At 45.1% G+C, this 72,089-nt stretch overlaps 1 protein-coding gene across 1 annotated transcript; it reads right to left on the bottom strand.

Moving 5' to 3' along the window:
* Positions 1-19,494: 19,494 nt before the first annotated feature.
* On the bottom strand, positions 19,495-61,200 carry LOC140207981 (NACHT, LRR and PYD domains-containing protein 3-like). Its single transcript, XM_072276513.1, has 16 exons — positions 60,958-61,200; positions 59,869-60,040; positions 59,719-59,769; positions 55,826-55,863; positions 54,769-54,775; positions 53,159-53,325; positions 52,155-52,326; positions 52,002-52,056; positions 36,214-36,373; positions 35,145-35,316; positions 34,980-35,045; positions 27,234-28,971; positions 24,750-24,836; positions 24,427-24,594; positions 24,188-24,267; positions 19,495-19,628 (listed from the first exon to the last, which is right to left on the bottom strand). Exons 1-16 carry the CDS (start codon positions 61,198-61,200, stop codon positions 19,495-19,497), a joined length of 3,510 nt encoding a protein of 1,169 aa, XP_072132614.1.
* Positions 61,201-72,089: the final 10,889 nt, after the last annotated feature.

Below are 72,089 nucleotides of genomic sequence, written 5' to 3'. Positions count from 1 at the left end.
CCAGGATGAAGAATTCAGGAAATTCTGCAAGTCCAAAAGACTTGGATTGTTTTGAATGGAGGCTGACTGGCAGAAAGTTTAAACAATTACAAAAATCAGTCGTGGTTGCATGTTTAATGGAGGATTTGATAAAATTACGAGAAAGTGCTAAGGCAGAATGGCACAGATTAGAAGGGGAAAACGAATGTCAACATAAATCAGATGCCGAGCGAGATAGGTTACAACAGGAAGTTCTGGAATATCTGCAAAGAGCTGACGCCGAGCGAGAGAGGTTGGAGGGAGAACACAAAAGGCTCCAAAGGGACATAGAAACCTACTATTTGAGATTGCCTTGGAGCCCTTAGCAATCGCTGTTCGTGATTCACCCAATATATTTGGCATTATTGGTGGGAATGGGAAGCATAAGGTATCATTATATGCAGATGACCTGTTACTATATATCTCTAATCCAGAGAAATCCATTCCTACAGTAATATTACTACTTGCTCAGTTTAGTAGTTTTTTTTTTTCTGGTTATAAATTGAATCTTAATAAGAGTGAGTTTTTCCATTAAATATGCAAGTTCCAATCTATTAACAATGACCATTTGGACTGGTTACAGATTATTTTACTTATTTGGGTGTTAAAATTACTAAGAAGCATAAGGATCTATTTAAAGTTAACCTTTTACCCCTCATTGATCATGTTGAAAAATTGCTTACTAAATGCTCCCCATTGTCCTCATCATTGATCGGTCAAATCAATGCTATTAAGACGACCATTATACCTAAATTTCTGTATCTATTTCAGGTGGTACCAATCCTCATCTCTAAATAATTTTTTGACATTATTGATTCTAAAATTTCTTCATATATATGGCAGAATAAAACTCCTAGATTAAGTAAGAAATATTTACAGAAATCAAAAAAGGATGGCGGTTTGGCATTACCGAACTTTAGATTCTATTACTGGGCAATTAATATTCAATGTCCGTTGTTCTGGACACAAGATTTGGATGAAATTCAATGTCCACGATGGGTGAACCTCGAGTGTGAGTCTGTACAGGGGTTCTCATTGGCTTCTATTTTAGGGGCATGTCTTCCATTTGTACTTAATAAACTGAATAAATAAACGATTAATCCAATAATTAAACATACAATACGAATATGATTTCGATTTGGTAATTTTTTTAGATTGAATAAATTTGTCCTATCAAGTCCTATTATATCAAATTTTGTTTTCTTGCAACCATCCAGAACTGATCAAGATTTTCTTTTCTGGAAAACGAAAGGAATAATATGTTTTCGTGATTTATTGATGGATAATTGTCTCATGTCCTTTAAACAGTTGTCTAATAAATACAATTTGCCTAGATCACATTTTTTCAGATGTTTACAGATTAGAAACTTTTTGAAGGTTATTTTACCTACTTTTGCGATATCACCTCAAACTGAAATTTCAGCAAATATTTCAGATTTAAACCCCTATCAGAAGAGTTTAATAGCAATTGTTTATGATTTAATTACGAAAATACCTTTAGGTATGACTGATAAAATTAAGAATGAATGGGAAAGAGAACTTCAGGCATCTTTACCGATTGAGAAATGGAAGAAAATTATCCAACTAGTTAACACTTCTTCAATGTGTGCCAGACACGCTTTGATGCAATTTAAGGTGGTTCATAGAGCATATAAATCCTGTCTGTGACAGATGTAATTCTGAGGTAGCTCCCTTGACACATATCATATGGTTTTTCACGCTTTTGAAAAAATATTGGAAAGACATAGAAACCATAGAAACTACAGCACAGAAACAGGCCTTTTGGCCCTTCTTGGCTGTGCTGAACCATTTTCTACCTAGTCCCACTGACCTGCGCATGGACCATATCCCTCCATACACCTCCCATCCATGTATCTGTCTAATTTATTCTTAAATGTTAATAAAGAACCCGCATGTACCACCTCATCTGGCAGCTCATTCCATACTCCCACCACTCTCTGTGTGAAGAAGCCCCCCTCCTAATGTTCCCTTTAAACTTTCCCCCTCACCCTTCACCCATGTCCTCTGTTTTTTTTTCTTCCCTTCCCTCAGTGCAAAAAGCCTGCTTGCATTCACTCTATCTATACCCATCATAATGTTATATACCTCTATCAAATCTCCCCTCATTCTTCTACGCTCCAGGGAATAAAGTCCTAACCTATTCAACCCTTCTCTGTAACTGACTTTCTCAAATCCCGGCAACATCCTTGTAAACCTTCTCTGCACTCTTTCAACCTTATTCATATCCTGCCTGTAATTTGGTGACCAAAACTGAACACAATACTCCAGATTCGGCCTCACCAATGCCTTATACAACCTCATCATAACATTCCAGCTCCTATACTCAATACTTTGATTAATAAAGTCCAATGTACCAAAAGCTCTCTTTACGACCCTATCTACTTGTGACGCCACTTTCAGGGAATTTTGTATCACTATCCCAAATCCCTCTGTTCTACTGCACTCCTCAGTGCCTTGCCATTTACCCTATATGTTCTACCTTGATTTGTCCTTCCAACGTGCAATACCTCACGCTTATCTGTATTAAATTCCATCTTCCATTTTTCAGCCCATTTTTCCAGCTGGTCCAAGTCCCTCTGCAGGCTCTGAAAACCTTCCTCACTGTCTACTACACCTCCAATCTTTGTATCATCAGCAAATTTGCTGATCCTATTTACCACATTATCATCCAGATCATTGATATAGATGACAAATAACAATGGACCCAGCACTGATCCCTGTGGCACACCACTAGTCACAGGCCCCCACTCAGAGAAGCAATTCTCTACCACCACTCTTTGGCTTCTTCCATTGAGCCAATGTCTAATCCAATTTACCACCTCTCCATGTATACCTAGCGACTGAATTTTCCTAACTAACCTCCCATGCAGGACCTTGTCAAAGGTCTTACTGAAATCCATGTAGACAATATCCACTGCCTTCCCTTCATCCACTTTCCTGGTAACCTCCTCGAAAAACTCCAATAGATTGGTCAAACATGACCTACCACGCACAAAGCCATGTTGACTCTCCCTAATAAGCCCCTGTCTATCCAAATGCTTGTAGATTCTGTCACTTAGTACTCCCTCCAATAATTTACCTACTACCGACGTTAAACTCACCGGCCTATAATTTCCCGGATTACTTTTCCATCCATTTTTAAACAACGGAACAACATGAGCCACTCTCCAATCCTCCGGCACCTCACCCGTAGACAGCAACATTTTAAATGTTTCTGCCAGGGCCCCCGCAATTTCAACACTAGTCTCCTTCAAGGTCCGAGGGAACACCCTGTCAGGTCCCGGAGATTTATCCAGTTTAATTTTCCTCAGGAGAGCAAACACCTCCTCCTTTTCAATCTGTACAATTTCCGTGATCTCACTACTTGATTCCCTCAATTCCATAGACTTCATGCCAGTTTCCTTAGTAAATACAGACGCAAAAAAACTATTTAAGATCTCCCCCATTTCCTTTGGTTCCGCACATAGCCGACCACTCTGATCTTCAAGAGGACCAATTGTATCCCTTACAATCCTTTTGCTCTTAATATACCTGTGAAAGCTCTTTGGATTATCCTTCACTTGGACTGCCAAGGCAACCTCATGTCTTCTTTTAGCCCTCCTGATTACTTTCTTAAGTATTTTCTTGCACTTCTTATACTCCTCAAGCGCCTGATTTACTCCCTGTTTCCTATACATTTCATTTAACTCCTCTTCTTCATCAGAGTTGCAATATCCCTTGAGAACCAAGGTTCCTTATTCCTATTCAATTTGCCTTTAATCCTGACAGGAACATACAAACTCTGCACTCTCAAAATTTCCCCTTTGAAGGCTTCCCACCTACCAATCACATCTTTGCCAGAGAACAACCTGTCCCAATCCAAGCTTTTTAGATCCTTTCTCATTTCTTCAAATTTGGCCTTCTTCCAGTTCAGAACCTCAACCCTGGGACCAGATCTATCCTTGTCTATGATCAAAATAAAACTAATGAAACATTTTTGATATTATTTCAGTATTTTTGCGGATTAATTTACAACCTCATCGTATTACTGCAATTTTTTTGTACTACCAGTGATGGACTCTAGTCATTTATCCCCTTCAGCTTGTCGTTTGATTGCATTTGTTACATTAATATCCAGAAGATCCGTTTTTTTCAATGGAAAGATTCTAATCCCCCTACTACTTTTCAATGGTTTTCCCCTAACTATAACATGTTTAAATTTGTAAAAAAATTAGGAGTGGTACTATCGATCCTCGGTTAAATCTGAAAACAAAAGAACTGGAGGCTATTTATTCAACATCTTCATATGATGTAAGCTTACCTTTTACAAATCTTTTTAAATAACTTTTTGTTTGTGTATAGCAAAACGGAGTTAATGACAAATAATGATTTTAACCGATGAAATATGGCAGCGCACTCTTTTATTTTCAGTGTAGGGGGTAAAAACTTGTTTGAATTTTTTTTTTCATGTTCAGTTATTAAGAGATTGGGAGGTTTAAATTAAACATGTTACTCAGAGTCTGTGTCTGTATACGTTAACCGTTATCAATGTAATCCCGATCTATTTGTATTATTATCATTGTTATGTTTATCAATTTGAAAGTCAATATAAAAGATTGAAACAGAAAGAAAGGAGGTAGAAACCTTCAGAGAAAGGATTACTGAGTTACAGTATCAGAGAGGTACGGGTTTGATGCATGTGAAACAGTTTCAGTTGAAGTGTGAGAAATTACTTGAAGAAAATAAAAGTAAACTGGATATCAGTGATGCGTCACCGGCGGTCTGATCGTTCCGTTTACTGTATGTTGAAGTGGTGGGTCACTTTGAAGGAGGAAGTCCTGCCAGTGATCTCACTCACGTTCGAGAAGTGTAATGAAATTAATTGCTAATCTTCACGCTCGATGGTGAAACTTTGCTTTCATTCACAAAATACCTGAATCTATAGCATCTTGCTTGCGCGCATTCACGGTAACCTGTCCAGTTCAGGAAACTGTCAATATGACCAATTGGAGATGAAGGGAATTCCCCAGCTGACGTCATTAGGATTAATGCAAAGGTTTTTTTTTCAGCATAACATGGACATGCAAACGCTGATGGAAAGTGCTGGTACTGCAGGGGTACAATATATACAATCTAAACGGAGAGCAGAAGCTCTAAACATAGAGACAGGACACAAAAATAATACTTCCTGTCGATATTGGTCAGAAAATCGGTCTTTACAGTTGTAGTGCTCACTAAAAGAAAGAGGAAATTCTGCCGCTGTTCTCCATAAATAATTATTGGTATTCTCATGTCCGTAAAAAAAGAACAAATTCCCAGGGCTGAGAGAGATCTTATCCCGTGGCGTGTGTGGTAGTCTGGGTGGAAATTTCTAAAGACATGGAGAATCACAGCACAGAAACAGGCCACTCGGCTCGTGTAGTCATGCTGAACTATTCTGCCGAGTCCCATTGACCCGCACCATGACCATAGCCCTGCACTCCATTCCCAAACTCCTGTTGCATCTGTACTTGTCCAAACTTCTGTTGCATGTGTAGCCGACTAGGCTTGCCCGCACGTTCGTCTAGGGAAATCAGCTTTCGGCCCCGCCAAAATAGAGCATTCAAACTTGGGTGGATGTTGTGTAAGTACCCCAGTTCAAACTCACAACGCAATTTCAGACAGTACGCAATAACCGAGTCAATGATTACAATTTATAACTCTTATTTTGTTTTGTGGTTAGTACAGAAACAAAATATAAATGACAAAAGCGCCACTCTTATTAAAGTTAACATTTCGTGCACACAATTCGTTGGAGCTCACGCCTCTGGGGTCCCTCCTTTAACGACCTCCGCCGAAACACCGCCATTCTCCGGATGCTGAATTCCCATATTCTCCGTCTGCTGAACACCGAACGCTCCCCGCACTCGTTTCTCCTGTTTCCTCGCCTCGACCGAAATCCCGCGAACAAACTCGGTTCCCAGACATACAAGACAGAATAACATGACTCCCATTGGTTAGTTTCCCGTTATCTGTAAGTATAACCCAAACATCGCAGCTACAGAGAAACCAGTACATCAGCAGTTAGCATTACAAGGAAGCCACTACAGCAGTCTCAGCAGCTAACATTACTGAGAACCCCACACATGTTGTAATCAATCCTCCGCTCGTTACTCCCGAAGCCAGTCTGTTCCACTCTCACCACCCGCATGTTCCCCTTAATAATTTCACCTTGCACCCTTAACCTCTGACCATTAGTCCCACCCAGCCTCAGTGGGAAAGAACATGCTTACAATTACCCTATCCAACCCCTAAAAATCTCTATGAACTCATTCAGTTTCATTTATATTTTCCCTCCGAAAGGTGACCAGGACTGCACACAATACGCTTAATCGGCCTCACTAACGTCTTATTCAACTCCAACATAACATTTCATTTCCGATACTCAATACCTTGACCTATGAAGGTCAATGTACCAAAAGTTCTCTTTACCACCCTGTCGACCTGTGATGACACCTTCGAGAGATTATGGATCTTTATTCCCGGATCACTCTGTTCCACCACACTCTTCAGTGCCCCAACATTAAACATGTAAGCCTCTCAAAGTGCAACAGCTCGCAGTTACCTGCATGAAATTCCATCTACCACTTTTCAGCCCAATTTTCCGGCTGATCCAAAGACGGTAAGTGACTCTAACAGATTTTCGGGAAGTCTGATAAATTTAGAACTCACGCCAATGACATTAAATCTGTGATAAGTCTGAAGGAACGAGCCGTTCCAGAGTTTTAAGTCTACAGATCCCCATAGGTAAAACACCAAAGAATGTGCGCTGTATTTCCCCCGCGTTTCTTTACCCAGACCGGGTTGAGAACAGAACGGCTTCCTGGATGCAACAGATTCCCGGAGCCAGTGAACGATGAATCCCCAGCCCAACATTTCCATCTAAACTGGAATGCATGCTTCCTTTAATTACACGAGACACGGTGCACAAGAACAGAGACATGATATTGCTGTACATTGTTCTACTCAATACACTGTGTAATCATTGGAGTTTCATGGAACAAAACGCCAGACATAGTTCCACTGTATCTCGGTACACGTGAGAGGACTCATCCGAAACCAGCACGAAACCGATGAGCCGGATAGGTTTGTGACCGCTGTAGCGAAACACCCTGAGGCTGAGAGGATCGCGATTGTCGGCAGATGATAACCAGTTTGTAATATATCCCACGCAAGGAGGCGTCAGCATCCAGGCACCATAGCTGGTTCTGAAGTACAGCGAACACAGAGAATATCGGATCGCTTTGTTCCTCACCGGGTGAGTTGCTGAAGATCTGAAACCGATTGCGTGAGCGCCCGGCGGCGGCAGACAGTCTGACAGATCAGAAGGATCTGGGTGAGGATTTGGATAGAAGGGGCATAAGGGTTTCGCCATCCAGTTGCAGTTAGGGAGAATACTTTTCCCGGAAATGACGTGCCGCCGTTTCGTACTCTGTGAACTTGCGAACCTGTGATATCCAAGTAGCCGCTCACTTCTCACTGTGGTCCGGACAAGGGAACTCCATGTGAGCGGCCTGATCTGTCCACGGACTGTGACTGCCCCATGGTGGGGAGACTGATTCAGATATGATCTCCAGGTGGATGATATTGGAATCGGTTTAATATTGTCACATGTACTGAGATGCTGTGAAATTCCAGTCCTGTGTACAGTTCAAATCATTGTATAGAGCCGTGAAGTAGAATAAACAGAACAAGATCAAACAGTTACAATTCTGAATAAAATGTAACAACTACAGATACACTGAATAACAAGGAGACAAAAAAGGAGGAAAATCAGAACGGAATAAACTGGGAGGTGAAGAGTCCATATTATCGTGGTCGGGATCATTTCAACAATATTTTATCAGCAGAGCAGAAGACCTGCCCGAGCCTGTAGTTATGTGTTTGCTGTACTCTGTAGCTTTACTCGAGCGTTCCTGATCTTTTCCAGAAAACAGTTCCTTGGTCAGCTCTCCTTCCTCTCTACTCAGTGAGACACATTCAGTGATACAGTTTCGGTCTAATCCGGCCTCTGCGATGGAGACAACCCGTAGAGTTTCGGCTGTCTTCAACCAGCCGCGTTCGATAACACCTGATAGCGTTCGTGCTCTAAAAAATATCGTTAATTTTGTCACCACACAGTACTGTAAAAACGAACAATGTAGCTGGGATAGACAGACAAAGCTAGAAGATCTGTACCAACACCTGTCCTTTTACCCAGGCCCTGCCATAGCCCTGTCGGGAGAGACTGCAAATGCAATGCAAATCCCTCGACATGTCTGCCCTCGGATGCCGCTGCTGCCAAGGTAAAACTAAAAAAAAATCGAGAGCAACTGCACCCCTCATTGCGGATTGGCATTCGCATTTCCTCAACACTAACATCGATTTTTCAAACTTCCCTTAACATTGTGATCGCATGATGTTTCTGGAATGCTAGAATTTATCAGAGCGATACCCGGGAGAAGAGCTAATTTCCAGTATGACCTGCGAGCTGGGTGAACCGGACCGTCCGCAGTCACTGTTAAACGGGAGAGGTTTCGGGAACACAGGAGAGGTTTCACGCTGGAGCGGAGCAGGGCGGCTGGAACGGGCGAACAGTGGGATTTTGACGTCAGAACTGTGGGTCACAACGATGGCGCTGGTCTACACTAACAAATATAGGTCGTTCCACTGGGGAGGAGAGGGGGGATAGAAACTGGTGAATGCAGGGAAAAACGATTAAAATGATCTTCAGTGAGCCAGTGCGAGGAATCATGCTGGCGAGGAATGAAATGAAGAAGGAGAACGCCTGTCTCCATTGGTGCAGAGATTGCCTGCAATGGGTGGTGAATTATTTGGGCCAGGCAGGGAAACATCACTAACTCATGACATTCTTGCAGCAATGAGAGCCAGGGGGTGTTTTATCGCGTCCTTCAGTTGCTCCCTGAACTTGGTCTGGGTGACGGCGTAAAGAGCCGTGTTTGTGCAGCAGCTCAGGACCTGCAGCATCGAGCCCAGTCCTCGCAGAGAATCAGCAGGAAGCGTCACGGCAGACAAAGCAGACAGTCGGTTCCAAGCAGAATACACAGTGAACGGTGCCCACAGCAGGACGAAATTGCCAGAGATGATCAGCAGTAAAATAAGTGATTTCCTGCGGCTCTCCATCTCCGGGTCCCTGGCACTCTGTCCCTTGTCAGCACGCCGGAGTCTCTTGCGCCCTCTGCTGGTGACTAAAACGTACCGGATGGTTAATGCGTTCGTCAGGAGGACCAGCAGGAAAGGGATTACAGGAGTGAGAAGTTAATTAAATAAGTCAATTGACATTCCGACAAATAAAGGCACATAACCTGCGGTATCTACACAAATAAATGGAGCGATCAGCGCTGCATAATACCCCGAGAGTCGAAAATACCAGTAAATGTTCCTTAAACAGCTGATCGCAGTCACTGTCCCCAGAATCACAGCCGCAGTTTTCCCGGTGCAATATTTTGTTTTCAGCTTCTGGCAACAAATGGCCACAAACCGGTCAAATGTGAAAGTGACGGTGAACCAGACCGAACAATCGGTGGCGGCGTAAAGCAGGACGGCGTGGATTTGACACACTGGTGTGTCCGCAGCCCAGATGAGAAGTTCAATTGGCACGTAAATATTCAGAATCTTGCTCAATATCAGGTCCAGGACAACAACCATAAGATCTGCCGCTACCATGGCAACTAGGTAGCGAGTGACAACTCTGGAGAGACCGCACTTTCCTCTGGACAAGATTAAAATCGTCACCAGGTTCACTGCAAGAAGCATAAAACACAATCAGTGGAGACACACCCGGAAGCGTTTTCTATTATCATACAATTTATCGGATTTGTTCTCTGTGTCTAGTCACATGAGTGAATAAATGCTTCTCAGGTAATCTATCAAGAAAACCAATTATTAGAATCAAATCGTAATTGAAATCAGTGAAAAATGAACCGCAATATTTTCGGGCCGATGTCACACAAGAAACATCAGTGAATAACACAGATAACGATCACTGGTAATTGGTAACTTTGCATATGTTGAGGGGAAAGATGGAAATGGAACTTCAAAAACGAAATCTACAGAAACTTAAATTCTATTAGATAAATTTCCTCAACAGTGACTGTTTAGATCAAGGGCAGGTTCCCTCCCCTGATCATTATACGCTACTCTGCAAGAGTCTTTGGCAAACATATATATTGTTAGGTAGACTAAGCGTTTTGCACAATACCGTATTGTCAACGTAGAGCGGAGAAGCAGGTTGCAAATATGGCGGAAGAAAACGATGTTGAAAATTATTGTCAATTACAGAATGTCTCCCCGGTGCTTCCCGCTCCCTCCCCTCTCCCTCCCACTTTTCCCAACTACGATTCCCTCACCCTGACCCCTTCCCACTCTCAGTCGACAACCGACACCCATATCAGAATCAGATTGAACGTCACCATCTTAAGTCAAGAGATCAGTTCCTTTGTGTGCGGCAGCAGTACAGTGGAATACACACAATTACTACGGTACGGAGGAAAGGTCTCGGGCATCCTCGCTGTATATAAAATACTGTCACTGGTCATCCTGTCAGCAGTAGTTCCGATGAATTCACTCAATGTGCGAGTAATTCCGAGCAGCGGAATCCATCCAAGTTTCACACAACCCATTAACCGATTTGAATCCGCTGACCTGAAGCTCGGAGAAGCTGGTCGACTCTCTGACACGTTCAGCGGGAGACCAGGTTTTGGTGCAGCCGATGCTATGTTCACAAGCCGTAAGTTAACTGGGCAAATGGTATACCTTTGTTTTTTTTTCCACCACGGTTCTTTGTCCCCTTCAGATACTCCTGCCCTTAGTAAAGATATTTTCCTCTATTCCTTTGCATTTTATTTCATTCGTGGTAAAAATAAAATGCTTCCCCGCAATAAAGACCCTCTTTTATCCCCAAAGCAATGCGTCGCTGTCAGAATTTCATGGTCTGTTCGTAATCTTTCAGTGCGCAGATTTTTTGTTTAGTTTCTGTCGCTTCAGAACAGCGACCGAGTTGACAGTCAAATGTAAACGCTGACGGTAATAAGATGATCACTTGAGGACGGTTTTGAATTTCAATAGGAGAATAGAATCGATTTTGTTCCAGGACTACTCTAAATTACTGAGATCACAGTCAATTTTCGCGGGTCAAAAATTCAAAAATAAAACACACAGAAAGGACAGTGGCATTTTATAATTGTTGAGTTCCAATCGTAGAATCAAATCTGATACTGATATCGATTGGAGGTGGATCGTCAGAGGAGAGCGAATGATTGTGAGGATAGTTTAACTATAATATAGTAAAAATGAGATCTCTTTCCTTTTTTTTGAGTAAAATGCCAATGTAATTCAAGGAAGAATTCTGAACTTCGAACGGTATTGCAGAATTCAGTCCATACAGGCAAATACATTTTCTGCTACACAATGTTATTCAGATGAATATTGTTTGAAATGACTGGAGAATATTAGAGGTGGGAATATTTACCATATTGTAACTCCTTACAAGAGAAGACAGATAATGAGCAGTTTCTCTTTATCATCATTATAACCCACTTCGGCGAAAGCCTCAGAGTGACATTTGAAAAGCGAATGAAGGATTGTTTTAAATCACGTGAATTAACACAGGAAAGGGCAGAGGTGAAACAATTCAGACATTTGCTGACAAATTCCGATAATGCGGAGATGGAGCTGCAGCGGGACGAATGCCAGTGGTGAACCGTCCGGAAAGGACCACGGATTCCCTGGACAGCCCGAGAGTTTTAGAATAGACAGTCGGTTCTGGGAGAAGTGGGAAGGCGGGATGTTCTGTTCGATGCCGTGGCAGGCAAGTACGAAGCTTGGCGGCGCTGGGTGCGCAGTAACGTTGGCGGGTAGTTGATAGTCAGACGGATTGTCTGCGGGAATAATCCACATTCGGAAGTCAGATTAAATTCCGTTGCAAACACAAGGAGTTTGAAGCAACTTGATTCAAAAGTCGATATTTTCGAGCGGGCGATCGAGCGACGGATTGGAAGCAACGCATCCAGAGGCAAAATATCAGAACCTCGTTCATGAACTGATGTGAGCAACGATTGAACGGGGTTTACCAATTGGATCCTTGGCCATTACACCCGCACCATTACAAGAGCCACAGTAAACAGCATAATGCAGAATTTGAACGTTTGGAGATTCCTTACCTGGAGTGTGCGACAGTAGCAATAATTTCAAATGGGTGATAAACATTAGAATTGTAAATTTAACATTGTATAGATGAGCTTTGAAGAGACACTCACCGGGAAGAGCAATGATAGCGAGACCAGGGTAGTAAATCACTTGAATGACTTTTAATGCGTGAGCGATTCGAAGATCTAAGGTCATCCATTCATACTTCGCAAAGACATATTCTGCAGCCCAGAAGACATTCTTAGGATTTTCTGCCACATTGCACGCTGCTGTTCCCGGACTCTGGCCCATTACGGAACGAACAAACCTTCCTTCCGCAGAGTGTGCTCTCCCTGTCCCGCTGTGTGGATCGTCGAACCGCTGTGAGTTCCGGAGCGGCTGTTCAGTGATAACTTAGTGATTCCGATGCTTATTAATAGGAGAGAGGAACTCCCTTCTGACGCCTGAACCCTCCGTGGAACTGACGATGTTGGCATTAATGAAATGACAGATGCAGTTAACTCTTTTTGCATTACAGCTGAGCAGCAGGTGTGGGGAGGTGTTGTCAAATAATTTCGAGCATTAAAGTATTCATAATTTGCTTCAACACTTTTCAGCAGATTTAGCAAAAAATGACGCAAAGTACATTTCGAAGATGAGTAAAATCTGTAGTTTCTCTTATTAATCAGATTTAAAAAGTAAATGATATTTGCTTCAAAAGATTACTTTAGAATAGTATGATTGTAAAGTAGAATGACTTGAGTATTTGGCTTAGAGAGAGAGAGAGAGAGAGAGAGAGAGGAATGAGAGAGAGAGGGGGGGAGAGAGACTGAGAGAGAGTAGAAGAGAGAGGAATGAGAGAGAGAGAGAGAGAGAGAGAGAGAGAGAGAGAGAAGGGGGAGAGACAGAAGAATGTGTGTGTGAGAGAGAGAGAGAGAGAGAGAGAGAGAGGAGGAGAGAGAGACTGAGAGAGAGGAGAAGAGAGAGAAGTGAGAGAGAGAGAGAAGTGGGAGAGAGAGAAGAATGAGAGAGAGAGAGAGAGAGAGAGAGGAATGAGAGAGAGAGGGGGGGAGAGAGACTGAAGAGAGGAGAAGAGAGAGGAATGAGAGAGAGAGAGAGAGAGAGAGAGGGGAGGAGAGAGAGGAATGAGCGAGAGAGAGAGGGGGAGAGAGAGACTGAGAGAGAGGAGAAGAGAGAGAAATGAGAGAGAGAGAGGAGAAGACAGAGAAATGAGAGAGAGAGAAGTGGGAGAGAGAGAAGAATGAGAGAGAGAGAGAGAGAGAGAGAGAGAGAGAGAGAGAGAGAGAGGAGGAGAGAGAGGAATGAGCGAGAGAGAGAGGGGGAGAAGAGAGAGAAATGAGAGAGAGAGAAGTGGGAGAGAGAGAAGAATGAGCGAGAGAGAGAGAGAGGGGGGGGGGAGGGAGACAGAGTTTTAAATTGCAAAATTTGTTGCATTGAGACAGTTCCACTCTTTTGACCTCAGAAGTCTGTGTCCAGTGGTACAAACAACCGTCACAAACTGACCTCTTTCTTGTTTCCAGTGAAGAACCGTGAGGTCATCTGTGCCTTGACAGGTCCTTCGCTCTCACAGAATCTTACAGAATCGAAACCAGGTTTATTATCACGGCATGTGTGGTGAAATGCGTTAACTTAGCAGCAGCGGTTCAATGCGATACATGTAATAGAATAAAACATTAAGTAACTCAATGACAGTATATGTGACATGTAGGAATCGGATGGCAGAGGGGGCGAAGCTGGTCCTGAATCGCTAACTGTGAGTCTTCAGGCTTCTGTATGGTACCAATGAGAAAAGGCCGTGCCCGGGGTGCCGGGGGCCTTAATAATGGACGCTGACGCCGCTCCTTGCAGATGTCCTGGGTAGTTAGTAGGCTGGTACCCAGGATGGAGCTGCCTAAATTTACGACTGTATGCAGATTCTTTCGGTCCTGTGCAGTAGAAACCCCCCACCCCAACTCCCAACCCTCCATATCAGACAGTGATACAGCCTGTCAGAATGCTCTCCCATCTATAGAAGTTTTTGAGTGTATTTGTTGACATACCAAATCTCTTCAAACTAAAGTATATTCACTGTCTTGCCTTCTTTATAACTGCATCGATATGTTGGGACCAGGTTAAGTCCTCAGAGATCTTGACACGCAGGAACTTGGAACTGCCCACTCTCTCCACTTCTGATCTCTCTATGAGGATCGGTACCTGATCCCTTGTCTTGCCCTTCCTGAAGTTCACAATCAGCCCTTCTGCCTTACTGACGTTGAGTGCAATGTTGCTGCTGAGACACCACTCCACTAGCTGGTATATCTCGTTCCTGTGCGCCCTCTCGTCTCCATATCATATTCTACCAACAATGGTTGTGTCATCAGTAAATTTATAGATGGTATATGAGCTATGTCTAACCGCACAGTCATGGGTGTACAGAGAGTACAGCAGTGAGCAAAGCACACAGTGATGGGTGTACAGAGAGTAGAGCAGTGGGCAAAGCACACAGCCCTGAGGTGCACCAGTGTCGATCGTCAGCGTGGAGGAGATATTATCAACAATCCGCACAGATTGTGGTCTTCCAGTTAGGAAGTCGAGGATCCAATTGCAGAGGGAGGCACAAAGGCCCAGGTTCCGTAACTTCTCAATCAGGATTGCGGAATGGTGTGTTAAATGCTGAGCTATTGTCATCAAACGGCATCCTGCATAGGTATTTGTATTATCCAGGTGGTCTAAAGCCATATGACGAGTCATTAAGATTGCTTCTGCCGTTGACCTGTTGTGGCGATAGGCAAATTGCACTGGGTCCGGGTGCTTGCTGCGGCAGGAGTTTACCCTAGTCATGACCAGCCTCTCAAAGCATTTCATCACTGCCGATGTGAGTGCTACCGGGCGATAGTCATTAAGGCAGCTCACATCAATCTTCTTAGCCATTGGTATAACTGTTGCCTTTTTCTGAAGCAGTGGGAAATTCTGCCCGTAGCAGTGAGAGGTTGAAAATGTCCAGCCAGTTGGTTGGCACATTAAGCAATCTTAATGACTCGTCATATGGCTTCAGAGTCTTTCCAGGAATTTTATCGAGCCTTTCGCCTTGCGAGGATTCACACACTTTAAAAACAGCCTAACATCGACCTCTGGGACAAAGATCAGAGCGTCACCGCGTGCAGCAGGGGTCTGCACAGCTGTAGTTATACTCCCGCATAGCTGGGTATATCTGGTAGTGAAGCACCGCTGCCATTCATGCTATTGGGTTTTGCTTTATAGGGAGTAATGTCTTGCAAACCCTGCCAGAGTTGTCATACATCCGCGCCACCTCCAACCTCGTTGGAAATTGTAGCTTCGCCCTCCACAAATCATACCTGGTTTTCTGATACAGACCAGATCGCCAGATTTAAATGCCACAGATCTAGACTTCAGCAGACGACGTATCCTCGGGTTCATCCACGACCTCTGGTTTGGGAATGTACAGTAATGCTTTGTAGATACACACTCATCCACACAGTGTTAATAAAGTTGGTAACAACTGCACTATACACGTCCAGATTCGAAGATGAATTCCTGAATACAGTTCAGTTCACCGATTCAAAGCAGACCTGTAGGCGCTCCTGTGCTTCCCTTGACCGTACCTTCTTGGTCCTCACTGCTGGTGCTGCAGTCTTCGGGCTCTGCTGTACTCAGGGAGCAGAAATACAGCCAGGTGATCAGACTTCCCGAAGTGAGGGCGTGGAATAGCACAGTAGGCACTCTTGATGATGGTGTGACAGTGTTTTAGTGTGTTGTTTCCTCTGCTATTGCAAGTAATCTGTTGATAGTAATTGCTTAGTGTTTTTTTTTTTCATACTGGACTGGTTAACGTTCCCCAAAACGCCGGTGAAGACGTTAGAGTGCGCTGCTTCGTGCATGTTGATCCCATTGTTCCTTCCTTATGCCACCGAATGCAGGGTTCACAAATTTTAGGTTTTTGACTGAAATGCATGTTTTCTCTCTTCTCTCTAAGTTCGTCAAGTATTATTTTTGCTATTATTACTATTTATTATTATTATTAATAATATAACTATTACTACCCGTATGCCTATCTTGAAATCCACACGTATTATCACTATTACTTCCTGCTTAGGACTGGATGTCCTGGTGTGCTATCCCACGACTTATGGAGTGCCCTACCGATAATACTGGATCGGTCGTCATGTTGTTGTTGGACTCGGACTCTGAAACATGACGAGGATTGTATTTATATTAATGTATGGCACCTTTTATGAGTTTGCCTTTTAAAGCAAGATTTTGGTGAATGAAGTTTGCCGCGTGATTGTGTCTGTGTAAGTAACCAGATGACGAGCTCCCGCGTGGGAGGTTGGTCACGAGGGTTCAGTCGCTGGGCATTCACCATAAGGTAGTAACTGGGATAAGACACCGGCTTTGTGGCAGAAGCCAGAGACTGGAGGTAGATTATTGCAGCTCTGACTGGAGAGCTGTGTCTCCTACAGTCCCTCAGGGATCAGTGCTGGACACATTTTAGTTTCTCGTCTATATCAAGCACCTGAATGATAATGTTGTTTCCTGGATATTTGCGGATGACAGTATGATTGGAGCTGTAGTGGACAGCGAGGATCTGCATCAGATGGAAAAATGAACTGAAAGATATCTGATGGAATTTAGAGCAGAGAAGTGCGTGGTGTTTCCCTCCGGTAGAAATAACCGGGGAGATTGAACGGTTCAGCACTGGGGAATGCGATAGAAGAAAGGGAGCTGGGAGCTGGGAGTGCAAGTCCATAACTTATTGAAAGTGGCGTCACAGGTAGTTTCTACTGTAGAGATACTTCCTTCATTTTCATCTTTGTGCTTCAGTTAATTTCAGTTTCGTGTACTTCCTATCACAATAGTATATATTCGTTGGAGTTGTTAGTCATGTTTCCGTTACTGAAAGTATATCCTTAGAAGTTTTATTTGATTGTTCTCTAAAGTATTTATGTCATATTCTGTTCATCTTTCTTTGCTCGTTGGAGTTAATGAAAGTGGGTTTGAGTGTACATGGTGCTTTCTAAAATTCCACATTTCAGTCCTTAATTTCTTTTGTAAGTTTTCGAGATCGGTTTCAGACCAAGATATTATGCGATGCATGTGTTACACACATCAATATGTATTATTTTGTTTTTCTCGGCTGAAACTGATAAAACTAGAAGTACGGCCACACTCATTTCTCAATTGCTCATAACTTTCCGACTATTCTAATCGTGTTTAGTATTGTGCTTTTCTGGAGATTACTGACATACTGCTGTGTGAGGATTGTGATGGGTGAGGGGTATGGGGAAAATGGAGGAGGTGAGGCGTGTGGACAGAGGAGAGAAGAGGCTGAGGGAGTTACACACACTCAGACAGGGAGTGAGAAGTTCTATTCTCTCTGACCCAAACACAGTAACCGAGGTAGCACAAGGGGAGGCGTCTGAGGTCGCACCGTTCGCCAGTTCCTCCTATTCCCGAGTTACGATGCGAGTTTCTGCTTCTCTGAATGGAACCTTTCAGGTGTCGCTGTTCCGTCCACATCTCGTCTCCGATTGACACTGATCCTGACATTTACTGTCTTTCTCTGTCTCTATCCCTCTCTCTCTCTTTAACTGTCACCCTCTTGTTTACCCTTACTCTCTGACTCTCTCTCTCTGTCTCTCTCTCTCTTTCTCATTCACTTGATCTGTGTGTGTGTGTGTGTCTCTCTCTCTCTCTCACTCTCTCGGTTTTACTCATTGCTCTCTTGGACTTACTCTCTTACTCTCTCCCTTGGGTTTACTTTCTGTTTTTTTTTTCTGTCTCTCTCCCATATGTGTCTGTCTGTCTGACTGTCCCTCTCTTTTTTCTGACTTCCTGTAACTCTTTCTCTATAACAATCCTTCTCTCTCTCCTCGCATTTCCTCCTGTGGGAGAGTCTGTGCTTTGGGATTGAGAGAAAGGGACTGCAGCATCATGGAGAAAGGGAGCGGGGGGGGGGGGTGTGAGAGAGAGAGAGAGAGAGAGAGAGTCATTTACCCCCAACACACTTCTCACACTCAACGTCACCGTTGAGGTCATTGGGGCTGTGGGGGGGGGCGGGGGGAAGAGAGGGAAACGGCAGAGGAGAAACGAGAGAGAGAGAGAAGGAAGAGAAAGAGCTCTGGGGTAGAGAGTCTCGACAGGGACAGAGAGTCTGAGGCAGGCAGACGGGGGAGAGGAGAGAGTGAAGGAGGAGTCGAGAGGAAGAAAACCCTGCCTAATTACCATCAGCATACATATTTCATTGATTCTGTTATGGTTATTATTTTTTGTTGTGTTTTTTGTGTATGCCTGCAAGGACATGACATGTTCGGCACAGCTTTGTGGGCCGAAGGGGCTGTATTGTGCTGTAGGTTTTCTATATTCTGTGTTTCTAAAATGGATCAGAGCTCTATATGGTGACATACATGTACATACATACACGAGGAATTCTGCAGATGCTGGAAATTCAAGCAACACACATAAAAGTTGCTGGTGAACGCAGCAGGCCAGGCAGCATCTCTAGGAAGAGGTGCAGCCACGAAGGGTCTCGGCCTGAAACGTCGACTGCACCTCTTCCCAGCGATGCTGCCTGGCCTGCTGCATTGACCAGCAACTTTGATGTGTGTGGCTATGTACATACATAATCAATTTGCTTTTAACTTTGAAAGAGACCGTTGGACAGAGGGAATCTGAACAGAGAGAGAGAGAATCTGGGAGGGCGGAGCGAGAACGACTTGGGAGCGAGGAGAGTGCGACGGGGAGAAAGGCCGCTGACAGAGAGGGAGAGACCAAGTTGGGAGATAGACCCAAGAGTAGAGGGAGATAAATCGTAGATGAGAGAGCAGCCGGGGTGAGGGAGAGATTTGGGATGAGACCGGTGATATAGAGATGGGGTGACGGGGCGTGGGGGAGGGTAGAGAGACTGGGGGCCTAGAGAGTAAAAGAGGATAGGAAGAGACGGGTAGGAGCAAGAGAGCGGGAGCGGTAGAGAGAGAGAGAGAGAGAGAGAGAGAGAGAGAGAGAGAGAGAGAGAGAGAGAGAGAGAGAGAGAGGGAGAGAGAGGGAGAAAATAAATAAAGGATAGTGAGAGGGGCTGGATGACAGGGTGGAGGACAGAGAGGTGGGGGAAGAGACGGAGAGGGAAAAGAGGACAGACGGGGAAGGGAGGGGAGTCAAGGAGAGAGAGGCTGAGGCAGTGGGTAATAGATGCCGCAGAGGCGATGATGGTTTTACTCATCTAGTCTCCTCTGCGCACCTTTTCTTTCTCCCATCCCCCTCCAATCTGATCCCTCCCTCTAACCCCGCCCCCTGCTAACCAGCCCGCACCGACAGACCTCGCCTCCATCTTCTCCAGGAAGCCCGCACCCACTCCTGCCTCTGACGGGCCTCAGTGACGACGCGTTCTCCACTGCACGGGGCTGCCTGACGGATTCGTGCCGGGCGACCTGAGGAGAGTAGGGAAAAAAAAAAAACAGGGCGGTATTTTGGAGATGGGAGGGGTTGGTAACGGTGCCAAACTCTGCCCGTAGCTACATTCCTCCCCACGGGTACCCCTCAGCGTTCCAGCTCCCTTGATACAAGTTGCCCTGTCCCATCCTCGGCATCCTGTCACTCCTGAAGCATTATGCTCTCTGGTACATCGCTCTCTCCTCTATCACCGCCCATTTCACCCTGGCCGGCGGCCATCTTGCGATGGTTACCATTGAGATCTGCTCTCCAAGCATCATAGAATGAGGCACATCCTTTTCTTCACCTATTACTCACTTCCCTCCCTGTTTCTTCAATCTCAACTCCTCATCACTCCTCTCCTTACCCTCGGTGCCCGCTCTCCTGATTCTCCATTTAACCTTCTGTCGACAGCCATTTTGTTACAGTGTGTGATCCTCCCTTCCATTTCCTCCACCACGAAGTGTGTCACTCCCTCACACTCACCATCTTGTCAACCCCTTTCCCATCGTATCACTCGCAAACCCTTTCCCTCCCTACCCTCGCTTTCCTCTCCCCACCACCTCGACGCTCTGCATGTTATGCTGGTTGGCTGCCATTTTACGATGCCGGTATTCGGTTCTCCTCATCGCGCTGTTTCTCCCTGTTACACAGTAAGTCGCTCACCCCATCATTCCGGACAGCCTCCTCTCTCTGTCCCCTTGCCCTTTCTCCTGCCATCCACCACATCCTGGGTGGTGAACATTTTCTGATGGGAAATTTCCCTCCCCCAGCCGATCCCTTCCCTCCGTTATTGAGTGAGTCGCTCCCTTCTCCGTCCTATCAGCGTCCCAAAACCCTACATCTCCCTTTACCCTCCTCCCCCAAACCCTCATGTACATATATGTGTGAATATCTGAGATATATACAATAGTTTATTCAATGACAAAATTATTAGAATTAAAACATATATACAATTCCCTATACTATATAAAACACAACTTAAAATACTGTTATTACAATGAATTACACATTCAAATCCAGTGATTGTGCCCATGGGCGCCGCATGTTCCTTCGCCATCGATTCTGTGTGCGACAATGGCCATTGTAAGTCAGTGTCTCAGTCCATCCCTGGCGGCCACATTAACCAGTGATTCGCCCATTTTAAATCAGCGCTTTCCTCCCTGTCTTGTGCTCACTTCTACCAAGCCGTCACTGTCTTCCCAGCAGACATTACAAGTGAAGCGTTGGCAATCTGAAGTCAACGTGTCCTTCACTGCTTCTCTGCCGATCACTTTAACCAGGGCGTCGCTCCCTCCTTGGTGCTCATTTCAACCCGGCGGAACGGGATCCCCTTCAGTCACCACATCTCTCCCTTTTCTCATCAAAATTAACGATGGTGACATTTTCAATTGGCGTCTCAACCCCCCTCCCCCCACCCTCCCGGCGCTCACTTTAAACATGGTATCACTAACCCTAACTGCCCGGTCAGACATTTTAAACGAAGCAGCGTCATTTTATGTCAGAGCAATAGATTATTTAACATCGACCCATTACCGCCTCTCTTTTCTCAAGGTGTCACCGTCTCCATTTTGGCCATTTTACCCGATGCGTCTCTCCCGCCCTGTTAGCCATTGTGACAAAGGCATCAGGGACTATTTCAGTTCTGGCCGTCACTCCCTCTAACTTGTCAGTGTGTTACTCCCTGCCTGGTGACGATGTTATGTTGGCGCCTCACTCTCTCCCTGGTGATAATTTTATATTATGGCTTTAATCCCGAATCTTATTTTCAGTCAGCACATAACTCCCTCCCTGGTGATCATGTTCAATCTGTGCGTCATCCCCACTCTGTCGGTCATTTTAACTCTGCCTGTCACTCCCAATCTCTTGTCAACCAATCCATCCCTGCCGGCCATGAAATCAAGGTGACCGCGGCCATCTTAACTCCGCCCATCGCCCCCTCGCGGCGGCCATTTTAATTCAGCCCATCACTTTCTCCCTGGAGGCCATTTTCAGTCAACCTCCCTGGTGACCATTCTAAATCCTTCTGTCGTTCCCTCCCTAGTCATCATTTTCAATCAGAGCCCCTCGCAGGACAGACACTCTCGACCACCATCCAATCGATTGTGCACGCTGTTTACCAGAAATAATAAATATATCGGAAACAGTGCAGTCCGTTCCTACATGCTCATCTCCAGATCCTGTGCGCTATTACTCCAAGCTCCGTGGAGAGAGGAGGATACAGAGACTAGGAAACGTGTGCGATGCAATTCCTGGTATCGATACAGAGACCCGAAGCCGTGCGCGGTAATCCTCTCGGTGTGGAACCGTACCCTGTATAACTTCCGGAGTGCTATGTGGACACCGAGAACCGGGAGCAATGTATCTGCTGGAAAGCATAAACCGCTATTGGCCGCCGCCCACCATCCTCAGGAAGGCATGTCGAAGTTCCTGAAGTCCGATCACATCCACCTTCTGCGCCAGCAGCCCCGTCAAAGTCGTCAACACCCACACGTCACTCCACTTACCTTGTGACTAATAAACCTATCGGTGTTCTAGTCAAATTCCGGAAACGCAGCCCTGAGTTCTGTAAAACACGGATTTCGGGCGTCCCGGCAATTTCCAGGATCCCAGTCCGGTTAGACATGAACTGGAAGGAGTCACTTCGGGAGGCGGATGGTGGGAGTGAATGGGAAGCGGGCGTACGGTTGGAGAGAACAGGAAAGGGTGGGGTCCATTGGAAGTTCGGACGATGGGGGTGACTGGGAAGCTGTGCGGACAGTTGGCGTGAATGAGAAGGGGAGGGGTCCATTGGGAATTGGGACGGTGGCAGTAACTGGGAAAGGGTAACGTCTATTTGGAGTGCGGGCTGAGATTGTGAATGCAAGGAGCGGGACCTCTGTGGGCGTAAATCAATCTAAGTGAATGGGAAGGGATGGGATCCCATTGGAATTTCGGGCGATTGGAGCAAATGGAAGGAGTGCGTCCCGTTAAAAATGCGGATGATTGGAGTGAATTAGGAGGGGTGGCGATTGATTGGGAGCGCGGCCCGTGTGAGTGGATGGGAAGGAGCGGCTTCCCGTTAGGGGTGCAGACGATGGGAGAAGACGGCGAGGGGTAGGGTCTCGTATTTGCAAAATTGTCCTCATCTTTGATTTCATCCTGGGCTACTTCTCGATCCTAGAAATCAAATGTGATTGCGACAGTCCCAAGTTGAACGCAATGAGAGTCTCCTCTGTAAACTCTTTCAACTCGAGATCTTAGCTGATACAGCTCACACTGCAGAGACCTTTCCTCCGTGTCTGTCCCAGGAGTGCGTGATGGGACGATGCGGACAGCTTCACTCTGTGCCTGACCAGAGAGTGTGTGGTGGGACGGTGCATAGGGAGCTTCGCTCTGTGCTTGATCCGGGAAGTGTGTGATAGAACGGTGTGGAGTGAGATTCACTGTGTGCCTGACCCCGGGAGTGTGTGGAGGGTGCTTCTCTCTGTGTCTGACCCCTGGAGTGTATGATGGGACGCGGTGGAAGGAGATTCACTGTGTGTCTGACCCCGGGAGTGTGTGATGGGACGGGGTGGAGGGAGCTTCTCTCCGTACTTCAGGCCAGTATTCCATCCCCCACACCTTTTGTACTCGGGACCTCAGTAGATTCACGTCTGATATTATAATCGATTTGAACTGTTTGCGGGGGCCAGGGGTGTGTGCGGGGGCGGGGTCAGTTAGCCGCGGTGGGGATTGGATGGAGATGAGATCCTGGGCCCCAGACTCTGCAAGTCCGATATCCCTCAGCCTGGAGCTGAGACGCTGCTGTGTCAGTATGAGGAGTTCCGACCCACTTTTGCAGTGCACAGAGTGCGTAGGGCAGCAGAAACCTCAAATGAGACTTAAGTCCGAAACCAAGGCAGGAAGTTAAAGAGGTTTATTGATTTAATTATGACAAAATATAAATTAAATTAGACAATTTGTGAGCTGATGGCGTGCATGAATAAACAAATAAATAAACTACTCCCGATTCACTCGGAGTCACACACAATTAACTGATCAGTGACAAAGCGAGACAATTTGAATAATCAGTCCAGTTTCTCACCGTCACACTGCATCGGGACACCGATGATTATACAATCACGCTTCAGGGCCGTGTGTTAAGTAACTGCAGATCTAGCGTCTCTGCCGAGGTGTTTCCCTGTCTAACATCACTATATCAGCCAGTCTACCGAATGCACCATCCGCAGCAAAGGGAGAAAAATGATTCTCTCCCCCGATAATCCCACCCCAGGCCATGGGTGTCGAAGACTGAGCCCCAGCCCCCGGGTTCTCTTTGCCTGTGTAATTCCACGTGATCCACTTGGAGGAGCTCTAGAACCCCGTCACCCAGAGGTAGCAGCGTTGCTGAACGTGTGGTGAAATAACGTCACCGCGACATGGTCACAGAGCGTTGGACCGGAGCCTGTTCCGTTACAACCGTTCGGAATTAAACCTGGAGAGCAGTGGTTTAAGGGGAGGGCGAGGAACCGACCAAAATGTCCCCATCCCTCGGGCGGGGATACTCACACATTCAACTGTTCGTACACTCACTGACTCGCTGACAATCCGGGTCTGGATTCCTGCAGAGATCTCAGTTCCTTTTTCCCGGTCTCACTGAACCGATTCCCCGTCAGCCTGAAATAGATGGAAGAATAAAGATGAAATAAAGATTACACAACAGTGTCAGCAATACGGGACTGCGGTTAATATTTAAACAGCAGTCCCAGACAAACATCACCAGAAAACGGCGAATTTGATAAATTTAAAACATTGAACATCAATACAAACACTCACTGGATCCACTCCAGACTCGGGAGGGTCAGTATGAGGCGGTGGAGAGCGGGGACGGATACGTCTGTGAGTGAGTTTGATCCCAGGCTCAGCTCCGTCAGTGATCGGTTTGTACTGACAGCGGAGGCGAGATCCTCGACACCAGAATCTGTGAGACCGACTCTCTCCAGCCTGGAGATGAGACAGGGTGAGAGTGAAGGACACAGAGAGACAGGAGACAGTGCAAATCCCTAGTGTTTAACAGTAACACAATTACACATCACATTAATGTTCAGTGTCAGACACCCAGTGACTATAAACACCATCTCCCACAGTCTGATACTTACTGCAGTTTCTGTATTTTACACTCGGGGTTCCTCAGAGCCGCAAACACCAGTTTCACTCCTGAATCTCCCAGCTCATTCCCCCCAAGTCTAAACACAAACAGACAAATGGATGAACAAAGTGATTCAAACCGTGGTTCTGAGGATAATTCAGGAAACATTAAACCCTTCAGTGAATCACAGATGGGAGTTCCCATCACTGTCAATGTCCCTCACTGTCCAGCTCCAGCGTGTTCACCAAATATCAGTAATTTAGTCTGTCGACTTGACCCTGTAAACTGCACGTATTCCTTCTCATTCCACGATGGTTAGAAAAACGTTCCTGAGGTGAGAGGGTCGGAAGGGCAGGTTTGAAGGTTGGGAGAACGTCCCACAGTGAGGAGGAGTTGTGGTTGGGAAAATGTCCATGGGAAGTACTGGAAGAGAAACCCCCAGGAGGAAGGGGGATGGGGAAGAGAATTCACATAGTAGGAAGAGGGATGGGGCGGACAGATCCACAGGAAGAGGAAGGATGGGGTAGAGAGATCCGACAGGAGGAAGGGTGACAGGAAAGAGAGATCCCACAGGAGGAAGGTGGGGGGGCGAAATAGAGATACGAAAGGAGAATGGGGATCGGGAAGAGAGATCCCACAGGAACAAAGGGGGATAGGGAGGAGAGATCCCCACAGGAGGAAAGGATGCGGAAATAGTTCGCATGTGAGGGGAAGGCCTAAGTTAGGGCCGATAATCGGGAGAGGACAAAACCAATATGGGAGCTGGGTAGTGAGCACAGTCCCGCAGGTGGTATGATATGATGGAGATAGTTGCACACGGGGAAGGGCAGGGTAGGACAATCTCACAATGGTATTTCTTTTCTTCTCACTCGGACTGCGGACGGTTTCTTTATTAATATAATTTCATTGAGTTTTCGAAATGATTACATAGAATGATAATATATGCCCTCCCCGATCCCCTTAACCCTTCTCCCCGATATATACCCCTACCTGAAAAAAAAGAAAAAGAAAGAAGAAAGAAGAATTGCCTGGATATCGGAAGGTTTCCACAAGCCCCATGGGATTCAAAATAAATTTAGTATACTTATTAATTTCCCTAAAGGACCAACATCTTTATCATCGGAGCAACTAAATATGCCATCCTATTTTTTGTAAATATGGGCGCCAAATATTCAAAAATGTATCATATTTATCTCTTAAACTATGTAATCTTTTTCGAGTGGCATACAACTAGAAATTTCATTATTCCAACGATCCATACTTAAATACGAATCCGATTTCCAAGTAACTGCTACTGCCAATGCAATTTTTATAATTTTTTTCCTGTTATTTATTCAGTTTAAGTTTCGGTTTTATCCCTTCAATATCACCTAATAGAAATAATATAGCGTTATGTGGAAGTTGACTTCCAGTAATTTGTTCCAATAAGACTCTTAAATTTATCCAAAAATGTTGAATTATGGAACAAGACCGAATAGAATGTAAGAAAGTACCAATTTCTTGATCACACCGAAAACATTGATCAGATAAGTTTGAATTTAATCTATTTATTTTTTGCGGTGTAATATATAATTGGTGTAAAAAATTATATTGTACTATTCTAAGTCGTACGTTTATTGCATTTGTCATACTGTCAAGACACAGTCTTGACCAATTTGTTTCATCAATATTGATATTCAGATATGTTTCCCATTTTTGTTTTGACTTGTGGATTTCTTGTTAAATTGCCTGTTTTTGAATGAAATTATACATAAAAATATTTTTTTAACTTTTCCTTATTGAATTAAAATTTCAATTTCATTGGGTTTTGGCAAAAACATTGTTTGGACCAATTTGTCTTTTCAATAAGCCCTTTCTTGAATGTAACAAAAGAAAGTGTTATTTGTTATTTTATATTTATTCATTAATTGTTCAAATGACATCAATATACCTCGTTCATAACAGTCTCCTATAGATCTAATCCCTTTTTGGTACCAATTATATAAAAGTTGATTATCCATTGTAAAAGGAATAAGCCTGTTTTGAATCAAAGGTCTCATTGCTAATAAAGATTTCTTTATTTCATTATCAACGTTTATTTTATTCCATAGATCAATCAAATGTTTTAATATAGGAGATTCTTTCTTGTCCGTCACCGGGAAGGGGGTGTGAAGCTCTGATCCACCCGTTGGAGTCAGTGTCAGTCTGGGTATCAGTAACATGAGAAGGAACATTGTCAATGGACGTGTCACAGGCAGTGAGAAACACGGTCATTCCTGTGATTTACTACCATTAAACCAATGGCCATTGTTCACTCATCTGATGATATCCCCAGCATACCTTCACAAGGAAGCACAGAACCCTCCCTTCCTTGTTGATTACTGACTGATCACATAGGTATTTTTTTCACAATTCTTCACAATCTGATTTACTACAATTTTGCCCAAATTCAGTCACATTGAAACAACACAATGGAACAGTTCCACAGTTCAGAGAGAGAGATAAGTCAAGTTACCTCAACTTTTGGCATTTGTGTAGCCCGGGTCCCAGCCGCTGGATTCCTTCACACTGAATCTGGCAGTTCCCCAGGGCGAGGTGTTTTATTGTATCACAGAGTCCGATGGCATGAGACAGGACAGCGCAGTCAATCGGGGTCAGCGTCATACCACCGAATGAAAGTGTTTCCACAGATCCCAGTGCGGCCTGAGCCAGCCCGCTATTCTGAGACTCAAACAGGTAGTGCAATGTGTTCAGGAGGCTCCTTTTACCAGCTGCACTCTCTGTGTTTCCACTCTGGCGTTTAACCTGTTCCTTCACCCAGTCAATCACCCGGCAGGTTGTTTCATGAGGAAATGGACCCAGAAACTCCTCCAGGCCCCGAGCTGTCATTGGGGAGGACAGACCAGCAACAAAACGGAGATACACATCAAATCGCCCATCTGTCGTGTTGTGGGCTTCACTGAGGGATTTCAGGATATTCCCGGGATGTGGATTCAGAAATAGTGCGACTGCAGCAACAAACTCTTGGATGGTGAGGTGTGGGAATGTGTACACCACGCTGCGGGCCGAATCGTCTCTTTCCAAAAGCTCCATCAGGAAGCCGGACAGGAATTGGGAATGCTGCAGATTGTAGTTGATCAAATCTCCATCTGTAAACACAATCTTCTTATCGAGCACTCCTCTGAAGGCCATCTGACCAACCCTGAGTAACACATCACGGGGGTTCTCAATCTCACGGCCGTGGTTTTTCAGGATGTTGTAAATATAGTAGGAGTACAGTTGGGTGATGGTCTTGGGAACTCGCTGTGGGTCCCTGACTCTTTGTGTGAAGAAGGGGCCCAGTGCTAGAGCGAGGATCCAGCAGTAGGAGGGGTTGTAGCTCATGGTGTACAGGATCTCGTTCTCCTCCACGTGTTTGAAAACAGCTGCTGCCACCGTCTCATCTTCAAAATGTTTGATGAAATATTCCTTCCGTTCCTCACCAACAAAACCCAGGATTTCAACCCAGATACCGATCTCTGCCTTTTCCAATAAATGTAACGCAGTGGGACGGGTTGTCACCAGCACTGAACACCCTGGGAGCAGCTTGTGCTGGATTAAACTGTACACAATGTCAGACACCTTGCACTTCAATTCAGGATCTGTGCATGTGGACTGAGGTTCTGTGTTTCTCCGACTGTCAGCAAAATCAATTTTGTCATTGAATTCATCCAAGCCATCGAATATAAACAGCAATCCCTCTGGGTTCTTCCAGACCTCTCTCAGGATATTCTGAAAGTATGGATACTGATCCAGAATCAGTTCCTTCAGGTTTATTCTGCAGTTAATGGAGTTTAAATTCCGGAATTGGAAACTGAAGACAAAATGGAACTTTTGATATATTTTCCCCGTGGCCCAGTCATAAACAATCTTTTGCACCATTGTTGTTTTCCCGATCCCCGGGACTCCGGCCACTGCTGCTGAACTCCCAGATTTGGATTTACTCCAGGAAAAGCTGCTCTGGAACAACTGATAAGTCCGGAGTTTTTCCAACTCTCTGCGGAGATGTTTTTCTCTCCACTCCTCGTGGTCTCTGCCTCTTGCCAGCAGCTCATGTTCCACCAATGTCCGATCTCGAACAGTAGAAATGACCGTGAGCTCAGCATATCGATCAACCAGCTGGAAAACCTTCACCTTCTCCGTCATCAGGATCGTGTTCACTCTCAGTGTTTCAGTCTGTGCCCGCAGAGTCTCCTTGTGTTTCTGTTGAACATCTTCCATGGGAACAAAGAACATTGACAAATTGTTAGATGTCTCAACTCAGTATTTAAGCACACAAAAGTTAGCTCAAAGCTATTGCATTAATTGGATTCATCAATGGACGTTCGTACAGTAAAGTAAATTCGATTAACAGACCCCTGACTGGACAGAGAGACGTGGTCTAGATAAACACCATATCATCACATTTCTACATTAATTGTGCTGTGAAGGTCAGTATTTCCCTAGTAGTTTACGTACTGGACTCCGTCCCACTACTGCCACAGATATTATTGTTCTTGTGGAAGAACTTTGAAAGCCCACTGTTGAGGTGGCTCATAGAGATGGAGAAAAGCATTCTGTCAAAGAAACAGGTCGGGGAATCACAGCTTCCGCTCTCCTCCCACCATTACTGATTCAAAATGCAAAGTATATTTGTTGATCAACACGTGCACCGTGGCTGGGTGGTTGGGAGAGAAAATGGCACTGTCTTGTTCAGGAGATTGAGATAGTCAGCATTTTGACACAAAACGCAGATAATCCCTCCTTCCATCATCACAGATGCTGCTCCGCTCACTGAGTTCCTCCACAAGATAGTTTGAGACGGCAGATATGCAGTCTCGTGTCTCTTCAAGAGTATGTTTTGTAAATACTCAACAGATTCAACATACACAAGTGTAAAGGAGAAGGAAATAATTGTTATTTCGGATCTGATGTAGCACAAAAAAAATCGGATAAAGAACGCAATGAAAAACACAACAGATACGTACGATACAGGAGTCACTCTGACCTCAGGTGGTTCTGACCGAAAATGTTAAAGTCGTGCTGGTGGTGGGGTGGGGGCTGTTAGTTGTGGAGGGGTGGCTTAGTGATTGGAAGTGTTGATCAGTCTTACTGCTTGAGGAAAGTAACTGGTTTTGAGTCTGGTGCTCCTGCTGCGGATGCTACGTAGCCTCTTCCCTCATGGGAGAGGGGCAAACAGACCACAGGCAGGATTAGTGGGATCCTGATGCTGCTGGCCCTTTTCCGGAGCCTTTCTGTATATACGTCCCTGATGGAAGGTAGGCTGGGGGTGCCGGTGATGTGTTAGGCAGTTTTGACGACCCGTTGCAGAGCCTTCCAGTCTGTCACTGTTATGCAGCATGTTGGCCTGCCCTCTGCAGCACAGACGCGAGTGTAGATGTGAGTATAGGTCAGACAACGTCTGTGGAAAGGGGGGAAAGGGGAGATGCTACCGGTCTGTGACTTGAAATACAAGTTTGAAAACCATGCTGATCACAGGTCGGGTGGTGAAGAAGAAATCATTGATCGAGGGATTTCGGTAGCAGGTGTTACAGGATTCCAGCTGTGACAGGATCTGCATGGAACATAGAACAGCACAAGAATAGGCCCTTCGGCTCATAACGTTGGTGCCATCATGATGCCACATCAAACTCATTCCAGTGGTAACTATTCCTCTCATTCCCTGATTGTTAACGAGCCTGGCTACAATATTAACATCTGGCGGCATCACCATCCCCGGCAGCATATTGCAGGCACCCATCACTCTGTGTAAAAGACAATGTACTGGATATCTTTCGCCCATCTCACCCCAACTGAATAACCTCTATTATCTGATATATCTACACAGGGAAGACTTTATCTTCAACTCAATGTTATAATCCAATATATGGTCTCCCTTCAACACTTCACACTTAAAATAAAATAATCTAAGTTTGTCTACCCACTCCTTAAGGTCTATCTAAACTGATTTAGAATCTGAGCGGCAAATCTCTTCAGCATCCATCTCATCTTTCCTGTAATGGGGGACAGAATTGCACCAATGCTCCAAGTGCAGCCAAACGGAAGTTTTATCCAGCTGCGACATCAAGATTCACATTTAGGGAGCTCTGGACATGGACATCAAGATGCCTCCAGACATGAATGATGTAAGGGTCGTGATCTTGACTCTATATTTCCCCGATATATTTCATCACCTGAATTGCAACAACTCACACTTCTCCGGATTAAACCCCATTTGATATTTCCCGATCTATATCCTGATGGAGTCTTTCACTCTCTTCACTCTCCACAGCTCAGTGTCTCATTTCAGCATCATAAATCTTATGTTTCCCTTTCGGACTAAATCTACAACCTCTCTCGACGGTGTTGCCTCGTTGACTTTAATCTCCTTTAAACCCGGACCCAAATTCTGATCAGCTGATATTTAGTCGATCCCACATTCCTGATGGGGGTATCACAACCACGGATTCGGCAGCGCATCAGATTCTGCAATTGCTCTTGTAAAAATGCACGTGTCAGCTAATTATTATTTCGTTGTGATAGTATTTAACTCTATTCATTCCGTCATAGTGTTTCTCGAGACTTGGACACAGCAACGCTTCGCTGCCTGCATCCCGGCTTGCCTGAGAAATTGGACCGTCGAGTCAACTGACTCTGAAGACTGGCGGTATTCGTTTTATTCTTAGTTGTTCTTTTCAACCGCAGTGTAACCTTCGTTTTCCATTTGGAAGTTTTAGTTAACGGCCCTGTATGGCCAGGCGTTTATTGATTTATTTTCCCTTTAACACAGTTCGCATTAAAGTCTGTGAACTACCGAGCTGCTTCAGTGTCTCTCACTCCACATTTGGACCATATCTGAACCTGGTGACAGGGGGTTTGCCCAACAACAGCTGCTCCCAGTCTAACCCTTTGCCATTTAATCTGGCTGCCCCAGTTTATGTTTCCCACAACCTGAACCGGATTATTGGTAGACCTCTCCTTATTCATAAACATCTGGGATCAGGCGTTGTGTTCACTCTCCCCACAGGCTCTCCCACTGAAACCCGAGTATCTTGAGGCTTACATCCCAATACCAGCTGTAGTGCGGTCTCTCCTCTAGTTCGGACATTACACACATTATTCCCAGAGTATATAGTGCCATCGGAGATTCCGAAAATATTCTTGCAGTGAGGAGGTGTGACAGAATATGTTAGGCCATCAGCCACACAGGGAAAATTAAAATTACCCCCCTACAACGAACTTTCTGCTTTTGCATCCTTCCAGAATTTGCCTACACATCAGTTCCTCTATCTCTTGATGACTACTGGGGGATGTTTAGTAAAATCCCATCAGTGATTGTATCTGTCTTGTTGTTGAGCTCTCCCCATATTGCGTCAGTGCTGAACTCCTCAGTATGTCCTCTCTGAGTGCAGCTGCGAAATTACCCAGATCAGTAAATAAACCCCTAGAACTGTATTGCCTCCTCTCTCAAATCTGAAATATCACAACTCTGGAATATCCAGATAGCACTTATGTCCCTTCCTCAAACAAGTCTTCATAAAGGCCACAACATCACACCTCCATGTGCTTATCCACTGGCAAGGTCCAACTACCTGACCCACAGCACTCTCTCCACTGAACTAACCGCTTCAGACACAACCATCTGATCATGTTCATTTACCCGGCACCGCCGGCCTTACAATGAGATTTATGAGCCTAACCTGTATCTTCCTTCGTCCGGACTAGGCAGGAGATACTGCAGCTGGACAAGTGTTTGGAATTTCAGTGGAGAGTATTCTGGACATAGAGACCATTTGTCTCAGTTATGGAAAGGGATGGTGATATTCGGAGTATTGAGGTCCTAAATCGGGGAAGGCAGATGTCAATGTAAGACAGGGTCTGGATGAAGTGTGGAAACAGTTACTGCAGCTGAACACTGACTTTACAAAAGGTCAACACGAGAACGTCTGCCGACGCTGGAAATCCAAATGTTGGAGAAGCTCAGCAGGTCAGGCAACATCGACGGAAATGAATACACTTTCTGACAATCTAATATGGAAGGATTCTGCCAGGAGTGTGTGACATCTCTCAGTGTGTCAGGAACCTGTCCGGGTGTTTGGAATCTTAGTGTGTCAGGACCCTGTCAGGGATGTATGGGGTCTCCCAGTGTCTCAGGACCCTGCTAGAGATGTGTGTGCTCTCCATTCAATTATTAGGGTGAAATCGGGAGCGTAGGAAAACAGTGATTGTTGAAATCCTTACTTTAGAAAATGTGACAGTGGTAGAAATGATGTTCTTCAATAATCAGGAAGAGAATCTGTTTCATATTCAGAAATGTGTGTGGGAATTTCACTGTCGTTACTGTTCCTTCAGTAAGCAACATAAAGAACAGTCAATAACAAGTTTGCAGGTTTGCAGAGATTTACTAAATCCATGGTGCAGGGAAATGAGGGGATTATTGTCTGAATGTGGACTGGAGAAAGCACTAACAGAGGTAACAGAGACGTGATCAGTTTGTAAAGATCCTAATTCACTAACTTCTGGTCCCATATGTAAATTAACATCTTTGGAATTTGTTCTTGAAAATGAAAGAGGCTGAACTGGGTTGTTGTTGTTTTTTTTTTTTTTTTTTTTTTTGCCGAGACTCCTTATGTTGCTGTTCAAGGGCTTCGAATAATCAGAGCTAATATGAGCTGATGCAACATTAATACATTTTGCGATATCTGCCTTTCCCTCGCCATACCCCTCTGTTAAATGTGGGGTTGTGTAATCCAACACAGTCAGTGATTATGAAGCCTTACAGTCTCGTGAGCCCATGCACTGTCCCGGGTTCCGTTTTCACCGACACGATGTGCTTACCGATATAGTGAGCTTCTCATCCACACGGCCCCAATTTAGTTAATTGCAATATTATTTATAGGCACTTTCAGTCCTTTGCACCTTCCCTGCCGGAGTCCACAACACTTGGTTTATCTGTACTAAATCCCATCTCTCAACCTTCCACAGTGTCCATCACAAAAACCGGCACACATGAATTTCAGCTTCTGTGGACTGAGCTGAGGATTTTGCCCCCATCTCAGCCTCGCTATCACTGTCTCCTGATGGACTGCCCAGGATTATTGAGTTTGCAATTAAACTGCATAACTGTAGCAGTGTTTGCACTAAGGGAGTGAAGATGTGAACAAAGTGGGGTTCGTATGCTGTTTTAGGGTTGAACAGACCAGTTGGAGTGTTACCTGGTTTTCTGATTAAAATGAAGCCAGTATTGCTATTCTGTGACTAGAACTTCAATGGACGCCCAACTCTGAGAAAATAATGATCTGCAGGAAATGAGATAGTTTAGAAAATGGTTTAGGTTGAGACTGTTCAGGAGGTGGTAGTGGCTGGCAAAACAAGGATTTGACTTTTTGGTGTGAAGAAATATCCATTTTTTTCCATTTTCTAAATCGCCCTGTTCTCCACCCAGACTCCAGTGGATGGATCTGTAGTGCGGGCCCCAGAGCTGTGTGACCACTTTCCTCAAACGCGTCAGCTCTCTGCCTCCAATGTCCTGCAATGTCCTTTCAATGTCCTTTGAAAACTCTGCCTCTAGCAAACATGTTTCCCTGTGTCTCACTGTGTTCTCTGTCACAGCGCCAATATTACAACCGTTCGTGAAACAGAGGTTAAGTTTCAGCTTTATAAACTCTGCTTCGGCCACATCTGGGCCATTGCGTAACGTTCCGATCGCCCCACTAAAGAAGGGATGTTGAGGCTTTAGAGAGGGAGCAGAAGAGGCTTACCAGGAAGCTGCCTGGTTTATAGGGCATGTGCTATTATGAAAGACTTCATAACATTGTTTTCCGTGGATCATCAGAGGCGGAGGGGAGCTCTGACACAGGGTGACAAGATTATGCCAGGCATAGATAGATCGGACAGAGAGAATCGTGTTCCTCTCGGTTCATGTGTCTATTACCAGAGCGAATACATTGATGGAGAAAGGGTTAGAGTGAACGGAGATGTGAGGGATAGATTTTTTTTTTTTTAATCAGACAGTCGTCACTGCCTGGTAAGGTGGTAGAGGCAAATTCTCCGAAGCTTTTAAGAGAGGTTTGGAGAGACACATGGATGTAAGGAAGATGGAGGCATCTGAACATTGTGTCGAAAAGAGAGATTAGTGTTTGAGGATGTTTGATTTGCTTCTTAGCTGTTTCGGCACAATATTCTTTGCCTAATGGCTTGTTCCTGTGTCGTACTCTTCAATATTCAGTGCCTGTTCACTTACCTTTCAGCTCATTGAGAATCTTGAGTAAACCTTGAGCGGGATTTGATCGATAGGAGGGATCAGAACCTGTTTGAATTGAAACAAATTGAGCAAATGAGTTGTGTAAAATTGTAAGTTGTGATGTGTTGCAATCCAAATTTTAATTAATCTCTGATATTATCTCACCATAAATCTGTATTTCCTTCAGTATTTTGTCCAGCTTTGGGACACCATTCCGCATTTTCACAAAGGTTTCCCACATCACCCTCCGGGCGCGGGAGCCTTTCTCCATCACCAGGCTCAGGAGGAGTTTAGAACTGTCAGCCCGCTCTCCCTGGTCAGCAAGATCTGAGATTTTCTGTGAAGAGTAACAGTGAACATATTGGGGACTGAACGATTCACACAGAGAATGAGAAGTAAATAATGTGCTCTGTAACGGGATCACACTGAGCAGTCACCCGGGCGGGTGCTGATTCTGTCTGGACATGGACTGTACATTCTAAGTGCAGAGCACACGGAGGGACATTCACCGTGAACCTGGTCCACCGGTCAATGAGATCCTGGCTGGTCTGTGACCGCTTAATTGACGTGGCACCAAATCCATAAATAGTTCCTCACCAGATTTGACGGTGTAAAGAGAAATCAGAAAATAACGATCACAGATGAAGGAAGAAGTCAGGAGGTTTTCAAAAAAGAGTGAGCAGTCTCAGGGAGGTTTCAGTCCGCCAGTGTCCAACCTGACAGCGGATTACCGGCTGACACCTGTCGCCTTTCCATTGCCTTTGCCGGTGGAGGTTTATTCAGTGATTACACATTACAACATGGCAGTATTCCCCCATCCACACTGTCTGCAGTTACAGATTGCAACACAATCATCTCCACGCAGAACAGAACACACTCGAGCTCCTGTGACGTTCACTGATGATGTCCAGGTTCTCACTGACATCCCGCAGTCACACTGTACAACCTTCGCAATCTGAAACCTCCGGTCATATTTCCATTTAATACCGTAATCCTACACAGCTGTTACCTGCTGAACTCACTCTGAACATTGAACAGCTACCCGCCAGTCCGTAGGGTCTTTTCTCCTCTTTCTATCACTGGTTCAGATTCACATGTTTGTGATTCTATGTACTGTATTTATTTCCCAGTTGTTCTTTTATCTAATTCCATATCCGACGAGTCAGCTTTCCGACACGCATCCCATCAGTCCTGTTATGTGGGAAACTTCAAACACATTCTCCCTCCTACTCACCCGGTGTTCCTCTCCACTGAACTGATTCTCTGCCGTTAACGCCAGGCTCACTCCATACACCCCTCTTTCCATCGCCTGCTCCAGCCTGTCCCGGTAGAATTCCGTCAAATGCAGCAGCTGGGCATCGTTCCAGCTTGCCAGGAGCTCGGTGATCACTGAGCTCGGATCTGTGAAGGAAAATGGGGAAAATTAAAGAAATTATCGACCCCCTATTGGGCAGCAACTTTCTTTGTGGAACATAAAGATTGTACGGCAGGTCACCAAACACAGTCAGAGATATATGTAGGAGGGGGAGAGGGATCTGAATTTTACTATTTTCGCTGTCGCACCTGATTCTCACCGCCTCCTTTCTGTTTAACATCGCCTGGCATTGACACCTATGGCAATATATGGTTTGAGTCTACATAGAAACACAATTTGACATCCTGAGCAATGCAATTCCACCCATAACATCGCGGCATATTGTCCAGAACCACGACATTTTCTCCGGCAGGATTTTAACATCATTATTAGCGCCTAATCTCCGGTCAAGATACATTTACACATTCATCTGGCTGTTATGAGATAGTTACATGGCACCTTGTTTAACACAACGCAGACGCACCAGATATCAAAAACAGCAAGCTGGCAAAAGCAGATTTGCAATAACTAAAGCAAAATGTTGGAATTATTGAACAAGACAGACAGTACGTTGATACATCAGATTGAAGACCGCGTAATCAAAGCTGAGCCTATCTGTAGCAGCCATGTACCTACTCTCTATCTGCGTTGTATTCTGTGCTTCGTATTTATGATTTCCTTATGCTCCGGAGTGGGGTGGTGGCGGGTAAAAGTGAAGGGAATCAGTTTCATATTTGTGCTTTGTTCACAGCTGGGAACTGACGGATATCATATATTTTATTATTATCCACTCAAATACACTGAACTTACACTTCGGTAGACTTCCGTTTCATTGCTACCAGATTGTAGGTTTTCTGATTTCTAATAAGGGATCGAATACACCAACCTTTACCATCACCAACTTTTGTAATCAATATCGGAGCTGAGAGCACGTCATACAACTATAACAAATCCGTGGGGGTCGCCAATAATGAAAATTGGGTTTGGATACACTCTCAACAAATGTTTCTCGATCTGACGATTATTTTCAATACAAGACCATAAGATTTAGGAGCAGAAGTAGACATTTCGGCCCATCCAGTCCGCTCCGCCATACAATCATAGACTGATCTAATTCTTCCAGTCATCCCCACACCCCTGCCTTCTCCCCCATACCCTTCAATGTCCTGGCTGATCAACAACCTATCCCTTGCTGCCTTAAATACACCCAATGATTTGGCATCCACAGCCTCCCGTGGCAACAAATTCAATAGATTTACCACCCTTTGACTAAAGTAAGTTCTTCATACCTCAGTTCTAAATGGTCGTCCTTCAATCCTGAGGTTGTGCCCTCTTGTCCTAGAATCCCCTAACATGGGAAATAACTTTGCCATATCTAATCTGCTCAGACATCATAACATTCAGAATGTTTCAATGAGATCCCCCTCATTCTCCTGATCTCCAGGGAATACAGCCCAAGAGCTGCCAGGCGTTCCTCATATGGTAACCCTTTCATTCCTGGAATCATTATTGTGAATCTTCTCTGAATCCACTCCAATGTCAGTATCTCCTTTCTAAAATAAGGAGCCCAAAACTGCACACAATATTCCAAGCGTGGTCTCATGAGTGCCTTATAGAGCCTCAACATCACATCCCTGCTCTTATATTCTATACCTCTAGAAATGAATGCTAACATTGCATTCGCCTTCTTCACTACCGACTGAAACTGGAGGTTAATCCTGCTGTCATTTGTAATCCACATCCCGGCTGCTGTTTGGAGGCCTGTATATAACTCCCATTAGGGTAATTTTACCCTTTCCATTTGTTAACTCAACCCATATAGACTCTACACCTTCCGATGGTATTTCAGCCCTTTCTAATGATTTAATATTATTTCTTATAGAGAGGGCCGTATCACCATATATCTGCCTAATAAAGTATCTTTCCGATACATGGTATATCCTTGGACGTTCAGTTCTCAATGGCAGCCATTCTTTAGCCAAGATTCAGTGATGGCCACAACGTCATAGTTGCAAATCTGTGGCTGAATTTCAAGATCGTCCATTTTAATCCCTATGCTGCGTGCGTTCAAATACAACACTCACAGTCCAGTATTGTTTGCTTTCTCTTTTAATTGCACCACGAGTCTATTACCCTGTACCTCATGCCTCTGGCTGTGATTAAGCCTGAGCTCCTGCCTGTCCTTTCTAACATCCCGCTGGAGGTTACCTTCGATTTATTTCTGTTTTCCCCTTCCTCAGCCCTATTACTCCGGTTCGCCTCCCCCCACCCCCACACGGCCACCTAGTTTAAACCCTGCCTAACAGCTCCATTAACCCTGCTTACCCGGATATTTTGGCTTCAGGTGTAACCCGTCCTTTTAGTACAGGTCGTCCCTCCCCCAGAAGTGGCCTCAGTGATCCAGGAACCGGAAGTCCTGCCCCCTTCACCAGTTTCTCAGCCAAGCATTAATTTTCCTGATCATGACATTGATGAAAACACTATCAGGAGATCACTAATAGGAAATTTTAGAACTATTAGGACACGACGCTGTGCCCGTTTCTATTCCTAAACTTTCCATGTACGATCGCGTAGCAACAAGTTTTCAAGAGTCATCAGATCTTACTGTTTCTAAAATCAAACGTCATTGAAATTTGAACACCGCATGCAAATAGAATGATCTCAATGAACAAATATATAATCGTCCCTCACACCGCAACATCTGGAGGTGATATCCTTCTATTCACAGTAAGACCATTAGTAAAACGAGTATAATAAGACTATATGACCCATCCAGTCCAATCCAACCTTATTCTCTTGCGTTCCAACTTATACCCTCAATGTCCTGACAATCAATTACATAACAGTCTCTGCTGTATAACAATGACCGCCTCCAACAGCCTGTGTGGCAACAAATTCCACAGATTAACCATCCATTGGCTGAAAAAATTCCTCTCATCTCAGATGTAAAGGGAAGTCTCTCTACTCTGAAGGTGCAACCTCGGACTTCAGACTCTCTGACTAATGGATATATCCTCTCCATGTCCACTCTATTCAGGCTATTCAACATTCAGAGGTTTAAGTAAGATCCCACCCAGTCCCGTCGCTCTGAACTCCACTGAGCACAGAACCAGAACCATCAAACTCTCCTCACAGTTAAAGCCCTTTATTCCTGTGATCATTCTTGTGAACAGTGTTAACAATAACTGTACTGAACACATTTTCAGGAATAGCAGGCAAAACGTAAATAATTATGAAAGTCATTTTCATTCTTATACCCAATAACTCTAACAATAAATACAACGTACTTTTGACCTCCCTCCCTAGCCAGTGCTCCTCAGTCCCTCACTATTAAAGAAACTCAATATTTCTGTTCTCATATCTCCCACATTGGGCTCCAGCTGACCTGTTGATCCCACTCACTCCTTTTGCTTCGGTGACCCTGAACCCTCTTGACAAGAGACACAGATCAGAGGACAGTACAGCACAGGAACAGGTCCTTCGGCCCTCAATGTTGTTCTTAACCAATCAATTTAGCAATCAAATAGCCAGTGAAACTAATCTCTTCTGCGGACACAATGTCCATATCCTTCCATTTTTCACGCATTCATGAGGCGATCTAAATCTCTCTTAAAAGTCCCGCCCCACACCATATATCTGCCACTCCTATCGCCCCTGGCAGCATGTTCCAACGACGCACCACTCTCTGTGCAAGAAACTGTTACCCTTCACGCCACTTTTCAAATTAACCCTCTCACCTTAAATGCATGGCCTCTGTTCTTAGACATTTTAACCATTGTCTAAATATGCCTCTCATAATCTTATAAACCTTGATGAAGATTCAAACCAGCCTGAACCTCTCCAGAGAAACTCCATCTTTAACCAACTTTTCATTACACTTCATGCCCTCTATTCTAGGAAATATCCTGGTAAACCTCTTCTGCGCACTCTTCAAAGTCCAGACATCCTTCCTTTTATGAAGCGACCAGAACTGTATGAAATAGTCCAGATGTGGCCTAAGTCAAGTTTTATGAAGCTGCAACATAACTTCCGGAATTCTGAATGCAATATCTTGACTAATAATGCCATTTGCCCTTTTAATCCCCCCTGTCCATCTGTGTTGTCTCTTTCAGGGAGCAATGAACTTGGACTCCAAGGTCCCTGTGCTTATGGACACTGGTAAAGGTCCTAAATTTAACAGTGTACTGTCTCATTCCATTTGATCTACCGAGGTGCCAAGATGATCATCACTGCTCAAATCTCACTGAGTTTTATCAGGTCCTGTGGAATTTTATTGCTGAGTTCGCAAGTACGGGAAGGAACAGATGCAGAGAAGGACTGACTTGTAGCAGCATCACAGACAAGTTCATTCAGATAACACACGGTACATAAATTATGCAGTTCTGTTTCACTATCAATATAGAAATACAAATTTTATGTCATTAACAATATACAAATATATATTTTGTATCAATAACCGTAAGTTTACATTATATTATCAACAGCCACTGGGACATCCTGTAGGCCCAGGAAGGGTCTGGTTATTCCTTCTCTTTAAACACACAGACAACAGGAATAGGAGCAGGCCGCTCGTCCCCTTGGGACTGTCCTGCATTGAATAAGTCCCCGGGTTAGTCCACTACTACCTTCCAACACCACTCCTATCCCCACTTTCCGCTATCAAGCCGATAGGCCGAGCGGACTCCTCCTCCCTCTCAGCGATACATCTGACACCATCTGCAGGAGACTCTTCACAAACGCCTCCAACTTTCCTCGGATAGAAATGGCAATAAATCAACAAGCGGGACATTTACTTTGAGTTTTGTTCTGCTCCGACAGGGAGGCCGGTGTGGGAAGGTAACGGACTCAGCCGGGGTAACACCCTCTCGGCTGGTGCGTCTCCGCTATTGGGTGTAAGCACTGACTGACATCTCTTCACATCAATGGAAATAACCTGGCTCTTAAGTTCTCTGTTGACAGCGGCGGTGCGGGTGGGGGGTCACGTGCTTAGTCCTTCAGCCGTTCGCCCGTCTCGGCGCGAGCCGGGTAGCGCGTGTATGACGTAAGGTAGCGCCTGTATGACGCAAGGTACCGCACACATGGCGTCAGATCCCGGTGAGGGGGAGCATGATATTTTAAAACACCTGAATAGAAGTTTAATATGATTGCAGGCGGATAACAAAATCAGTCATTTGTTTCGTCTGGCTGTGCCGTTGCTGGTGGAGCGGGTAGCATGCTGGTTGTCTCCAAATGGATCACAAAAGCACAGATAATTTGTGAAGGACTTCTAGTGCAATTTAGTTTCGCGTAGCTTTAAGAGTGCAGGATCTCGTTGTTCAGTATTTTGAAAATCATCTGTTTTACTTGTTATGTACCCCTAGGTGTCATTTTTTTACGGACTATACCTTTAAAAAGAGAGAGAGAGAGAGTTTTTCAACACAATCACCTTGTTAAAAACAGAGAGAGAGGCGAAGACTGCCTTGAGATAGTGTTATGGTTTCTCTGCAGCATTTTTACACTTTTGCAAGGACACTGCCAGCTTCTGTGTTCTTAAAGAGAGAGGAGGGAGGAGCTAATTGATGGATAGCTGGTGTTCAGCATGGTGAGATAAATAGAAGGTCAGCTAATAGACTGAAGGGCACATGGTTTTGGACACTAGATGAGATTTGAGTGCCCAGAGAAAAGTTGGTGTTTGGAGGATCGGTCAGGTGAATCGATTAGTGATTCTCGCAGTGTGGAAAAGGTGTGACCAGTGGGAAGTTATTTGTGTGACCAATCCTCGCCTGGGTTGATAACTCACACACTGAAGACGGTCTCCTTTTTTTGTGGTCACATTCGGTGACTTTAAAGGAAGAGAAGAGGGGAGTGGAGGGTTTGAAACAGAAGAAACCTAGTGACAAAGAGGTCACTGTTTGGACTCTCTCTCTCTCTAAGTAGCTCATAAGGGTGAGTTTGAGTTCCTTTCGAATACGAAGGTGTGACTGTCACGTAGTTAATCCACAAGAATGGGTTCTCTGGTGAGGGGAGTACCTTTGTGATTACCACTTGTGTGTTACCCTTGTCTGGGTGTGGTAGTTCACTGAAGAAAGGCACACCCGTGGCAAATCACTGTTGGAGTTGTTTCGTATGTCGTGGGACTGGATAAGCGGCTGTCACGTTTTGTGATTGGGGTTGGTTCCCTTGAATAGGGTCCCATTACAATAAGCTACAGTTGGTGATAATCCATATGTGGATTCTGTTGGAATATCCTGTGGCCACCACTTTGGGATGACCCGTAGCTGAATTCGTGTGTGGTACCACTTGTGTTGAAAGGATATTCGTTGAAGATCACTGTCGGTGATACTTCGTGTGTGGAATGGAACAACTTCGGAGAAAAAAAAACGACTACTATTGTTATCTTGTATTTCTGTCATGGAATCCGTGGAATATCGACGAAATTCCCTTCTCTCGACATTTACCCTGGATTACAAATATCTCCCTTTCTCCACCACTACTCAACTCAATACCACTAACTGAACTGAATTTTACCCATCACCGTAAGGTTGTATCTATTTACCCATAGGCTTGAAGAAGCCTGGTTTCTATATTTCCACACTTCCATACATATAATCTTTGCTAAACTGTTTAATATATCTGAACTGATATAACTGTATTGTGTAGTTATTAATAAATAGCATTAGTAAGCAGCAATACCAAACTCTAAAGTTTTTTTTTTTCTTTTTCCGCTGGTTCTTTAACCGGTCACAGGGTACGTAACATAGTAATGTAAACCAGAATTGCCAGCCGGGTCTACACACTTTCTATTAGTCAACAGAAAACCTACAGTCTTTAAATTGTGGCAAACTCAACACTCTGACAATGTAGACCATGGTTTCCCCTTCCTGTAAAATCCAGGGATCATTCACACAGCTGGTCGTTGAGAGGAATTATGTTTGTTGTTAAAGTTTGCTCAGAGTCGGGTGGATGGCGTTGATGTAGAGGTCGGGAGTGTTACAGACAAAGAGCCGGAGGGATAACGGAGAGTGGGTCCGCGGGTATCTCCAGCCACTGCCGGCTGCGTGAGGTCTGCTGCCCACTGGTTGGGCCGAGGGGGCGGTGTCGGGAGCCGTGGTGAACTCCAACTATAAGCAGGCCCGATGCCGAACCGAAGTGTTTCCATCTGGTGGCGGTGAGGCAGGGGCTGATCTCGGTTTTTTGTAAATCGAAGGCCGGTTGCAGTGGGAAAAGGTCGAGATTGAGTTATGACGGAAGGCCTTAGGCTCCGGGATCTTCTGTCCCGCAGACCGGATTTAGATTTGCGCTCGAGCAGGAACTGTGGGACCAGTTACAGTACCTGAGGCCGCCCAAACTGGGAGAGGGTTTTCGGGTGAAGGGGACCTGTCTGTGTGTTGGTAGGGGATATGGGTGGACGTGTGGGTGTGTGGTGAGTGTGGGTAGGGTGTGGGTCCGTAGACGGTGGGTGGAGGGGTGGACTGTTGGGATGATTGGTAGTTCTATCACCCGGGGAAGATGGGGCCCCGGGCAAATTAAGGTGTAAACCAGAGAGGGTCTGGTCCATTGGATCTGACAGGATATGTGCCCTTTCAGGAAGCAACAATTCTCTCTACATATTAATTACTGTCTAATCTTCTTTTTAACATTGTGTTTATTACAGACCCCCAGAGTCTGGGGTCAGCTGTCACCGTCGTGGACTGGAAGTGCAAACTGGGAAGTGGGGTGGGGTATCAGTGACCTCTGCATCGGAGAAGTACTCGGGTTTGTACAACCTCTTGTGAGATATAAATATCCTTACAGTGCATTCAGATCTGGTGACATATCTAGAGTTTGCAAAGGGAAAGATAGTCGGGTCACGGATAAGAAGAGAGTGTTTTAACTGGGAAAACATGGTCACCAGGACAGGAGCTGTTTAATAGATGGTTTTGGTTGTTTTTTATATGATCTCGCAGATAATGAGGAAGAGGCTACAGGAAGAGAGTGAGCCCGGAGTACACCCGAAGCTGTCCAAGTCAGACAGGGAGATGAACTGTGATGTGGTTTCCTTTGCAATGGTGACAAGCAATCGTCTCAAGCCAGGAGTGAGGTGCTAAGTTAAATGGCAGGACTTCCAGGGTTGTGATCTCAGGATTGCTAACGGTGACATGTGCCAGTGAGGTCAGAAATAGTAAATCTATGCAGTTTAATACGTGACAAAGGAGTTCGTTTAGGAGGGAGGGCATAAGATTTCTGGATCACTGAGCTCTCTTCCAGGAAAGTTTTACTTGTACAGAAGAGATGATGTGCACCTGAATGGGAAGGGGAATAATATCCTAGAAGTAAGGTCTGTTACTGCTGCATCGTACGCGTTTAAATTGGAATTGCAGGGTGGATGGGAACCCGGGTGCCAGAACAGTTAGTGGAGAGGTCGTGGAGGTATTTGTTGGTAAGACAGACAAAAGTAGAATCAAAATGTTAAGCAAGGTGTGACTAGAGTCCCCAGTTGTGTATATTACAATGCAAAAAGTATCGTAGGAGAGGTGGATAATAACGCTGAAAATAGGGTTGCTGGTTTACAAACAGATGCAATGTGAAGTGAGGAGTGGCTCTAGATATAGCATAATTGCAGTCAACAGGATGGGTTGCAACGTAAAAGGCAGACAAAATCGAAAAGGTGAATACAGGTATCTTAATGTGCGCAGCATAGGGAATAAGGTAGATGAACCTGAAACACAGTGGCAGATTGGCTGGCATGATGTTGTAGGCATCATGGAAATATGGCTGAACGATTATAGCTGGGAACTTAATATCTAAGGGTACGTATTGTATCGAAAGGACATGCAAGAAGGTAGAGTGGAAGGAGTTGCTCTATTGGAAAAAAAAAAGAATTAAATCAGAGATTCAGGGAGCTAGGGCTTTACTCTCTGGAGAGAAGGAGGATGAGAGGAGACATGATAGAGGTATACAAGATACAGTATTAAGAGGAATAGATAGAGTGGATAGCCAGCGCCTCTTCCCCAGGGCACCACTGCTCAATACAAGGGGACATGGCTTTAAGGTAAGGGGTGGGAAGTTCAAGGGGGATATTAGAGGAAGGTTTTTTTTATTCAGAGAGTTGTTGGTGTGTGGAATGCACTGCCGGAATCAGTGGTAGAGGCAGATACACTAGTGAAATTTAAGATACTACTAGACAGGTATATGGAGGAGTTTAAGATCGGGTGTTATATGGGAGGCAGGGTTTGAGGGTCGGCACAACATTGTGGTCCAAAGGGCCTGTACTGTGCTGTACTATTCTATGTTCTATGTTTCAAATTATTACAAAGAGGTGACATAGTTTTGGAAGGTGTTGAATCATTGTGAATAGAACTAAGGAACAGCAGGGTAAAAGATCTGGATGGGAGTTAAATACAGGCCCCCAAACAATAGTAAGGAAGTGGTCTACAAACTACAAAGGGTGATAGAAAGTACATGCGAAAAGAACAGTGTTAAAATAGCCATGGAAGGTTTCCGTATACAGGTAGATTAGAAGATTATGTTGGTGTTAGATCCCAAGAAGGGGAATTTATAGAATGCCTACGCAATGGCTTTTTAGAGCGGTTCGTGAATAATCCCAGCTATTCTGGATTAGATGTTGTGCAATGAACCAGAATCGATTAGAGAACTTCAGGTAAAAGAATCCTGAGGAGAAAGTGGTGATATTATGAAAGAATTCACCACGAAGTATGAGAAGGAGAGGCTGAAGTCAGATTTATCATTGTTATGGTAGAGTAAAGGGAATTGCAGAGGCATAAGGGAGGAGTTGGGCAGAATTAATTGGAACAGAACTCGACAGGGATAACGGCAGAACAGCAATGGCTGGAATTTCCGGAAGCAATTCGAAAGGCACAGGGTATATACATCCCAAAGTGGAAGTAATATTCGAAAGTAAAGATAACACAAACGTGTATAACAAGAGCAGTTAAAGCCAACATAAAAGCCAAACAGAGAGCATACAACAGAGCAAGTAGTAGTGGGAAGTTAGAGGATTGGGTTCTTTTTCGAACCAACGGAAAACAACTGGAAAAGAAAGACATTAAGACAGTAACGATGGACGAGGAAAGTTAGCTTGACAATAATATTAATGAGGATACCAAAAGGTTCTTCAGAAATATCAAGTGTAAAGGATCAATTTCGGTAGCAGGTGGTTCTGGAATTCAGCTGTGACGGGACCTGCACAGAACATAGAACAGCACAGGAATAACATCTTCAGCCCACAGCGTTGGTGCCAGCATGATGCCACATTAAACTCGTCCCACCTGCCTCTGGTGGTAATTATTCCCCCCATTCCCTGAATGTTGAAATTTGTCCACCAGTCATTAAAGTTTATGGCCTCTAATCTAGGATATGAGTTGCATTTCTCTTCAGCTCCCACTGAGGCCTTCACATCTTTCCTGTAATGGGGGAGAGAATTGCACCAATACTCCAAGGGGAGCTAACCCGAAGTTTTATACAGCTGCGACCCATAAAGACTCACATTCAGGGAACTATGGACATGGACATCAAAATCCCTCCAGGCATGAATGATGTAAGCGGCGTGACCTTTTCTCTATACCTCCCCGAGATATTTGATCTCCTGCACTGCAACAACGCACACTTCTTTGGATTGAACTCTATCTGATATTTTCCCATCCGCATCTGCAACTGATCTCTATCCCATTGGATTCTTCGACACGCCTCTTCACTCCCTTCAACTCAGAGCCTCATTTCAACATCATTAACCTCATCTCTCCCTTTCAGACTAAATTTACAACAGTTCCCATCAAGGTCCACAGGTGCTGCCATCGTTGAATGTATTAGCCTTTTGGAAAACGCCGGACCGAAATTCGGATCAGCTGATATTTAATCGACCCCACATGCCAGATGGGGATATTCCCAATAACAGCTGCTCACAATCTAAGCCTTTGCTGTTTAATCTGCGTTCCCCGAAGTTATCTTTCCCATACCCAATACTCCACACCCGACTCTTGGCAGTGTGGAGGATCAGAGGGATCTTGGAGTCCGAATCCATAGGATGCTGAAAGGTGCTAAGTATGTTGACTGTGTGATTAAGAAGGCATACGGTGCATTGGCCTTCATCAATCGTGGGATTGAGTTTAAGAGCAGAGAGGTAATGTTGCAGCTATATAGGACCCTAGTCAGACTACACTTGGAGTATTGTTCTCAATTGTGCTCGCCTGACTACAGGAAGGATGTGGAAACGACAGAAAGCGTCCAAAGAAGATTTACAAGGATTTTGGCTGGATTGGGAAGCATGCTTTATGAGAATAGGTTGAGTGAACTCGGCCTTTTCTCATTGGAGTGATGGAGGATGAGAGGTCACCTGATATAGGTGTATAAGAAGATAAGGGGCATTGATTGTGTGGATAGCCAGAGACCTTTTCCCAGTGCTGAAATGGTTAACACGAGGAGCATAGTTTGAAGGTGCTTGGAAATAGGTACAGAGGGGATGTCAAGGGTAAGTTTTTTTTTTTGCGCAGAGAATGGTAGGTGTGCGGAATGCACTGCCAGTGGCGGTGGTGGAAGCGGATATCAGAGGGTCTTTTAAGAGCCACTTGGATAGGCACATGGAGCTTAGTAAAACAGAGGACTATGCGCTGGGGAAAAATCTCGGCAGCTTCTAGAGTAGGTTACATGGTCGGAACAGCACTGTGGGCCGAAGGGCTTCTGATATGTTGTTAATTTCTATGTTCTATGTTCTATATACCATATCCATAGGGCAGGGAAACTGAGGGGTTTGTTGTCTGAATGTGGACTAGAAAAGCATTAACAGTGGTGGTAGAGACGTGAGAAGATCGTAAACTTCATGATTCATCGATCTCTTTGCAATGAGAGAGACTGACCCAGTGTTCTGGTCGAGATTCCTCACGTTTCTGTTCAAGAGCTTCAAATATTCAAATAAAACATGGGCTACTGTAAGATTAGAACCTTTTGCAATATCTGTCCTTCCTTTGCCCTCTCCTCGTAAGTGTGGCGTTGAGTGATCCAACTCAGTCTGCGATTATGAAGCCTTACAATCTCTTGTGCCCATGTACTGCCCCGGGCTCCATTTTCACAGGCACGATGCGCTTACGGAGGTAGTGAGCTCCTCATCCAGCCGATCACAATTTAATTAATTGCAATATTATTTCTAGATATTTTCAGTCCTTTGCACCCTCCCTGCCGCAATCCGACAACCATCGGTTTCTCTGTCCTAATTCCCATCTCTCACCCTTCCACAGTGTCCATCAAACAACACAGACACACATGAAGTTCAGCTTCTGTGCACTGAGCTGAGTATTTTGTCCCCCATCTCAGCCTCACTGACACTGTCTCCTTATGGACTGCCCAAGATTATTAAGTGTGAACTTACATTGAATAACTGTGGTTGTGTTTGCACTGAAGGAGTGTAGATATGAACAGAGTGGGTTCCATATGCTGCTTTGGGGTTGAACAGACCAGTTTGGGATGTTAAATGCTTTTCTGATTAAATGGATTCTGTCATTGTTTTCTCTCTGACGAGAGCTTCAATGGACTCCCAATTCTAAAATTGGCAACTTCTAGGATCAGAAGGAACTTTAAAAAGTGATTTAGGATGAGGGCTGTTCCGGGGTTTGGGTGGCTGTCGGGGAATGATTTCACCTTTCGCAGTGAAAAAAGGAAAAACTGACGTTCACTCCTCCAGCGTCGTCATCTCCACCCTGACTCCGGTGGAGGGACCTGTCGTTGCGGGACCCAGAGAGGTGTGTTCCCTTGCAGCAAACACTCCAACATTCTGTGTTGTTCCTCATAATGTCATAAGATCATAAGATATAGGAGCATAAGCATGCCGTTCGGCCCATCGAGGCTGCTCCGCCATTCAATCATGGTCTGCTCCAATTCTTCCACTCATTCCGACTCCCCTGCATTCATCTCATACCCTTTGATGCCCTGGCTGATCATGAAGCTATCTATCTATGCCTTAAATACACCCAGTGACCTGGCTTCCGCTACCGCCCGTGGCAATAAATTCCACGGATTTGCCACCCTCTGACTAAAGTAATTTCTCCGCGTCTCAGTTCTAAACGGACGTTCTTCAATTCTGAAGTCGTGCCCTCTGTCCTATAATCCCCTACCATGGGAAATAACTTTGCCATATGCAATCTGTTCAGGCCTTTTAACATTCGGAATGTTGCTATGATATCTCCCCTCATTCTCCGAAACTCCAGGGAATACAGCCCAAGAGCTGCCTGTCACAATGGCGGGGGCACTGGGTGCAAGGGTCGACCCAAATGCAAGACACGTCTTGTGAGGTTACTTAGATTTAGTTTATTGGTCGATACCAGGAGAGCTAGGCAGGAGCAGGAGTAGCGAACTGGACAAGGACTACGACTAGGCTGGGACCAGGGGTCCGGGCTTGGACTCGGAATTGGATCCCAGAACTAGAGGAGACATGAAGAGGCTAGGGTATGGACTCCGACCCAGAAACTGGGCAAGGACCCAGTACCTGGGTCTTGCCTCGGGCTCGGACCCCAGAACAAGGCAGGGACATGACATGGGCTAGGGAGAGGAGGAACATGGGAACACAGAGCCTCGGTCTCGGGAGAGCAGGTACATGGAACCATTGACACATACACATAACACAGAGTCGGGACCCCTCCTTTGTTACAGGACATAGGGCCGGGACTCATGACACTCCGCGGGGCAACAGCAAGACCGCCTGACTTACCCCACGGAGGCGAGGACAAGACAAGACAAACACAAAAGCACACCAGAGAGTACCTAACTAGTTCCGGCGATAGAACTAGACTGAAGTGCCGGCGAGGGCTGCAGACGAGGGCTAGAGGCGAGAGGGGAAGAGAAGCGATACGGACAGCGGGGTGGGACAGGAATCACAGACCGCCAGGGCCAGGACTTGACTCGGAACTGGGAAGCCGCAAGGGCCAGGACTTGTCTTGGTACTTGCATGCCGCCAGGACAAGGACTTGGCATGCTAAGTAAATGCCTCCAGGGCCAGGACTTTACTTGGTACTTGAATGCCGCCAGGGCCAGGACTTTACTTGGTACTTGAATGCCGCCAGGGTCAGGACTTTACTTGGTACTTGAATGCTGCCAGGGCCAGGTTTTTATTTGGTACTTGAATGCCGCTGGAGTCAGGACTTCACTTGGACCTTCCGGGTAGTGGCGAGCTCTCGACTCGGCCCGGGAGCAGTAGACAGCGGTTCTTGATTCCCTCCGGCAGGTTAACTGACGGACCCACCTCTGTGAGGAAACTTTGCAGGCTAGCTTTGGCGAGGTAACTGGACAGGGTTGCTCCGGTGAGGAACGGCGAATTACCGGCACTCGCTTCGGGCAGAGACTAGGCTTGCTCCGGCCAGCTGACACTGGCACGCCATACCTTGGTGACTTTACAAACGTTCCCGCGCCGAACGGCTGAAAGCCGGAGATTATAAACTACCGGTTCAGCCGAGCGTTAATTGCTTCTAATCACCAAAGCCGAGGGATACGGGAAAAGAGGGAATCAACGATCCGGATCGTAACATCAACAAGGTAAATTTAAAGGGACCCTGATTCGGACCATGACACTGCCAGACTTTCCTCTTAAGGTAACCCTTTCTTTACTGATATCATTCTCGTGAACGACTCCGAATCCTCTCCAATATTAGCATATCCTTTCTAAAATTAGGAGCCAAAAACTGCACCGAATACTCCAAGTATGGTCTCACTAGTGCCGGATAGAGCCTCAACATCACATCCTTGTTCTTATATCCCATACCGCAAGAAATGAATGCAAACATTGCATTCGTCCTCTTTACAACCGACTCAACGTGCAGGTTAACCTTTAAGATATCTTGCACAACGAATCCCAAATTCCTTTGCATCTTTGTGCTTTGAATTTTCTCCCCATTTAAGTAATAGTCTGACGTTTATTCCGTCCACCAAAGTGCATGACCTTACACTTTCCTACGACGTATTTCATTTGCCACTTCTTTGCCAATTACCTTAAACTATCTAAGTCTCTCTGCAGGCTCTCTGTTTCCTCAGCACGACCTGCTCCTCCACCTATCTTTATATCATCCGCAAATTTCACCACAAATCCATTCATACCGTAGTAAAAATCATAGATATACATCGTAAAACACAGCGGTCCCAACACCGACCCCGTTGGAACTCCACTGGTAACCGGCAGTCAGCCAGAATAAGATCCCCTTATTCCCACTCTCTGTTTTCTGCCGACCACCCAATGCTCCAGCCACGCTAGTAATTTCCATTTAATTCAATGGTCTCTTATCTTCCTCAGCAGCCTCACGTGCAGCACCTTGTCGGAGGCCATCTGAAAATCCATGCACATCACTTCGAATGCATCGACTTTGTCTACCCTGCTTGTAATTTCCTCAAAGAATAGCAGTAGGTTTGTCAGGCAGGATTTTCCTTTCAGGAAACCATGCTTGCTTTGGCCTATCTTATCATGTCTCTCCAGGTCCTCCATAATCTCATTTCTAACAATCGATTCCAAGAACTTCCCTACCGCTGATACCAGGCTAACTGGTCTATAGTTTCCTTCCTGCTGCCTCCCACCCTTCTTAAATAGAGGAGTAACATTTGCAATTTTCCAGTAGTCGGGTACAGTTGCCAACATTTACCTGGTCAAATCCCCCGGCTCAACAAAGATATGGCCCATATTCAAAATCAACCTTTCGCTGAAACAGCGGTTTCTTCACTTACCTTTCAGCTCACTGGAAATCTCCGGGATGGGTCGATATATCGGAACACAACCTGTTCGGATTTAAACAATTTGGGAAATTGAAATGCGTGAAATTATTAAATACGTAGAGCTTGAATCCTAAAGTAATTAAACTCTGATATTGGCTCACCATGTTCCTGAATTTCCTTCATAATTTTGTCCAACTTTGGGACGACATTGCGCATTTTCACAAAGGTTTCCCACATCACCCTCCGGGCGCGGGAGCCTTTCTCCATCACCAGGTTCAGGAGGAGTTTAGAACTGTCCGCCCTCTTTCCATTATCAGCGAGATCAGAGATTGTCTGTGAAGAGTAACAGTGAATATATTGGGGACTGACAGATTCACACAGACAATGAGAAGTAAATGATGTGCTCTGTTACGGGATAACACTGAGCAGTCACCCGGACATGTGCTGATCCTGTCGGGAGATGGACTGTACATTCTGAGTGCGGAGCACACGGAGGGTCATTCACCGTGAACCTGGTCCACCAGTCAATGAAATCCTGGATTGTGCGTGAGGGCTTCATTGACGTAGCTTCAAATCCAGAATTTTTATAACAGAGTGAGCAGTTTCAGAAAAAAAAAAATCAGAAAAGATCATGTGAATCATCTGCTCTGTCCGCCAGTGTCCAACATGACAGCGGATTACCGGCTGACACCTGATGCCTTTCCATTGCCTTTTCCAGTCGAGGTTTATTCGGTGATTACACATTACAACATGACAGTATTACCCGATCCACACTGTTTGCTGCTACAGATTGTTACACAATCATCTCCACCCAGAACAGAACACACTCGCGCTCCTGCGGCACCCACTTCTCACTGACATCCCGCCGTCACACTGTACAGCCTTCGCAAACTGAAACCTCCCGTCGTATTTCCATTTAATACTGTAAGCCTACAGAACTGTTACTTGCTCAACTCACTCTGAACACTGAGCAGCCACTCATCAGTCCGAGGGGTCTTCTCAACCCTTTCTATCACTGGTTCAGATTCACATTTTTGTGATTGTATGTACAGTATTTATTTCCCAGTTGTTCCTTTATCTAATTTAATATCCGACGAGTCAGAGTTCCGACACCCATCGGTCATGTAATGTGCGAAAATTCAAACTCATTCTCCCTCCCACTCACCTGATGTTCCTCTCCGCTGAACTGATTCTCAGCTGTTAAGGCCAGGCTCATTCCGTGCACCCCTCTTTCTATCGCCTGCTCCAGCCTGTCCCGGTAGAATTCCGTCAGCTGCAACAGCTGGGAATCATTCCAGCTTGCCAGGAGCTCGGCGATCACTGAGCTCGGATCTGTGAAGAAAACTGGGGAAAATTAATTGCAGACCCCATAGTCGGCAGTAACAGTCTCTCTGGAACCAAAAGATTGTGTGCGCCAGGTCACTAAACACTGTCCGAGATAAATATAGTACGTGGAGAGGGGGTCAGAAAGGATGGGTGAGAAATCCACTGGTGGGGGTGTGTGAAAAGGAGGTGGGAGACAAGGATGAGACAGAGAGAGAGTGGGGAGAGAGAGAAAGGGGGGAGAGGGAGAGAGGGAGTCGAGAGAGAGAGGGAGTGGGAAGATGGAAGGGGAGAGGGGTACAGAGGGCGGCAGAGGGGGTTGAGCAGAGAGGCGAAAAGAGGGGAGGGTAGGTGAGGAGATGGGAGAGAGAGATAGTGGAGAGGGAAGGGAGGGTTGGGGAGAGACGGAGAGGAGAGGGAGATGGGAGGGGTGCTGAGAGACGGAGAGGACGGGGGGAAGGGAAGGATGGGGAGAGAAGGAGTGGAGAGGGGGATGGGAGGGCTGGGGAGAGACGGAGAGGAGATTGTACTCCTTCCAGGGATTCAGATTTTTAGATCATTGGGGACTTCTTCTGGGGCAAGCGTGACCTGTAGAAAAAGAACGGGTTCCACTTGAATACGAGGGGGACCAATATAATGGCGGCAGGTTTGCTAATTCTGTTGGGGAGGGTTTAAACTGGATGTGCAGGGGGTGGGAACCGAAGTGAAGAGGCAATGGATGGGGTAGTTGGAGCGCAAGTAGAGGCAGCTTGTAGGGAGTTTGTGAGGAGGGATAGGCAGACGTTAGGACAAAGATGCACTCAGCCTGATGGCTTGAATCTGTCTATTTCAATGCAAGGAGTATCATAAACAAGGCCGATTAACTTAGAGTGTGGAATAATACGTGAGAATATGACGTTATGACCTTTACAGGGACTTGGATGTCTCAGGAGCAAGAATGGCTGCTGAATGTGCCAGGCTTTAGATGTTTCAAAAAGAACAGAGAGGGAGGCAAAAGAGGTAGGGGTGTGGCATAGTTAATTAGTGATAGTGTCACCAATGCAGAAAAGGGGAAAGACATGGAGGAATGGTCCACCGAGTCAGTGTGGATGGAAGTCAGAAACAGGAAAGGGGCAATAACTCTACTGTCCCATAACTACTATCCCAATTATAACAGGGATATCGAGGAGCACGCAGGGAGGCAGATTCTGGAACGGTGCAATAATAGTATGGCTGTTGTGATGGGAGATTTTAACCTTCCAAATATTGATGGCCGTCTCCTTAGCACAAGGGGTTTAGATGGGGCGGAGTTTGTTAGGTGTGTTCAGGAAGGTTTCTGGCACAATATGTAAATAAGACATCTACAGGAGAGTCTGTACTTGAACTGGTATTGGAAAACGAACCCGGTCAGGTGACAGATCTCTCGGTGGAAGGATATTTTGGAGGTAGTGACCACAACTCTATGTTCTTCACCAGAGCGCTGGAGAGGGATATAAGCAGACAATTTGGGAAAGCATTTAATTGGGATAGGGGGAAATATGATGCTATTAGGTAGGAACTTGACAGCATAAATTGGGAGAAAATGTTCTCTGGGAAATGCACAGCAGAAATGTGGCAAATACTCAGGGAGCATTTGCATCGAGTTCTGCATAGATATGTTCCATTGAAGAAGGGAAAGGATAGTAATAAAGAACTATGATGTATAGAGGATGTAGGAAATCTAGTTAAGAAGAAAAGAAAAGCTTACGAAAGGTTAGAGAAACTAGGTACCGGTAGAGCTCTTGAAAATTACAAGGTTGCGAGGAAGCAGTTTAAGAATGGAATTAGGAGAGCCAGAAGGGGCCATGAGAAGGCCTTGGTGAGCAGGATTAAGGGAAGCCCCAAAGCATTCTACAAGTAGGTGAAAAGCAAGAGGATGAGACATGTGAGAATAGGCTAATCAGGTGCGATATTGGGAATGTGTGCATGGAGTCAGAGGAGGTAGCGGAGGTACTTAATGAATACTTTAGCTTCAGTATTCACCAGGGAAAATGACCTTGGCAACTGTGCGGATGACTTGCAGTGGACTGAAAAGCTTGAGTATATAGACGTTAAGAAAGAGGATACGGTGGAGCTGTGAAAGACATTCAGTTCGATAAGTCACGGGACCGTGTGAGATATACAGGCTGATGTGGAAAGAGAGGGAGGAGATTGTTGAGCCTCTGGTGATGATGTCTTCATCATCGATATCAGAGGTGGGCAAGTTGTTGGAGAAGATTGTGATAGGCAGGATTTATGAGCATTTGGAGAGACATAATCTGATTAAGGATAGCCAGCATGGCTTTTCAAGGGCAGGTTGTGCCTTACGTACCTGATTAAATTCTTTGAGGATGTAACAAAACACATTGATGAAGGTAAAGCAGTGGATGTAGTGTATATGGATTTCAATAAGGCATTTGATAAGTTTCCCCATACAAGTGTTCCCCGTTTAGAAACTAATGAGGCATAGGATCCAAGGAGACCTTGCTTTGTGGATCCAGAATTGGCTTGCCCACAGAAGGAGAAGGGTGGTCGTAGATACTTCGTATTCTGCATGGAAGGTTGGAGACCCATGGCTCTCTACAGAAAACCGTTCTTGTCCCCCACCCTCTGATTTTTTAATGGCTGGCTATAGAAGCAGAAGGGTGTGTTCGTAAGATTGCTGATGGCACAAATGTTGGTGATGTTGTGGATAGTCTGGAGGGTTGTCAGAAGTTACAGCGGAGCATTGATAGGATACAGAACTGGGCTGAGAAGTGGCAGATGGACTTCCACCCACATAGGTGTGAAATGGTTCATTTCGGTAGGTCCAATTTGAAGACAGAATATAATATACATGTAAATGTTAAGATTCATGACAGTGTGGGCAATCTGAGAAATCTTGAGGTCCGTGTCAATTGGACACTCAAAGCTGCTGCGCAGGTTGACAGTGTTGTTAAGAAAGCGTATGATGCGTTGGCATTCATCAATCGTGGGACTGAGTTCAAGAGCTGTGCGGCAATGTTACACCTACATAAGAGTTTGGTCAGACACCACGGGGTTCTGTTCTGTTTTCAGTTCTGGTCACCTCACTGCAGGAAGGATGTAGATATTATAGAGAGAATGCAGAGGAGATTGACAAGGATGTTGCCTGGATTGGAGGGTGGACATTATGACAGCAGGTTGCATGTTCTTGGCCTTTTCTCCTTGGAGCGATGGAGGATGAGGGGTGACCTGATAGAGGTGTATAAGAGTATAAGGGGCATTGATCGTGTGGATAGCCAGAGGCTTTTTTTCCCGGGGCTGAAATGGCTAACACGAGGGGCATAGATTTTAGGTGCTTGGAAATAGGTACCAAGGGGATGTCATGGGTATGATTTTTTTTTTAATTAGGGAGTGGTGGGTGTGTGGAATGCACTGACAGTGGCGGTGGTGGAAGCCGATACCAGACGTACTGATAAGAGCTACTTGGATAGGCACATGGAGCTGAGAAAAATAGAAGTCTATGCGCTGCGGAAATTCTCGGCAGTTTCTAGAGTAGGTTACATGGTCGGCACAGCACTGTGGGCCGGAGGGCTTCTAAAGTGCTGAATGTCAATGTTCTATGTTCTATGTACCGTATCCATGGTGTATGGCAACTGAGGGGCGTTATTGTCTGAATGTCGACTGGAAAAGCATTAACAGTGGTGACAGAGACGTGAGCAGATTGTAAACTTCCTGATCCATCTATCACAGGAGCCATACATAAATTTATATCTTTAGAACTTGAACTTCACAATGAGAGAGACTGACCCAGTTCAAATAAAACATGGGTACTGTAATATTAGTAACTTGTGCAATATCTGCCTTTCCTTTGCCTTCTCCTCGTAAATTTGGCGTTGAGTGAACCAACTCAGTCTGCGATTATGAAGCCTTGCAGTCTCTTGCCCATGTACTGCCCTGGGCTCCATTTTCACAGGCACAATGCGCTTACGGATGTAGTGAGCAACTGATCCAGCCGAACACAATGTAATTAACCGCAATTTTGTTTCAGATATTTTCAGTGCTTTGCACTTGCCCTGCCGCAATCCCACAACCATCGGTTTCTCTGTCCTAATTCCCATCTATTACCCTTCCACGGTTTCCATCACACAACACCGGCACACATGAACTTCAGCTTCTGTGCACGGAGCTGAGTATTTTTCCCCCATCTCAGCCTCACTAACACTGTCTCCTGATAGACTGCCCAGGATTATTGAGTTGGAACTTACACTGAATAACTGCAGCTGTGTTTGCACTGAGGGCGTGCAGATGTGAACAGAGGGGGTTCCATGTGCAGCTTTGGGGTTGAACAGACTAGTTTGGGATGTTAACTGCTTTTCTGATTAAATGGATGCTGCCATTGTTTTCCCTCTGATAAGAGCTTCAATGGACTCCCAGTTCTAAAATTGATGACTTGTAGGATCAGAGGGAATTTTAAAGAGTGATTTCGGATGAGCACTGTTCCGGGGTTGGGTGGCTGTAGGGGAACGATTTCACTCTTCGCAGTAAAAAAAAAAAAAAAAAAAAAAAAGAAAATCTGATTTTCACTCCTTCAGATCGTTGTCTTCTCCATTCTGACTCCGGTGGAGGGACCTGTCGTTGCCGGATCCTGAGAGGTGTGTTCCCTTGCAGCAAACACTCCAACTTTCTATGTTGTTCCTCATAATGCCATAAGATCATAAGATATTGGAGCAGAAGTACCCATTCGGCCCATCGAGTCTGCTCCGCCATTCAATCATGGGCTGTTCCAATTCTTCCAATCATTCCCACTCCCCTGCCTTCACCCCATACTCTTTGATGCCCTGGCTAATCAGGAACCTATCTATCTCTGCCTTAAGTACACCCAGTGACCTGGCCTCCACAGCCGCTCATAGCAACAAATTCCGCACATTTACCACACTCTGACTAAAGTGATTTCTCCGCATTTCAGTTCTAAAATAACTTCCTTCAATCCTGAAGTCGTGCCCTCTTGTCGTGGAATCCCAGACCATGGGAAATAACTTTGCCATATGTAATCTGTTCAGGCCTTTTAACATTCGTAATGTTGCTATGAGATCTCCCCTCATTCCCCTAAACTCCAGGGAGTACAGCCTAAGAGCTGCCAGACGTTCCTCATCAGGTAGCCCTTTCATTCCTCAAATCATGCTCGTGAATCTTCCCTGAACCCTCTCCAATATAAGTATATCCTTTCTAAAATAAGGAGCCCAAAACTGCAATCAATACTCCAAGTGTAGTCTCACTAGTGCCTTAGATAGCCTCAGCATCGCATCCATGCTCTAATATTCTATAGCTCAAGAAATGAATGAAAACATTGCATTCATCTTCTTCACAGCCGACGGAACCTGGAGGTTAACTTTTAAGGTATCTCGCACAAGGACTCCCAGGTTCCTTTGCCTCCCTGCATTTTGTATTCTCTCCCCATCGAAATAATAGTCTGACGTTTATTTCTTCCACCAAGATACATGACCATACACTTTCCAACATTCTATTTCATTTCTCACTATTTTGCCCATTACCCTAAACGATCTAAGTCTCTCTGCAGGCTCTCAGCTTCCACAACAGTACACGCTCCTCCACCTATCTTTGAATCATCGACAAATTTAGCCAAAAACCCATTAATACCACATAGACATACATTGTTAAAAACGGCGGTCCTAACACCGACCCCAGTGGAACTCAACTGGTAACTGGCAGCCAGACAGAATACGATCCCTTTATTTCCACTCTCTGTTTCCTGCCGACCAGCCAATGCTCCACCCACGCTAGTAATTTCCCTGTACTTCCATGCGCAAGTATCTTCCTAAGCAGTCTCATGTGCAGCACCTTGTCAAAGGCCCTCTGAAAATCCAAGTACATCACATCTACTGCATCTTCTTTGTCTACCCTGCTTGCACTTTCCTCAAAGAATTGCAGTAGGTTTGTCAGGCAGGATTTTCCTTTCAGGAAACCATGCCGCCTTTGGCCAATCTTGCCATTTGTCTCCAGGTACTCCGTCATCTCATCCCAAAAAATCGATTCCAAGAAGTTCCCTACTACTGATGTTAGGGTAATTGGTCTATTGTTTCCTTTCTGCTGCCTGCCACCCTTCTTAAAAAGCGGAGTAACATTTGCAATTTTTCAGTAATCCAGTATAGCGCCAGAATCGATCAGTTCTTGAAAGATCATCGTTGATGACTCTGCAGTCTCTCCAGATACTTCATTCAGGACCCGAGGGTGCATTCCATCATGTGCAGGAGATTTATCCACCCTCTATGTCCTATGTAAACCAACCTTCCAGCAAACATTTTCCATGCGTCTCACTGTGTCATGTTGCCAACATTTACCTGGTCAAATGCACGTGTCTCAGCAACGATATGGCCCTACACAATATCAATCTGTGGTGGAAGCAGTGATTTCTTCACTTACCTTTCAGCTCACTGGGAATATCCGGGACGGGTTGATGGATCGGAACACAACCTGTTCGGATTTAAACAATTTGGGGAATTGAAATGCGTGAAATTATTAAATATGTAGAGCCTGAATCCTAAATTAGATCAATCTCTGATATTAACTCACCATGTTCCTGAATTTCTTTCAGTATTTTGTCCAACTTTGGGACGACATTGCGCATTTTCACGAAGTTTTCCCACATCGCCCTCCGGGCGCGGGAGCCTTTCTCCATCACCAGGCTCAGGAGGAGTTTAGAACTGTCCGCCCTCTTGCCATTATCAGCGAGATCAGAGATTGTCTGTGAAGAGTAACGGTGAACAAATTGGGAACGACAGATTCACACAGACAATGAGAAGTAAATGATGTGCGCAGTAACGGGATCATACTGAGCAGTCACCCGGACGGGTGCAGACCTTGTCTGGACATGGACTGTATATTGTGAGTTCAGAGCACACGGAGGGACATGCACCGTGAAGCTGGTTTACCAGTCAATGAGATCCTGGCTGGTCTGTGACGGCTTCATTGAAGTAACTTCAATTCCATAAATAATTCCTCATCAGGTTTGACGGTGTAAAAAAAAAATATCGGAAAATAACGATCACAGAGGAAGAAAGAAGTCAGGAGTTTTTTTTTTATATAGCAGAGTGAACATTCTCAGAGAAGTTGCAGAAAAAATAATGTGATTCATTTGCTCTGTCCGCCAGTGTCCAACATGACAGCGGATTGCCAGCTGACACCTGATGCCTTTCCATTGCCTTTTCCAGTGGAGGTGTATTCAGTGATTACACGTTACAATACGACAGTATTCTCCGATTCACACTGTTTGCTACTACAAATTGTAACACAATCATCTCCGCCCAGAGCAGAACACACTCGCGTTCCTGTGGCGCCCACTGATGATGTCCCGGTTCTCACTGACATCCCGCCGTCACACTGTACAGCCTTCGCAAACTGAAACCTCCCGTCGTATTTCCATGTTATACTGTAAGCCTACAGAACTGTTACTTGCTCAACTCACTCTGAACACTGAGCAGCCACTCATCAGTCCGCGGGGTCTTCTCAACCCTTTCTATCACTGGTTCAGATTCACATTTCTGTGGTTGTATGTACAGTATTTATTTCCCAGTTGCTCTTTTATCTAATTTAATATCCAATGAGTCAGAGATCCGACAGCCATCAGTCCTCTGATGTGTGAAAATTCAAACCCAAACTCACCCGATGTTCCTCTCCGCTGAACTGATTCTCATCCTTTAACGCCAGGCTCACTCCATACACTCCTCTTTCCATCGCCTGCTCCAGCCTGTCCCGGTAGAATTCCGTCAACTGCAGCAGCTGGGAGTCGTTCCAGCCTGCCAGGAGCTCGGTGATCACTGAGCTGGGACCTGTGAAGGACATACCCGTGACCTTTCCTGATGTTGACGTCACTGGAACTCCTCCCCTGCCCGCCCGTTCAGCCATGTCGAGGACAGTTGGGGTCAGATTTTGCTGCGCTGTAACGAACAAAATTAACAGTTGAGCGTCAGGCATTAATTGAAGTATAATGGAGAACACTGTTTTGTTTTTAAATACAACGACACACCTCCAAACATCTTGGGCCTTTCCACTGAAGACTTGATACGGCCTAAGATACCTGTGCCCATGCACCCACAGTCACGCAATATCCATTTTTCCTCTATCCCTGGATTGTACACCTTTCCACGATTCCCCGGAGTATCTACTAGCTTTATCGCAGGCAACACCCTTTTAGGAACCAATCTTGTGTCCTGGACTGGGAGTGATGTGTCAATAGGAAAGGCAAGGCAGGCTGAGCAGACAGCGTCCACTGCTTTTGTCCTCCTACCACTGGTGGCGCCATGGTGTGTAATGGACAATTGTTACAGCAGTCAGGGGTGGAACATTTCTGCTGACCAATGGGACATGTCTTCCTCGCATCACTGAATTATACAGATTTCTTAGTCACACCTGATTCTCACGGTCCCCTTTCAGTTTAACAGCTCCTGGCATTGACACCCATGGCAACATATGGTTTGAGTCTACATAGAAACACACTGACGTCCTGAACAATGCAGTCCCACCCATGGTATCGCGGCATCTTGTCCAGAACCACGACATCTTCTCCGGCAGGATTTTAAGATCATTATTATCTCCTAATCTCCGGTCATGATTTATTTACACAATCATCTGGTTATTATCAGAAATTTACATGGCACCTTGTTAAACACAATGTCGACCAACCATATATCAAAAACAGCAAGCTGGCAAAAGCAGATTTGCAATAACTAAACCAAAATGTTGGAATTATTGAACAAGACAGACAGTACGTTGATACATCAGATTGAAGACCGCGTAATCAAAGCTGAGCCTATCTGTAGCAGCCATGTATCTGCTCTCTACCTGCACTGTATTCTGTGTTTCGTAGTTATGATTTCCTTATGCTCCGGAGTGGGGTGGTGACGGGGTGAAAGTGAAGGGAATCAGTTTCATATTTGTGCTTTGTTCACAGCTGGGAACTGACGGATGTCATATATTTTATTATTATCCACTCAAATACACTGAACTTACACTTCGGTAGACTTCCGTTTCATTGCTACCAGATTGTAGGTTTTCTGATTTCTAATAAAGGATCGAATACACCAACCTTTACCATCACCAACTTTTGTAATCAATATCGGAGCTGAGAGCACGTCATACAACTATAAAAAATCCGCGGGTGTCGCCAGCAATGACAATTTGGTTTGGCTACGTTCTCAACAAATGTTTATCAATCTGACTATTAATTTACATATAAGGTCATAAGATATAGGAGCAGAAGTAGACCATTCGGCCCTTCCAGTCTGCTCTACCATTCAATCATAGACTGATCTAATTCTCCCAGTCAGTCCCACTCCCATGCCTTCTCTCCCATACCCTCTGTTGCCTTGGCTAATTGACTACCTCTCCTTCTCTGCCTTAAATACACCCAATGACTTGGCCTCCACAACCGCTCGTGGCAAAAAAAAAAAAAATCACTAGATGTACCACCCTTTGGCTAAAGGAAGTTCTTCGCATCCCTGTTCTAAATGGACGTTCTCCAATCCTGAAGTTGTGCCCTCTTGTGCTAGAAGCCTCTACCATGGGAAATAACTTTGCCATATCTATCTGCTCAGGCCTCTGAAAATTCGGAATTTTACTATAACATCGCCCCTCATTCTCCTGAACTCGAGGAAATACAGCCCACGAACTGCCAGGCGTTCCTCATACCGCAACACTTTCATTCCTGGAATAATTCTCGTGAGTCTTCTCCGAACCCTCTCCAATGTCAGTATATCATTTCTAAAAGAAGGAGCCCAAAACTGCACACAATCTAAGTATCGTCTCACGAGTGTCTTCATCCCAGCTCTTATATTCTTCATTGACCCATATCATAAAAGGAAGCGGTCCAAAATCGACCCCCGTGGAACTCCACTGGTAACCGCTATCCAGACGGAAAAGGATTATTTTATTCCCACTCTCTGCTTTCTGCCGATCAGCCTACGCACTCAAATTTCAATGTGAACTCGATCATATTGTGATCACTGTTCCCTAAGTTTTCCTTAAAATTAAGCTCTCTTATCACCTCCGGATCATTGCAAGCTACCCAATCCAGCTGTTCAACAAAACGTTGTTCTTAAAAACCATCCCTTTGACATCGGGCCAATACTCTCTCTTGAGGTCCAGTACTGACCTGGTTTTCCCAATCCACCTTCATGTTAGAATCCCCGACGATTATCATGAAATTGCCCTTCTGACTCGCCTTTTCCATCTCCTGCTGTAATTTGTAATCCACATTCCAGCTGCTGTTTGGAGGAATGATACAACTGTTATTAGGGTAATTTTACCCTTTCCATTTCTTAACTCAACCCATACAGACTCTACACCTTCCGATGGTATGTCAGCCCTTTCTAATGACTTAATATTATTTCTTATAGAGAGGGCCATATCACCCCCCATATCAGCCTTCTAACCTATCTTTCCGATACACAGTATATCCTTGGACGTTGAGCTCCCAATGGCAGCCATCATTCAGCCAAGATTCAAAGATGGCCAAAAGGTCATACTTGCTAATCTGCAGCTGAAATTCAAGATTGTCTATTTTATTTCTTACGCTGCGTGCACTCAAATATAACATTTTCAGACCAGTATTTGTTGTTTCCACGCCTCTATTGCCCTTTAAATCATACCATTAGCTGCTATTATGCCTCAAATCCCGCCTGTCCTTTCTATCATCTCTATTGCAGATTACCTTCGATTTTTTCTGTTTTACCCTTCCTCAGTCCTAACACACCGGTCCCCACCCCTTTGCCAAATAGTTTAAACTCTGCCTAACAGCTCTATTAAACCTACGTACTCAGATATTTTAGGTTCAGTTGTAAGCCGTCCTTTTTTATTTTACAGGTCGTGCCTCCCACAGAAGGGGTCCCTGTGATTCAGGAACCCGAAGCCCTGCCGCTTCACCAGTTTCTCAGACACGTATTAATATGCTTGATCATGGCATTGATGAAAACCCTATCAGGAGAACACTAATGGTAAACACTAATAGGAGATTTTAGAACACTATTAGGACTCGACACTGCGCCCGTTTCTATTTCTAAACTTTCAATTATGATCGTGTAGCAGTAAGTTTTCAAGATGTTCCCGGACTCATAAAAAAAAACCTCGAAAATCATTAGATCTTACTGTTTCTAAAATCAAACCTCATTGAAATTTGAACACCGCATGCAAATAGAATGATCTCAGTGAACAAACATATAATCATCTCTCACACCGCAACATCTGGAACTGATAAGGACTTACCCTACTGTTGACAGTAAGACCATTAGAAAAACGAGTATAATAAAACTATATGGCCCATCCAGTCCGATCCAACCTTATTCTCCTGCATTGTCCCTTAAACCATCAATGTCCTTACAATCAAGAACATAATAGTCTCTGCTGTATCACAATGACAGCATCCAACACCCCGTGTGGCAACAAATTCCACAGATTAACCATTAGCTGAAGAAATTACTCTAATCACAGTTTTACAAGAACTATCGTAGGAAACTACGAGGAAAATACTATATAAGAATTATCATAGGAAAGGTGGACAATAACGCTGAAGAAGGGGTTGCTGGTTTACAAACAGAGCCAATGCGTAGCGAGGAGAGGCTGTTGATAGGACAAAATTGCAGTCAATAGGGTGAGATGCAATGTTAAAGGTGGACAAGATCGAAAAGGGCGAATGCAGATCAGAAGGTTTTAAATTTTCATGCGCGCTGTATAAGGAATAATATAGATGAACTGACAACAAAACTGAAGATTGGCTGATATAATGTTATAGGCATCACGGAATCATGGCTGAAAGATTATAGCTGGGAGATTATTAAGGGATTGCACACGCTGGAGGCAGGAAGCACGTTCTCGCTGATGGGTGAGTTCAGAACTAGAGGCCACAGTTTAGGAATTAGGGGTAAGTCATTCAGAACGAAGTTGAGTAAAAACTTTTTCACCCAGAGAGTGGTGGATATGTGGAATGCTCTGCCCCAGAAGGCTGTGGGGGCCAAGTCTCTGGGTGCTTTCAGGATAGAGATGGATAGAGCTCTTAAAGATAGCGGAATCAAAGGTTATGGGGATAAGGCAGGAACCGGATACTGATTGTGGATGATCAGCCATGATCACAGTGAATGAGGATGCTGGCTCGAAGGCCGAATGGCCTACTCCTGCACCTATTGTCTATTGGCTATTGTCTATTAATGTCCAAGGATACGCATTGTATTGAAGGGACAGGCAGGGAGGCAGAGTGGGCTGCGTGGCTCCGTCGGTAAAAAATTAAATTAATTCATTAAAAAGAGGTGACATAGTGTTGAAATGTGCTGATTCATTGTTGATAGAGCTAAGGTACTGTAAGGGTAAAAAGACCTTGATGGGAGTTAGACACAGACCTCCAAGCAGTTGTAAGAATGTGGTCTACAAATTACAAAGGGATATAGAAAATACATGCCAAAAGTGCTAGGTTACAATAGCCATGGATGATTTCCATATGCAGGTAGATTAGAAAATTAGGTCGATGCTGGATCCCAAGAGGGGAATTTCTAGAATGCCTACGCGATAGAGCAGTTCGTGGTTAAGCCGAGTCGGGAATCAACTATTCTGTATTGGGTGTTGTGCAATGAACCAGAATTGATTAGAGATCTTCAGATATAAGAACCCTGAGGGGAAAGTAATCATAATATGAGCGAATTCGCCCTGAAATATGAGAAGGAGATGCTAAAGTCTGATGTATCAGTGTTACGGTGGAGTAAAGGGAATTACAGAGGCATGAGAGGGGAGTTGGCTAGCTAACACAAACGTGTCTAACAAGAGAACTCAAAGCTAACATAAAAGGCAAAAAGAGAGCATACAATAGAACAAACAGTTGTGGGAAGTTAGAGGATTGCGTTATTTTTAGAACCAACAGAAGGGCAACTGAAAAAAGATATGAAGAAAGTAAAGATGGAATATGAAATTTAGCTTGACAATAATATTACATAGGATACCAGAAGTTTCTTCAGATATATCAAGTGTAAAAGAGAGGCAACAGTGGATATCAGACCGCTGGAAAACGATGCTGGAGAAGTAGCAATGGGGAACAACACAACGGCGGAAGAACTGAATAGGTATTTTGCGCCTGTCTTCACTGTGGAAGATACTAGCAGTATGGTGGATGTTCCAGCTGTCGGGGTCATGAATTGCGTAACTAGACAGAAGGCTCTTGGGAAATGGAAAGATCTGAAGGTAGATACGATACTCCGACCAGATGGTGTACACCTCACAGTTCTGAAAGTGGAGGCTGAAGAGATTTTGGAGGCATTAAAGAGCTTTCAAAAATCGCAAGATTACAGACTGATTCCGGAAGACTGGAAGATTGCAAATGACACTCCACTCTTCAAGTAGGGAGAGAGGCGGAAGAAAGGCAACTTTCGGCCTGTCAGTCTGACCTCAATGATCGGGACGATGTTGGAGTTCATTATTAAGGATGAGGTCTCAGAGTACTTGGAGAAACATGGTGCGTCATAGTCAGCATGGTTTCCTCAAGGGAAAATTTTGTCTGACAGATTTGTTGGAATTCTTTGAAGGACTATCAAGCAGGAGACAAAGGTGAATCGGTTGATGTTGTGTACTCGGATTTCCGAAAGGCCTTTGACAAGGTTGCACACTTGAGCCTGCTTAACAAACTACGAACCCACGATATTACAGGAAAGATTCTAAAATGGATAAATCAGTGCCTGATTGGCAGGCGGTCGTATGGTGATGCAGCTTCCCTGGAGCGGGATGAAAAGGCACACCAAAAGGTGGAACCGGCTGTGGGAGGGTATGGTTTGTCAGCTCTGAGAACGAGTTGGATGTAATATAACCTTCTGACTGAATAAGAAAACCATTCTGAGTGTATTTGAAATGTCAGAAGCAGGTAAGATGTGATCGCATATGTTGAAGGCAGGGGTTGTGTCTCCATCAGAAGGGTGTGGAGTTTTGAAGTCAATGCCTTGTGGTGCCACCATCGTAATTTAGCACGTGCAGAGCAGTGGATCACACAGCATGGAAACAGGCATTTGGCCGGCCATGCTTGATACATAGAATATAGATAGAACAAAGAATAGTAGGGCACAGTACAGGCCCTTCGGCCCACATTGTTGTGCCGACCCTCAAACCCTGCCTCCTATATAACCCCCACCCAAAATTCCTCCATATACCTGTCTAGTAATCTCTTAAATTTCACTAGTGTATCTGCCTCCACCACTGACTCAGACAGTGCATTCCACGCACCAACCACTCTCTGAGTAAAAAACCTTCCTCTAATATCCCCCTTGAACATCGCACCCGTTAGCTAAAAGCCATGTCCCTTTGTATTGAGCAGTGATGACCTGGGGAAGAGGCGCTGGCTATCCACTCTATGTTTTCCTCTTAATATATTTTATACCTCTATCATGTCTCCTCTCATCCTCCTTCTCTCCAAAGAGTAAAGCCCTAGCTCCCTTAATCCCTGATCATAATCCTGTCATGGTCCGGATCGGGGTCCCTTTCAATTTAGCTTGTTTATGTTACGATCCGGACCGTTGATTCCCTGTTTTCCCGTGTCCCTCGATTTAGGTGATTAGAGGCAATTAACACTCGGCTGAACCGATAGTTTATAGTCTCCGCCTTCCAGCTGTTCGGGGAGGGAGCGTCTGCAAAGTCACGGTGGCCGGAGCAAGCCTAGTCTCTGCCGAAGCGACTGCCGGTAACTCGCCCCTCCTCATCGGAGCAACCCAGTCCAGTTACCTCGCCGAAGTGATCCTGCAAAGTATTCCTCATCAAGGTGGAACCGTCAGTTAACCCGCCGGAGGGAATGAAGAACCGCTGTTTTCTGTTCCCGGGCCGAGTCGAGAGCTGGCCACTACCCGGAGGCTCCAAGTCAAGTCCTGGCTCTGGGCCTCGTTCAAATACCATGTCAAGTGCTGGCCCTGGCGGCGTTCAAGTACCATATCCTGGCCCTGGCGGCTTCCCAGTTCTGAGTCATGCCCTGGCACTGGCGGTCTGTGATTCCTGTTCTACCCCCTTGTCAGAAATCCTTTTCTGCCCCTCTCGCCTCTAGCCCTCATCTGCAGCCCCCGCCTGCACTTCGGTCTAGTTCCATCACCGGAGCTAGATAGGTACTGTCTGGTGTCCAATCGTGTTGGTCTTGTCTTGTCTTGTCCTCGCCTCCGTGGGGGTAAGTCAGGCCGTCTTGCCGTTGCCCCACGGAGGGTCAAGAGTCCCGGGCCTATCCCCTGTACCCAAGGAGGGGTCCCGGCTCTCTGTTCTGTGTATGTGTCCAAGGTTTCAGGTACTTGCTCTCCCGAGACCGAGGCTCTGTTTTCCATGTTCCTCCTCTCCCTAGCCCATGTCATGTCCATGCCTGGTTCTGGGGTCCGAGCCCGAGGCTAGACCCAGGTAATGGGTCCTTGCCCAGTCTCGGGCTCGGAGTCCATACCCTAGCCTCTTCGTATCTCCTCTAGTTCTGGGAGCCGAATCAGAGTCCAAGCCCAGACCCTTGGTCCCAGCCTAGTCTCCGTCCCGAGTCCTTATCCTGTTCGATATTCCTGTTTCTGTCTTGCTCTCCTGGTATCGAACAATAAACTAAACCTAAGTAACCTCACAAGATGTGCCTTGCATTTGGGTCCACCATTGCTCCCCAATGCCCACGCCACTGTGACAAATCCATACACTCCAAACCAGGCAGCATCCTGGTAAATCTCCTCTGTACCCTTTCCAATGCTTCCACATCCTTCCTATAGTGAGGTGTTCTGACCATCCAGTCACTGTCTACACTGGTCCCGTTTACCAGCACTGGTTCACAGCCGACTGTTTCTCGGCAGCTTCAATGCTCATCAATGATCACGCCTTGAATGAGGAATCAACAGGAGGTACTCTTTCAGTTCTCCAGGAGTTTGCTTGTGGCTTGGCAGGGCACAGGGATATTGATCAAGGCCCCAGCAATCTCTTCACTTGCCTCTCTCTGTAACTTGCGGTATAACCCATCAGGTCCTAGAGACATGTATGTCATAGTGCATTTTAAGAGACCCAACAGTGTCTCCTCTTTTATTTCAAAATGCCCGAGTATACTGGTGCTCTCGGCACTGATCTCTCTATCCTCCATATCCTTCCCTTTGGTAAATACTGATGTACGTTACTCATTAAGGTCCTCACACACATCCGCTAGGGCCCTGTTTGATTCAACCTTCCTAAGCTTTACATACTTTTCATTTTCATGCTTGACTAAATTCATCACTTCTGTTCACATTTAAGGTTTTCTTACGCTGCCAATCTCGTGATGTCTTCGTACAGGAATGTACCCATCCTGTACTTCCGGTGCAGATGGGCTATGAACACCCTCCGCATGTCAGATGTGGACTTGCCAGAAACAGTTGTTTCCCATTAGCTCTCACTAGATCCTCCGTTATGAATTCGTAATTTACCTTGATCCAATTCATTACCCTCCCTCAAAGTTTACAATTTTATTCTCTATAGCTCCCTTAAAGTTGAGGAGTTCTGCACTAACTGTTCACCCACCAAATGGTCGGGCATCTAGCTAGCATAATCACCCAACACCAGGTTCAGTACAGCTCTTGCTTTTGTTGGACTATCAACATACCGATCTAAGATGTTATCCTAGAGAGCAAAAATAGTTGAAGCTAGAGAATTGGGGAGCTTTTTAATAATCAAAAGAAGGCAAATTAAAAAAGGAATAAGCAGAGAAAAGGTGAAATATAAAGGCAAGCCTGCGAATAATATAAAATAGGATAGCAAAATAAAGTATCATAATGAAACACGATAATGTATCACATTCATTCGTGATTAATATGCATAAAATCTAACCTGGTCCGGTCTTCAATGTTCCCACTGATTAGTATTTTTGCTGTTGCGTGGATCAACCATTGCTCTAAGCCGGAAGTTTTCACACGGCCTGTGAAACGCGCTGCATCTCTGTTATCTTGTTTTTTGGAATGTGCATCTATGAATATTTAGAATGGACTGACAAAAAAAACACTTTTGAGTTTATCTTTTAATGGAAGGATATGATATAATACAGTACTGCAAAAGACAAGCTCTCCGGTTTCATGAGCCTTATACCGGCTGCATTCAAATCCATTGCGCTACAACAACGGCTCTGTGACGGAAGCATTTTAATTACAACGCAGCCGCACACCGGCGCGGCTCAGAGGGAACAGTGACTGTCTATCTCTCCGGGTTTCCTCAGACTTATAACAGTCCACTGCTTTGTCAGCGACAACCTGTTGTTGGAAACAGGAAAATCGCAAAACTCAGCACCAAGTCTCACCTTTGTCCATAATCGAGATAGGTAAACATAGAACACAGAATAATACAGCACAGTACAGACCCTTCGGCCCACAATGTTGTGCCGACCCTCAAACTATGCCTCCCATATAAGCCCCCACCTTAAATTCCTCCATATACCTGCGAAGCAGTCTCTTAAATTTCACTAGTGTATCTGCTTCCACCACTGACTCAGGCAGTGCATTCCAGGCACCAATCACACTCTGAGTAAAAAACCTTCCTCTAATATCCCCCTGGAACTTCCCACCCCTTACCTTAAAGCCATGTCCTCTTGTATTGAGCAATGGTGCCCTGGGGAAGAGGCGCTGGCTGTCCACTCTATCTATTCCTCTTGTTATCTTGTACACATCTATCATGTCTCCTCTCATCCTCCTTCTCTCCAAAGAGTAAAGCCCTAGCTCCCTTAATCTCTGAGGTCCTGTCTAAATGGTAAAAGAACTAAATGGCCACTTTATTAGGTACAACAGCACACCAGCTCATTAATGGGAATCTGTTAATCGCGTGGCAGCAACTCAAAGGATAAAAACGTGCAGATATAGTTAAGGGATTCAGTTGTTGTTCAGGCAAACATCCAAATTTGGAATAAATGCGATCTAAGTGACCTTGACCGTGGAATGATGGCTGGTGTCAGACAGGGTGGAATGAGCATTACGGAAACTTATCATCTCCTGGGACTTTCCACGCACAAAAGTCTCGGTTTACAGAGAATGGTGCGAAAACAAAACAAAAGGAAATCCAGTGAGTAGCAGTTCTGAGGGTGAAAACGCCTTCTTAATGAGAGAGATCAAGGAGATTGGCCAGACTGATTAAATGCGAGGGGAAGGCGACAGTAACTTAAACAACCATGCGCTCCAAAAGCGGGGTGCAGAAGAGCGTTACTGAACGCCGAACATTGGATTTGGACGGGGTACCGTCGCAGTAAACCCCGAACATACACTCAGTGGCCACATTATTAGGTACAGGAGGTAGATAAAAATTGCCCACTGAGTGTAGACGTCCAGACTTTTATCAACTGACTGTAAGATTTACTACAGGATTTTTTATTTTAAATACCACTGCCAGATACATAACGTCTTTGCGCACAAAAAAAATACACAGCATACAATAAAACACCTGTACGTCAATCCACGCAATCTTCAGGACAATATTGAAATGGTAGAAACTCTAGAAATACTATCGTGACAAGCGGGGTAATAAAACACCATAACATTTCTCTTTATGGCCCTGTTCTCGCCTTGTGTTGGACTCCGGAGTCTGTTTTCAGCGAATCTGAGCATCTGAATGTTATGGGCCCTAACAGTACGAGGACACACCCTGAGCAATGTTCAGTCGATAACACGCTCATAAATCTGAACTTCAGCTTATTCAGCACGTAACGCCGCACACTGTTCCACAACGCTTGTGTTAAACCACACAAAGACTCATTTTGCTTGAATGTCTTTCTAAGGTAAGGTTAGAGTCTGATTTACTACTTCACTACGGAAGCAATGTTTATG

This window comes from Mobula birostris, chromosome 13 (assembly GCF_030028105.1).
Source record: "Mobula birostris isolate sMobBir1 chromosome 13, sMobBir1.hap1, whole genome shotgun sequence".
Taxonomy (NCBI): Eukaryota; Metazoa; Chordata; class Chondrichthyes; order Myliobatiformes; family Myliobatidae; genus Mobula; species Mobula birostris.
Note: the sequence above shows the minus strand (reverse complement) of the source record. Positions and strands in the feature narration are given on the sequence as shown.

Coding starts and splice junctions, on each gene's coding strand:
- LOC140207981 (XM_072276513.1), bottom strand. CDS start 61,200: ATGGCTGAACGGGCGGGCAGGGGAGGAGTTCCAGTGACGTCAACATCA. Junction 52,327..53,158: donor TCAGCGGAGAGGAACATCAG/GTGAGTGGGAGG, acceptor TACTCTTCACAG/ACAATCTCTGATCTCGCTGA. Junction 19,629..24,187: donor CAGACCCGGATTGTCAGCGA/GTCAGTGAGTGT, acceptor TACTCTCCTCAG/GTCGCCCGGCACGAATCCGT.